Genomic DNA, 70,295 nt, shown 5'->3' with positions numbered 1-70,295 from the left:
CAAGATATAGTCTTGTGTGTCTCCCACCAAGCACCAAGGCCCTCAAAAGCCTTGGGTGCTCCCCAGAGCAGCATCTTGCGCTGCTACATCTGGCACCCTGGCACAGGGTCTCCCTGCAACTTCTAGCCCTGGCACAGGGACTTCTAGTCCTGGAACAAGGACCCTTGCTTTTTCTATATCAAGCAGCCTGACTTTCCTCATTGCTCCCCATTCGCTGCTACATCTGACGCAACGAGCAGAGACCCTCTGCATTGACTTTCTGCTGTTCTAGCCTCACTTCTATATCAAGTAACCTGTTTTTTTGAGTTGCTCCCCATTCATTGCTTGTCTGACCCTGAAAGAGGGGCCACGACAACAACTAGCTTATCTGCCCAGCATGGGTTACAGAGCTCAACTTCAAAATCTAGGTAAGTATAGCATTGATAGGTGAGTATGAGTACAAGCTTATCAAAACCACAGCAATGATCTATTGTTTCTCTTTAGCAAAGCTTAGCACCAAGTTTCCTTCTAAGAGGTCACAGACTTAATTTACCATCCAAACTTACGCTCTACAAGCAAAGCTGCAAACGCAGTCAGAGGAAATCAGCTGTGCTCCTCAGCCCAAGTCACCAGGACAAGAGATTAACTCTTAAAAGCACTCCTCTGTGTTCCTCCAAGTGCTCTTAAAAGCCCTTTTCTGTCAGCTTATATTTTCTTTTTTTCCTTTTCTGCACCAACCCTGCTAAAGCAAAAAGAACCACCAAACATTAGACCACCCTCCTTCATAAAAGCCATGGCTCATCAAGCCATGAAGGCAAAGAATTTAACAACAGAAAAATCTTTTAAGCTATCTATAAACTGCCCTGTGGTGCCAAACCAAAAAGCCACAAAAGGCAAGCAGTTAAAGAAACAGAAAACTTTCCCCCAAAACTTTGTACCAAAAGAAGTACAAATTACATTTAAAAACCTTAGCATCACTAGCACAGATGCTAGAGAATTACAAAAAAGTACAACACATACATATCATTTAGTTCCCTATAGTGGGAAGTCCCTAAAACTTCCTGCACAAAATGCAGGATAGCCCTGTAAGTTCCAGTCATTTTAAGAGCCCAAAATATTGACAAAATTGTTTTAAAGCATGTCAAATAGTCATTATAGACATGTAATGTTTTATTAAGTTTCCTTTTATTTCATAAAATGTGTTTTAAAGCCATATTGAGCCTTAGTTAGTTGTTTTTAGTTAAGCTTTATTAAAAGCAAACCGAAAGTCACCAGCAGTTTGTTCAATTTAGCTGTAAACCAGTGTTCCCAAACATAGATAAGAAATTGTAAACAACCGTGAAAGTCTTGCTGTGTTTACAATCACAGAAGAGAAGAAAAAAAAAATGCTGTAACAGTTTAATTTTTCGGTTTGTAAGCCTCTTCAAAATACCACCTAAAAAAAACCATATTAAATCCCCCAAATCTTGTATAGTAAGATACCAGTCAATTTAGTTTTTTTTATAGTTAATGTATATGTATAAATAATTAGCAAATAGTAATATTTTAAGTTAATTGTGGTGGTTTAATTACATCAAAAAGTTCAGAGTTTAAGATCTCACAAAGAAGGCAAAAGCATATAAGTTTTAGCAACAGTTATGTTGCCTGTTGAAAGTCAAAAGTAGGTTGTGTGATGGTTGTGAGAAATGAAGTCATGTGAGCGAAAGTAAAAGTGCAGTGCCACTGTTAAGGGTATGTAAATAAGAAAGATAGAGTATGTGATAATAAAAGTATAAGAAAGAAAATGTATGTGTAAGATTGAACAACAGAATTGTTTCTAGTGAGAAATGTATAAGTTTTAAAGAAAGAACCCCACATTGTAAAAAAAATTTTAAAAAATAATTAAAACGAGGGATATGATAATGATGTGTTTGTTTGTTTGATTAGATCAATATATATTTTAGAGATATTTTATAGGCTTAGGAGCCTCTTTGTTTTATTAAATGAAATGCTAGAGGTAGAAAGAAAAGGCTATTAGTGCCTCATTCATAAAAAAGGGCAGGCTGAGTTGTTATTGTGTTTAATTCCACAGAAATGTTTTAGAGCCAACATGGTGTGTTACATCAGCCAAAAAGCCAAGGCCTGAAAGAATCCAGTTTCTAATTTCCAAACTTTCAGCTGCAAGAACAAACCAAGGCCTGAAATGAAATAAAAAAAATCCAATTTTCAATTGTAAAGCCAGCCCAAACCAAATAACCAGCAAAAAATCCAGGCGAAAGGCCTAAGCGAAAAAAGGCCCGTCTCACTTTTAACACCATACAAAGACATTCAAAAAACCCCAGAAGCATTTGTTTGTCATGATGAAAAAAAAGAACCAAGAACTCTTTTATGTTCAGGCCTTGTGTTTTTTAAACAATAACATTTAAACCATCGTAGCCTGCTATTTTGGCACGAAATAGAGCATGAAAATGCCAGGAAGAAAGACATACATATCCTGCATGGGCCTAGATTTTAATTGCCAATTTGGGACATATTCTCAGAGGTATGGGTGATACTGCCCGCACAGGTAACCTTTGAAATGGCTCAGAGGGGGAAAATGGAAAGAGATTTATCCCATTATAATTAGAAAATGCTTTTGTTAGTTTCTAGCCACACAAATGAGTTGCTTTTAGGTTGCTTCATAGTGCCCAGATCTCATCTTTCCTCTAACCTCTATGGATAAGACAATTCTTGGAACTTCTCACTGAGTACCATTCTTGAAAAGATTAGCCTTGATACAAAAGTCCTGATATCAAATCCATTTGCAGACACCCGAATAGAAGGCGTCACGGAGAGTGAGGTACTTACACAGCAGCTATCCATTGTAAATGGCCAGTGGAATTGGCAGGGATGTTGACCCATTTTACACTCACACTATAAACCTAACCTGATATGTTAAGTTTATCTTCTGTTAGCTTTGGTGAATTTTATTATTTTTTAATTACTTTGCTTCTTCCTTTGCTCTCACTACCATTTTTTTTTCTTAATCAAGAAATGTTTCACTATCTGCATGATGGCTATTTATGAAACATTTTTACATTATTTTTTAATTGTCCTTAGGCTGCAATCCTTTCCATACAGACAAGGGAGAAAACACCACTGATTAAAATGGTACTTAATTCTAAATAAACGTGCTCAGCAGCTGGCTTCACAAGGCGGTTTGATCCAGCTACATCAAACAACAGAAGTCAAGAGAATTGTCTCTGGCCAGATGTTTTCAGGAAGAAGATCAGACGAGCCCTTCAGGGTCCTTTTTCATGGATAGGTGAGTTCCCCACGGTTCTTTTCTTATTTATCACTGCGGATTTCAAATGCCCATAGGTTTTACATTCAACACTCTCTTTGAGAACATTTTCTATGCTGCTATTCTTACCCATCAAGGCAATCCAAGGTTGATCCACGATAAAATAAAGCAAATTGCAAACAAAAGAAGAAATAACAAATTAGAAAGTAAAAGAAGACAGAACAACTGAAAAGCCACAGGTAAATAACTCTACCAAAACTGCTGGACATCACCCCCTACAGAAGCTGAACAAAGAAGCCAGGTTTTAACATATATCTAGGGAAGGGATCAACCACACCATGATGGGGAGATTATTGTATAAGATTGGTGTTATCACTGAAAAGGCTCTAATAGGGGTCACGCATGCCTCTTATGGCAAAGGCACACGGGGAGGTGTATACAGGAGGAAGTAAGGTCTTCCCACTTCACAGCCACAATTAACAATGTGGCTGTCAGATGGAAATTTGAGGAAAGAACACCAAATTTCTCCAATTTACCACCCTATCAGACCCTCGCATGGAGGTGATGTCCATCAGCTGATGTTAGCCACCAGAGAAAAATGGAGCCTCCATGTTCAGTAGCAGTATACCTCTCAATACTACTTGCTGGGAGGAACAAATAGCAAGGAAATCTGTCGCCTTCATGCCCTGCTGGTAGACACTCCAAACACATCTGGCTTGACCAGCATGGGCAACAAAATGCTGGACAAGATGATCCAGTTTGATCCAGAATGTCTTCTAGGTCTTAATATTAAAATGCTTGAAGAGAAGAACAGCTGGAAGTTCAAAATAATTGTATAAACCAACGAAAACATGGAAACAAATATTTAAATGTCTAGAGGAGTGCATGTATAATTGCACAGGTTCTGCAGCCATTAGGGCAAAACAAGGGGGACCCACAACAAAATGCCTGCAGCTCCCTTAAAAGAGTGCTTTTATCCCAGTTTTAAATTTACCTGGAACAGGATTTTTTAAAGCAATGTTTGAATCTTTCAGAAAAAAGGAAGACACTTCAGGAGGGGAGAAGAAAAGGGGCATCTTGACCCTCCTACTTGCCTGAAACCTTCCATGGCTGGGTTTTAAAGTGCTACAGGGCTTGGTTTCAGGGCTGGCTGATGGATCTTGCTATATAGGATGGGGAGGGGGGAGAATAATAAAGAAAAATACAGGAAGAGAAATCTGCTCATCTGAAGCTTAGTGTGATTGCAATATGTTTTCCAAAATTTGTCATTGCTGTTATGAAAAATACTGTCAAAGCACATCAAGATCAGAGTGTGTAGCTTTGTAAGCAAGCTTGCATTATGCTTTCTCTTGATAGGGCCTCCAGCTTACTTGGAAGTGGTAGGCAAACTGGTACTCAGGTGTGGCATGTTCTGGCCAGCGGCCACTGAAATTGTGTCACAGCTCATCTAAGCAGCAGGAACGGCAATGATAGTTTTTTTTCTGCAGTCTGAAGATGGTCAGGTGAAAGAAATCTGACACTGGAGTTTACTGAAAAAGGTTGCTAAGAATTTTCTGGCTGGCAGGCAGAGATGACCCAGCCAGGAGACCAACAGAACCGGCCACTTTGAGTGGTGGACTGGTGGACAGATGGAAAATGGGGTGGGGGGGAGGTGCCATTAAGTCACTGGGTGGCCTGAGGCAAGACACCTGCCCTTGGCTGCAATATGGGGATAATAATATGTACAGAGAAATCCAAAGCACAGCTAGTCAGAAGTAAGTTCCATTGCATTCAATGGGCCTTACTCCCAGGAAGGTGTCTATGGAATTGAGTCCTGACTCGCATTACAAGGTTGTTCTGCACTGAGAAATACTTAGCGTATTCAAAAAGTGCTATCCCAAATTACTGTTTTCTAGGTTCAGAGGCATGGAAGCTCATCAATATACCAGCGACACCTTGCAATGTTTTTCACTGCACAAGTATTTGCAAAGATAAAGGAACGCTTCATTGTACTTTTGAACATAGCAGAGTCTCATCTCCCCATCACTTTGTATTTCCTGTGGGTCGCCATCAAGACAATGCACATTTATTATCTTAGTAAATGGATTTGGGATTGAAGAAAATAATCAGCTATTGTATATCCAGGTTGCGGCTTGTGGTTTTAGGGTATTTCTTCCCCACTATCTACGTGGGCCCAATCCTATCCAACTTTTCAGCAGCAACGTAGCCGCACTACAGCCCAGAGTTAAGGAAACAAATGTTCCCTTACCTTGAGGAGACATCCAGGATTGCCACCCTACCACAGGATGCAGTGCATGCCCATTGGAACGGTTACATCCGTGCTGGAAAGTTGGATACAATTTGGCCCCAAAGGTTCTAAGGCTAGGTGGAATACTAACCTGCCGGATTCACGTTCTTAAACTATAACGCTAAACTGAGCACGCAAACTAGTAGAATTACATAACCTGTCCACAATTAACAATGAGGAGAACATGATCTCATATTCCAACTAATCTATATTTGCCCATTTTACCTTCCATGCAGGTAATAGGACATCATGGTCATACTTTACAATTCCACCCTTCCTGCAAGCAAGAATGAGAGTGAGCCAGAGATCTTCCTACTGACTGGTCTCTCCAGCCAGCCCTTCATTCGTAAGGTGCTCTTTGTGGTGTTTCTTTTCCTCTACCTGATCACCATCATGGGGAACGGACTCATTGTGCTATTGATTGCAGTAGATTCGCACCTCCACACCCCCATGTATTTCTTCTTAGGCAACCTCTCCCTTCTCGACATCTGCTACACTTCTAGCACGATCCCTCAGATGTTGGCCCACAACCTTGCAGAAAATCCCACCATCTCCCATGCCAGGTGTTTTGCTCAGATGCTCATCTCCCTCTTCCTTGGTGTGACGGAATGCATTTTGCTGGCTGTCATGGCGTATGACCGCTTTGTGGCTATATGCAGCCCTCTCCACTACTCACTGATCATGAACAGAAAGGTGTGTGGTTGTTTGGCTGCCTCTGCATGGGCCTTGGCTTCTCTTCTATCTGTTGTACCATCCTTCACCATGAAGATCCACCTATGTGGTCACAATGTTATCAATCATTTTTTATGTGAGGTGCAAGCTGTAGCGAAACTGGCATGCTCAGATATCTCTGCCAGTTTGGGTGTTACACTAGGCAGCAGTGTTTTTACTCTTCTTGTACCATTTGCCTTCATTCTGGTGACTTATGTTCGCATTGGTCTGGCAGTGTTGAGAATCCGCTCAGCACAGGGGTGGAGAAAGGCTCTCTCTACATGTGGCTCTCATCTTACAGTGGTTGGGATCTTCTATGGCACAGCCATAGCTATGTACTTGAAGCCACCAGACAGATCTTCAGACCAGGACAAATTTGTTGCAATCTTCTATGGGGTGGTGACCCCTATGCTCAACCCTCTGATTTACAGTTTGAGGAACAAGGATGTGAAAGCAGCGTTCTGGAGAGCAACGGGAAGGAAAATGGATTCCTAAAATTTAATGAATATATTGGAATATTCCTCTTAGATTCTCAAGTGGGAAAAAGTACTTGTTCAAGCAGAGAAATATCAAGTTGCTGAAGAATTATGCACCCTCCCTCCATCGTTTTTCAGCTTCAGACTTATTCCTCTTTAAGCTATTTCTCTGTAGAAGAACTGACCTTTGTCCTGATAACACATATATAGGAATGTTGAAAAGGCATAGTTTACCCTCATAATACTTGGAATCTTCAAGGTTAATTTTGTTTGTGAAGAGGCAAGTGAGGAAAAACATTAGGAAATAGTTATGAAATGTTTTTGGAACAACATATTAAGCAGAATAATTTTATTGGAAAAATTGGGGACTGACCAAGGGCATTAAATGTATGCTGCTAAATGGAACTGGGATGGAATAATGTTACAGAAGAACGTGACTCGCAGAGCAAATCTGTGCATGTTTACGTGGATAGAAATAAGAAACGTACACAAAAGTGAGCATAGAATAGCAGGTTTCGTCTATATCAGTGTTTCTCAATAGGATTGGGCCCTAAGAGCCTGATCCAGAGCCTGGCTATTTTTTATTTTAAACCTCAGGATTCTTCAGCCTCAAGCATCCAGTTTCAATGTGATTATACAATGTGGAATCAGTCTATTATTTATAAAAGTTGTAAAATATCACTTATTATACATTATAAAAGAATGAGAAAGGGTCATTTTCTATATTACTTGGAATGTCAGTGAAAATGCTTACATGTAATTCGATTCCCAGAGGTACCTTGGAATGATGCTGTTTCATGATGCAGAATCATTGGGAGGAGGGTACTGTGGGTAAAAAGGAGGCCATCAGCCTCCACTGGAGAGGAGGAACAATGCAGCAAGGGAACAGTGTTCTGGCAGAAACGAAATGGAGAAAGAAGGAACAGTGAAAGGTGTGACAGGTAGGCAAGTTTTGCACACATGCCCATTCGTTGCCAACCCTCACAAAATCTGGCTGAAAATTCTTATTGAAGAAATTTGGATCTTCCTTCAAAACAATAAGACGTTAGTGGCCATTAACCTTTCGTCAATAACAAAGTCTGAGGTTACATATAGACTAATGGCCCAATTCTATGGGCTGCTGCTACCACGGGAACTAGAGCCACACTTGTCAGGACTGCATCCAGAGAGATCATGGATGTTGGAGGCCTGCCCATGGAGGTGAGTTGGCAGATTGGAAGTAATGAACAGGGATGGGAACTTGGCACTGCAGTGAGAATCGAGTCAGTGCCCAAGTCTCCATCCCCAGCAACTCAGCTTGTGCATGAGTTGTAGCGAGTGCTTGTGGTGACTCGCCCCCCCCCCCAAAATATTCCCAAATCAATTTGATTAGAGTCTTTTGAGAAGTGGGCAGCATGGGTCAGGCACACCAGGGCATGGACCAAACGGGACTGGGCAAGGCAGGAGAGGCTGCGTGAGAGTGAAGACAGAAGTGGCAAGCAGGAGGAGGGTCACACACAGCAGCTGGGAGGCTTAGCACTACAACCCAATCCTTTGCACCTCTACTCAGAAGTAGCCCTTTTGCGCCAGTCATTCAATGAGGCTTCCTCCTCCCAAGTAATAAAGGAGCCCGCAGAAGCCATGAGGCTGGAAAGTGTGATCGCTACGAACCGCCTGCCCCTGGCTTGCCAACCTGCTTCCCCCTCCAGGCTTCTTCAGCCAGTTCTAAGGCAAAAACCCTCTTGGGCTCCTCCTTCTGCCCTCCCTCATCCAAAGAAAAAAATCAGACTACCCAGAAATCAGACAAGAGAGCCTGCTCCTGCCTACCTCTCCCACCTCCTGCTCAATGCAAACGGAAAACATTACGCTTTCCCTGCCTCCTGGCTGGAACTGCTGGCTTCTAAATGGTCCCACAAGGTCTTTCAAGCCGTGGGGAAAAGTAGGCAAGCACACCCACTCACTTGAGTTGTTCACATTCGTTACTCATGTCTGAATCAGTGGCCTGAGGCCCGAGTCAGTGCCAGAGTCATCAACATGGGTGGCTCAAGTATACATGAGTTGGCAAAAAAGTGTACATGAGTCGGCAAAAAAAAGTGTACATGAGTCGGCAAAAAACGTGTTTTCGCAACTCGAACTTGAGTCACAACATCTGTGTTGTGTCAGAGGGTCCTCTACACAGAACTCTCCCACCCATGCAGAATGTGTTCAATCTTTGTTCTATCGAAAGGTACAGCCAAAAAACCAATGGGGGTGGGGCAATGGTATATCACCACGCCCAGCACTTAGGGTGTTGCCCCACCCATTGCATGGGGGGTGACACGCTGGCATTCCGCACCGGGTAACCCAAACCCTAGTGACGCCACTGGGAAAATGCTGCCTCTGCCTAACAGGACACATTTGCAGTCAGTGTCCTACCTATCTAGTAACTCAGTAAGAAATAAACCTGTCTTACCTTTGCTGCATTCTTACCAATGAATGCAAAGATCCCAGAAACACTGAGAAGTAGACTCATTATGGAGCTGGTCTTTTTTTTTTTAATTTAAAGCAAAAAAACTCACAAGAGGGCAAACATTTTCCAAGGAACAATCAAGCAATTCCTTTCAAAAACATAAGTAGGTGCTAGTATAGCAGTCACTCCTGACTATCCCATTTTCTAAACCAAAAGGATTTCTGGATAAGAAAGTTAATCTTGACTAAAATGACCTCACACTGGAGACAGAAGCCATAACTTTTGCCACTACCTCATGTATCAAATGAGCACCATCAGATATTACCAATGTTGAGCACCTGTGCCACGTAAGTGGAATGCATGCTACTTTACTCTGACAATTTCCTTCCAAGCAGTTTCCAGAATGCCCCCTTCACATCTCTGTTCCTCAAGCTGTAGATCAAAGGGTTCAGCATGGGAGTTAGAGCCCAGTATGCTACAGATATTACCTTTCCCTTGTCAGAAACAGACTTTTCTTGGGGCTGCAAGTACATGATCATGATTGTGCCATAAAAGATACTCACCACCGTGAGGTGAGAGCTACAGGTGGAGAACGCTTTCTTGCGCCCCTGTGTTGAACTGATACGCAGCACAGCCAGACCTATGCGCCCATACGTGACAACAATGAAACCAAAGGGTGGTATTAGGATAAAGAGACTGGAAACATGCATGAAAATCTCACTAATATGCGTGTCAGAGCAGGCGAGCTTGAGGAAAGACTGCAGCTCACATCCAAAGTGGTTGATGATGTGTTGGCCACAGAAGTCAGTGGGCTGCAACACTACTGTGATCAGAGTTATTAGGAAGGAGAAAGACAGAGACGCAATCACTAGAGAAATGCATAATCTCCAACTCATGATCTGCATGTAATGTAGAGGTTGGCATATGGCTGCAAAGCGGTCGTATGCCATGATAGCAAGGAGAATGCATTCGGCTGTAATGAGTAATAGACCAATGTACATCTGGGCCAAACATCTGGACAAGGAGATTGTGGGTCTGGGAATAAAGCAGTTGGCTAACACCTCAGGAATTATATTGCTGGTGAGGATGAGGTCTATCGAGGAGAGGACACAGAGGAAGAAATACATGGGGGTATGAAGCCGTGGGTCAGCGATACTCAGCAGGATGAGGAGGCCATTGCCAAGAAAGCTGATGAGGTAAGCCACCAAGAGGAGACCAAAGAACACAGCCTGAGCTCTTGGGTGTTGCGATAACCCGATTAAAATGAATTCAGTCACCCTTGTCCTATTTGAAGCTCCCATTACATTCTCTGCTGGGTCTCTTCTGCAAGGAAAAATAGAACAAATTGTTTATATGTGGCACTGAAAAAGGTTTCAAAGTGCTGCTGATGCCTAAATAGTTGAAATGTTTTAATTCTCTCCACCATCCATCACAAAATGAAGCATGTTGAAGTGGAATGGATGCTATAGAAGGGACCGTTATGTACATTATTCTGGCTGAAATCAATCACATGTATGGCCCAATTCTAAGAAGGTTCTGCACAGGCAGAATGTCCATTCAGTTACAAAGATGCTGTAAGCCTTCCCCCTGGTGCCAGCAGTTGTCAGGAGGCCCGCTGGAGCAACTAGGTCCAGCACAGAGGCGGAAGGAGGGCAGAAAGAGGGTTGAACGGGATGGTGGATGGTGGAACAGAGTGGCAAAGGGGGTGCGGTGTGGGCAGATTGGAGCCAGAAGGGGAACAGGACTGGCAGCGCTATTGTGCTCTATATCCAAAACCCATTCTTGGGCCTGATCTGTCTACACAGATCAACGTGGACTTGCACCAGTGATATCGCTGGCACAGGTCTCAGTTGATCCCTTGTGGCTGATGGAGCTTCTGCTGGGACAAGCAGACTAATGTCCCCTTACCCCAAAGAGACCTCCAGCAGCCAAAGATGCCCTGCAACATCACCGCACAGGGATTTATGTTGGATTGGGTTGCTAGACTACAATCCTATACACTCTTACCTGAGAGTAAACCCTACCAAATCCAGTGGAAGATAATTCTGAGTAGACACACAAACTATTTCTGAGCTAGATATTGGATTCATTGAAATCAATAAGCTCAGGGATGCCTAGTTGTAAATAAATGGCTATGATCCCTTTTATTAATCTGCCTACTCAAGTCATATTCAAATTATGCAAGGGCACCCTAGACCTCCACTGCTTTCTCCTAAGGAAAACTAGAACCCAGATTAAATCAAAAGGCTTTTAACAAAACCAAAAGATATGCCCCCTTCACGGGCACACACTCAGCAAATCTCTGGGTGGGGGGAGCTAACCATGCACCCTGACACTGACACATTCTGCTGGCCACTTTGCCTGGAGACCAGGCACTTGCCATTTATAAGTAGGGGATGGGACTGAACATTCAGGGGGTTCTTCCATGTCATTTGAAACCCTGACCTTTCCAAATCATGTGGAGGAACCCTCTCTGCTCCTTCCATTTCTGCCTTTTGCCAATTTCAAATGTGTGGCTGCAGTGGGATGTGGCCAGCGGGGTGGGTCAGGAGCAGGGCAGATATTCCTACTCTGCATCCAGCAGAGGGGAGCAGGCTTGTATCCAGCAGACACAACAAGCCTGCTGCCCTCTCCCAGTTGCTGGATGTGAAGTGGGGATATCTGGAGCAGGCTCAAGACGCAAAAAGAATGAGAGGGAGTGAAATTGTGCTACTCTTGCAGATATGATTCTGTTCTTGTTTTCCTATCACTTCTCAGATATTTTATTTGGGCAGGTGTCTCCAAATTCATGTGAAAATTTCAGTGTAGGTGAAATTTAGCTGCACTTCTAACTCTTTCCATGGATGAGCAGCCATCTCTCTTGCTCCATCAGGTTCCTAGTCAGGGTACTAATTCACTTCTATCCACACTTTCCTGGGATAAGTCCGAAGAAACAGAATGGTTCTTACTTTTGAGTAGTCATGCATAGGATTGTGATGTTAGTTTCCACCTGTACAATCTCATCTACTTGCCTATTATTTGTTGGGGGGACAGGGAAGAGGAGAATTCCCTATCCAATAACTTGGATACTAAAGAACTGTTATAACCAGAGTTGTGTTTTCTTTACTCATTAGCCTAAAATTAGTATTAACCAAACTATCACTAACTGTGGCATACATTTATTCAGTTTAAAATCAAAGCCTCCTTTCATTCTTACAGATCCAAAAGTTCTACTGCACAGATGTTATTATTTATGTCACTGAGGGCACAATCCTAACCAGCAGTTATGCCGGCATAGGTGGCCCTGGAGGGTAACAAACATGCCGTAAAGCACGTTTGCACCTCCTTAGGCGGGAGCTGCGTTGGCGCATTCGGATGCGCTGACACACGGACAGAGGCAGAAGCCTCCACCGCAGCTCCCGCGCCAACGCTTGTGTCGGCTTGAGCGTGCCAACATAAGTGGCAAACGTAGGTGTGGGGGGCGTGGGGAGGGGGTGTTGCTGGGCAGGGGGAGGGCGGGCTGGCTTGCCTGCTCCAGCACCGGTTAGGATTGTGCCTTATGTTACTTGATGATATTATGTATGTCAATTGCTGGGCATATTTGTTTTTCCAATTGTAAATAGCACACTTGTAGGACCCTGACCTGGATCGGGACCACTGTGGGGATAGAGAGGCATTTGCCCTACCCCACACCACAATCCTGACCTGAATCAGGGGTCTGCATGCATGCATTCTATGGCACTTCAACATTATTTCTCTTTCCACATTCTCAGTCCTCTCAGTTCACTGCTATCAGTGCTCCTCTAGCCATCATTTTGTGCCTCAGCTGCAAGATTCTCTTTGCATTTCACTAAGTCTAAATGTATTACTTAATGCAACAGGAAGGGACGAGTTCTACCAAAGCTTCAGAATAACTGGAGGCCCAATCCTATCCAACTTTCCAGTGCTTATGCGGTCATGCCAACAGCATGTGTGCTGCAACCTGCAGGGGGTGGTCAGTCACGGGGGTTTTCTCAAGGTCAGGGAATGTTTGTCCCTTTACCTTGAGGCTGCATTGTGGTTGCATTGGCACGGGAAAGTTGCAGAAGTTTGGGCCCTGGTTCCATTAAAAGAAATACACAAGAATGAAAATGCAGTCCTAAAGTGGCTGTCTGCTGGTATTTCCTGGCATCTTTTTAGATTGTGAGCCCTTTTGGGACAGGGAGCCATTTAGTTATTTGATTTTTCTCTGTAAACCGCTTTGTGAACTTTTAGTTGAAAAGCGGTATATAAATACTGTTAATAATAATAATAATAATAATAATAATAATAAAGCTGGTTTTGACATACATCCATTCTATAGCTAAAGTACCCAGCGTCAATTCATACAGTGATGCCTTGAGAGAAGACTGAGATATGTCGTAATTGGAACTCTTTACTCCAAGTACCTTTCAAGATCCAGGTCAAGCAGTAAGAGCTCTTCTTGCCAACAAGCTTGCACATGTTTTCAAGGTCAGAGAAATTCAATTACCTTCAGGAGCAGCTCATCTCTGCCTTGGTTCCAAAAGTGTGCTTTGGGGCTTTGCTAAGATCAATGCTCACACTGTTTCCACCTGATGATCTGTGAGCTGTGAGGGGTATTCAAGATTCCTTGTCCACTCTAGGAGGAAAAACATCATACAATGGAAAAAATGGTGGAAAGCGTTTCACTGAAGACAGCTCTATTCGTGGGGAAAGAAGGTAATGATTTAGGATGCACCTGATCCCTAGTGGTTAACATGCTATCGGTCCTCTGGAGTATGACAGGTAGGCCCAGGGGTGATTCCAAGACTGGTCTTTAATTGAACTCCAAGGATATCACTTTGGCACTTTAAATAATCGATTATTCCTAAAAGTATATGACCAGTACAGGGAAGGAGAAAAGAGCATTCAGACTCCAAGCCTTAATGATCTCCATAAACATCTCATTTGTAACTTGTATAATAACATTGGGTCAGGACCCACTAGGTGGGTCATGAGCCTATTTCAGGTGGGTCCCCATTCATTTCAATATTTTATTTTTAATATATTAGATTTGATGCTTCCATGGTATGTGACTGCATTTGGGGAAATGTGGCCTCCACGGGCCTCAGAAGGCCTTATGATCTTCATAAACATCTCCTTTATAATTTGTATAATAACAGTTATCTCCATTTTCTCTCTTTCCTGTGTTATGGTCCACTGTACCTGCTGAGATCAAGCAGTTGGGCCCTCCTTGTGGACATAGGCTGGTCCTTATGAAGGTGTAAGAACATAAGAAGACAAAATTCCCATGAATTTCTGATCTGACCTAAACCTTTCTGATCTCTTTGGGACAACCTGGGCTGGATAATTACACATTCTCCACCCAGAGAAACAAATAGCTCCAAACTTAAGCACTCTGGTTGCTCTATCAGACAACGGGCACAATCCCAGCCTGCACTGGGCAAGCCATGAAGCTTGCAATGTATCCAGCGCAGGGCAGGGGCCATAAGCAGCTGAGCCAGAGGCAAGGGGAAACATTTCCCCTTACCTCCAGATAAGGGCCGCTGGCACCTATGGATCTGCTCGGACTTGTGCCACCTCTTGAGCTGGCACAAGTCCAAGGCAAGCAGAGCGACTTGGAGCTGCTCCGTTCTCCCTGGGAACGGGGGTTGGGATCTGGCATAACTGCAGGACCCCAGCCCCACCTCCTGCTCCCTGTTCGCCCTCCCTCCCTCCACCCAGCCATGCCTCCCTCCCTCCCACCTCCTCCGCGCCCCCCGCCTACCTCAGAGCGCTGTGTCAGCGCAGCCATGCCGATGCAAGGCGCTCTGAGCATTGGCCCGGCTGTTACCAAAAAGGGCTGTTATGTTTTAAGGGGAATTATTATATTACCCTTTTGGAAACTTTAGGATCGCAGGCTGGATAACAAGACAGCGTAATGCAAAGAAATTCCTTGTTTAGCTTAAAAAGGAGACTGGGAGAAAGATAACTTTCAATCAACGATTATATTTTTATTACAAAACACATAGGTAAACATAATGCACATGGAGAATTGATAAGTATAGGTTTCTAGTACTTGTGTCTAGTGTACCAAGCTTTATGGTGGTTGCATGTGCCGTGTATTTGGTGCATCCGAGAAGGAATCAGAAAAGGATAGGTTATAGGGAAGGATTTTAGGGGTCCCTGGTCTGCATAACCTAGTTGCTAACTAAGATGGGGAGAGAATGGGAGAAATAGGTGGGGGAGAAGGGAAAAGATTCCAGACGCAAGATATAGTTACCTGTCCTGGGAAGCAGTTGGGGGGAGTGGAAGAGTCCTATGGAGGACCTGTGCCTTGGGGGGCAGCCAGAGAGAGAGAGAGAGCACATGTGGCGAAGTTCTCTCTTAAAAGGCTTTTTGCTGACCTGGACGCTGGATGTGAATGACCCCCGGATGTGGCCTCCTGGATGCACATGCTCACTACACACAGTAGGACACGTGGAGCATGCAAGAAAATGATGACTGGGTATCAGCCATGACTGGCCTCCTGGGGGAGGGAGGCAGTTTGCATAAGGTGCTTAAGAGTGATAAAGCTACAACAATAGAACAATAGACTTCTTCCTCCGGAGGTGCATGCTAGTTTTGCATAACAGTAATTGAATCAGGAGGCATCCCTGCATTGCTAGAGGTTGTGCAAACTTGTGACTTCTACCAGGGCCTTGGAAAAGTGTACTGGGGGAAGGGTGTCCTGTATTCTGAGGTTTGACCTGCATGAGTTTTAGTCCATAATACATACAAAATCACAACTTGGAAGGGAAAAGGAGATTTTCACGCAACACGGCTTCCTTCCGAGGAGGCGCCAACATGCCTTACAGCACGTTTGCTACCCTCCTGTGTCAGTGCAATTGACTTTCACTGGCATAAGTCAAGGACTGGATTGTACCCAATGAAGCACTGGAAGCTCATAGATTAGGAAATCCCCCAAAATGTATCAAGGAACCAAACCCTGAAATCAAAACCTGAAAGGGAGAATTAAGTAATTCTAAAGGGGAAAAAATCTGCAGTTAACATACCTCACATGCAGGTTATGTATGCCTTACTTTGTATTGGACTGTAACCATTGTTAGTACACCTGCTCAGTTGTACACTTAGGGGAAATTGGTATTTTAGAGAAGAAAAGGAAAGAAGTCAAAGGGTTCAAAGCACAGTACACAGTTGATTTAGGGATTATTTCCAATATGGAGGGGGAATCAAATAAATGAAGTACAGGACGAAAAATTAAATAAACAAAAGACCAGTAATATACTAACAATCACACATAGGCTGCAATCCTAACCAACTTTCCAGCACTGACATAAGGGCAATGCAACTCCAAGGTAAGGGAACATACATTGCCCTACCTTGTAGAAACCTCCATCTGGGCCACTGCTACGTTAACCGGGGTAAGGGGAATCACTTCGCTGTATTCAGTGCAGGCTAGCCGGCCGGCCTGTTCCAGCGCAGGAAATGATTGGGCTATGAATGTATGCAATAAGTTGGAAAGTAGATTTGAATAATTAAGCTAGGGATAGATTACCTATGATCGTTGGAAAACAGAGATTGATAAATACTATTTAGGGAAGAGAGAAAAACTGTAGAATCAATGGGCTGCATGTAAGAAGGAGGAAAATAGTTGAGAGTGGTGTTTTCACCACCATTTCATTGGAGAGCCCAATGTTCATGTCGGCTGCCTTTTCAGCAGCAACACCTCAGCACTGCTCAACAGCTGAGAGCCTAAAAGTTGGATAAAAAGCTTCCGCAGGCCGCATTCAGCCCCCCGGCCTTATGTTGGACACCCCTGCCTTAGAAGGTCACTTCTGGTTTTCAGGAGGAGACTGGAAGTGACCTTTTAGGCCAGCTCTAATTGCCCCTGCAAATGCCACTGCACCACTGTATTCTTTTCCGCTTTTCCGTAGTAACCAACAATGGAAGTGTGGTAGTCCGGATTGTAGCCTACTTTTTCTTTCCTTCTTTTTTTCAGTGAGTGGTTATATGTGTAAGCCCCAGCACATTTGTTATTAGAGGGGGAAATGTTCAGTCTTTTTTCAAACTCTTGAAATTCAAATTGCCACTTGGAAAGAAATTGTAAAAAGTTTCTCAAACAGTATTTGGATTGTACACCAAAAAAAAAAAAATAATAATAAAAGAAAGAGTTGAAGCCATCTCCTATAATTAGGCTGAGCTGGTTTAAATTAATGAAATTGTTACACCTACTCCTTTAGGGTAAGACTCAAAAGTCTTCACTATAACCAAATCATGATGATGCAACAGAGTTGCTATTCAATCTGATCATTAGGAGGAAAAAAGTGACTAGCTGGGATTTAAGCACTAATTAATGACTTTTGTGCATGATCCTGCTGCCTTTGGGATTCCAGTGAAATCATGCCCCATAGACATAATTAAAATTTATCTTTTTTCATATTGCATTGAGTATGGTTTCTTATATTGACTACTTAGCACTTTTTGACCCTTTTTTCATACGTTGCCTGACCTTTGAAACAAAAATCCCCTGCCCATTGCTGGTAATCAGATCCATAACCTGAAACAAGCTTCCAGACTTCATTGACCCCAGGGAACTGTCTTCATTTTGGCCATCTAAAAAGATGGCTCATGCTGCGGCCGCTGTCCGCTAAGGCTGTGTGCAAGAGGCCCTGTGCAAACAGTTAGAATTGAGGAGCCCTGAGGTATTCAATCTGTGCGTCCCGCCTCCCTAGTGAGGAGTGGCTAGCCTCCAGGGGCGTCACCAGGCATCTGGGAGGAGGAGAGAGGTGGCCGCAGCTGCCCTTCTCTGCTCAGCTGTAGGTGCTGCCTCCTGACTTGCTGCTTTTCTGAGGCTGAGAAGGAGGTCAGTGGGGCAGCGTGAGGTGGGGAGGGTATGGGAAACAAGGTGGGGGAGAAGGCTGGCTGGGCAGCAGCAGAGGTGCTGCATCTCATCAGCACAGGGTGAGCTCCTGGCAGGCTTCAAACTGGGAGGGAAGCCTGACCTAGAGAGAGCAGCAAAGCGCTTTCCTCCACTTGGGGAAGAGGGAGCCAGCCTGCTCTTGGGGGGGGAGTGTCCAAATGCCCAGCCTGCATCCCTCTGTCTTGCCTGGGGGGAACAGGGGCAGCATCTGCATGTTGGGGTGTATCTGTGTGAGCAGCCCTCATCTACTTTTGGGGTGAGTTGTAATCTTGCTGGGTGTGTCTGCAATCCTAGCCACACTTTCCTGGGAGTAAGCCCCATTGACTCAAATGGGACTTACTTCTGAGTAGACCTACATAGGCTTGGAGTCTGTGTCAGCTTAACCCAGGATCCTCACCTTTCTCTTTTTCCTCCCCCTTCAACAAAGAGAAAAAAGTCACTCTTTTTGTCTTCAAAAATTGGTTAAAAATAAAAACACCCAATTCTTTTCGGCCACCCCCCTTTTTCCTCGTGCCTCCTTGTAGTGGAATAGCGGAAGATCTGGCGAGGAGGTAGAGTGTGGTGTCCACAGTGCCCCTTGCTCTAAGTAAATGCAGGGTTAAAGCCCAGGTGGTAGCTGGAGGTGTGCTGCACAGCTGCAGCCACTAAAGGCTAAAGTGAACCTGGGAGCATACAAACACCTGGAGGAACTAGTGGGGGTGGGTTGTAGAAGGAGTGCAGGTTGGAGGAGATGAGGTGAGACTGACTGGGTTTATTGACTTTGGAATCTGACCTTGGACTGTGACTTGGTGTATTGACTTTGGACTTTGACTTGGATACCCTGACTGATTTGACTGACTTACCTGGAACCTGACCTCGGACTGTAACTCGGCTTATTGGCTCTGGACTCTGATTTGGCAACTCTCATTGATTGTACTGGTTTACTTGGAATCTGTGGACTGGAACTGGACTCTGACTTTTGCACTGGTGAGATTCACAAGGGAAACTAATCAGCCTTAAGCGGGCACGAGGCCCAGTGGATTGGGATTTGGCAGAACACTCCTTTTGGGGGGTTACTTCCCATGTTAGCTGCTATTATAAGACAAAAGGCACAATCCTAGCTAGCTGTACTCAGAAGTAAGTCCTATTGTGTTCAATGGAACTTACTCCCAGGAAAGTGGGGTTAGGATTGCAGCCTCAGAGTGCTGGCAGCTGTTTTTTTGGTTTCTACTGTATAATTATAACACCTTCATCCCCATTTTGGGGGTAACTGAGCTGAGGTGTTGTAATGGGGAGCCATGGCCAATGGCCACAAGGATCAGGGGAGCCATGGGCTGGAGAAGTTCGAGAACCACTGGTCTAGATCATTCCTGATAGATAATTCCTGTCACATCTTTGCCCATGTTTCTTCTGCAATCGGGTAGTAGAAGAGTGTTGCTTTTTCCAAATCAGAATGCTTTCATATTATTTTAAGTTATTCTTAGTTTTTCTAGTTCTGGCTGCAATGAGAACGATGGAAAATGCCATGGATGCTGTTCACATTGACATTTTTAGATATTTGTAAACACGGCTAGTACTGGACAGTACTAGACTGACAGTTCCTTTACCTGCAGACTGGGGGCCAATCCTAAACACACCCAGCACCAGTAAGCCCTAGTGCTTTTCCTGCGTGCTGTAACTTTGCTGTACAGCTAGTTTACCCCACCCAACGAGTAGGGAGTGCTGGCACCAGGCCCATGCTAGTCAGGCTCTGGGCCCAGCACCAGCTGGAAGTGAAATTCTGAGCCGGTGGGGGGGGGCAGAACAAGGGCAAGCTGCGGGGAGGAACCAGGCAGGAGGGGGTGGGAATGGTGGAGCTCTGCTGCACCACATTCTGAACTCCGTGTTGGGCTGAAAAGCCCGACATGGAGTCTCTGAAGCCTGCATCGGTAAAATAGCTGGCACAGACTTGAGAAGCCCTATTGCTGGCCTTGGGGCTTTCCTTGGGGGAAGGGGACAAAAGTCCTCTTTCCCCGAGGAGACTCCAGGTGGCTTCCCAGTGCCCTTTTGATACAGTGGTGGCTGTTTTGGTGCAGCTGCTCCAGGGGCACCAGAAAACTCAGGGGTGTACTGTGAATATCCTGATTTTCTTTGAAATGATTACCATTTCTTAGCAAAGAGATTGCAGAGTCAGCTGGTCATGGGAAGCAACGTAGGAATCCATAACACTATCAGTGCAGTGATTTGACAACAGCATCACCTTTGCAAAGCGGGAGCAGATTCTTCTGCTCTTTTAAACACACCTCTCCTTGTACGGGAAAAAGATGCTTTTGAGTTTGAAAACACTGGGCAGAAAATGCAAATGTACTCATCTGTACTAATTGAGGGTGCTGGTGGTGAGGCTGCCTGGTGGTGCTTCTTACCATCCTGCAGTGTCTGGCATTATTCTTGTTGTTGTCGTTATTCAGTACAGTTATAGCACTTTTCAACAATGGTCATTCACAAAGTGGATCAGATTGCAAAATAAATCAAAAGGTTCCCTGTTCCCAAAGGGCGCACAACTTTTAAGAAAAGAGACACCAGCATCAGCCACTGGAAAAGACCCCCTGCAGGACTGAAGACAGGTAGTTGTGCTCTCCCTGCTAAATATACAAGGACAGCACTTTATAAGGTGCCTCTTTGCCCAGGTATCCTCTTATCACAGGCTGCACTCAGGGTGAAAGGACCATCTGTGTCATGGTGCGCATATTTCAAACGGAGGCTGAGCCTGATGGATCGTGCTGTTCAGCTCTAACTGCTGCTTTCTTAATCTGGATTGCTGAAATCCAGCTTCACAGATAACAGTCACCATGTCAGAGGCACACAGCCTGCACACACTCTGTCAAGATGGATGAACAGAGCAGAACAGTCCCACTGGGTACGCACATATTTCACATGAACCCACTTTACATGACACGATCCCTGTTCCCCTAATCAAATGTCCATCTGAAAAACAGACCGTAAAACAACTGCACGTGGTGTCCATAAACATGAAGTCAAGTCATTCCAAATGTTTCAAAGAGTAGGCTCAGAAGGAACTTGCCGCCCTGATGGTAAAAACCCTGCACAGTTTGTCAACTGTGTTATGGTTTAAGGTGACTACTCCAACCCAGGGCATTGACATGCAACCATATTCTGCCATTAAGGCATGCTGTGTTCTGTGGTGACATTCTTCTTTACCATCTCTTTGACTATGAATTTCTTGCAGGAAAGGGGAAAAAGGATCCCAGTAGCTATTGACCCACTGCCCCAGAGTGAGACTGTTACTCAGGCAGCCTGAGAGAAGCTGGCTGTTCGGATGGAGTTCTGTCTGGGAGGACTCAGTGTAAGCTCCCAAGAGCTGCCAGCACTGCTTCGTTGAATGGATTAGCCTCTAGGACATTGATTGACTACATACTCCCATCACACAGCCTTTGGAGGCAATTTCAAGAGGTCACAGCATAGCTGCTCAGTTGTGAAAAGAGACCTTCTGGTCATGCTCATCTCTCTGTTCTTTGTCTCTGATTTGTTTTCTTTGCAGGTGGGCAAGCATCAACAATGATGGAGGACATGAGCAATAATGAGACCTTTGAGTTTGTTCTGGTGGGGCTCTCCCATCATCCCCAGGCCCAGGCTGTCTTCTTCTGGTTCCTGCTAGTAGTCTACATGGTAACTTTGATTAGCAACGGGCTCATTGTCATGGTGGTTGTGACTGATCCTGCCCTGCACACTCCCATGTACTTTTTCCTTTGCAATCTCTCTTTCCTTGACATCTGCTACTCATCTTGCAGCATCCCGCAGATGATGATCAATTGTCTGGTTGAAAGGCCAGTTATTTCTTTTACCAGATGCTTGCTTCAGATGTACGCAAGCCTTTTCCTTGGGATGACAGAGTTCCTGCTCCTGGCTGTGATGGCATATGATCGATTTGTGGCTATATGTAGTCCCCTGCACTACACTCTCATTGTAAGCTGGCGGGTGTGTGTCCAGTTGGCGGTCATGTCTTGGGCTAGTGCCTTCTTGCTGACTCTGTTACCAGTACTTGTGCAACCCACGAAATTCTGTGGCCACAATGTGATAAATCACTTCACATGTGAGCTACAGGGATTCATCAAATTGGCTTGCTCTGATACCCGCCTCAACAAGATCATTATGTTTGTCACCAGCTTTCTGGTCTTGGTGGTGCCCTTCACATTCATCCTGGTGACATATGGGCGCATTGGGCTGGCTGTCCTACGCATCCGTTCAGCACAAGGCCAGGGCAAAGCCATCTCTACCTGCAGCTCTCATTTAGCAGTGGTAGGGATCTTCTATGGCACAGCTATGGCCATGTACTTGAGACCCCAAGACAAAACCTCCTCAGATCATGACAAGCTAGTTGCTGTGTTCTATGGAGTCATCACCCCTATGCTCAATCCCCTTATCTATAGCCTGAGAAACAGAGATATAAAGGGAGCTCTGCAGAGGACTTTTGGAAGAAAATTCATTGAGTGATAGTGTATTATGATAAGAAATTTTTTTAAAAAAATATGGCTAACGTAGAAGGTGCACTTCTTATAATACTGGGGTGGCCAAAGCCAGTGGCGTAGCTAATGATCATGTAGCCTCATGCCAAGCTCAAAATGTTGCCTCTGAAGTGATGTCACAACTTGAAGTAACATCACGCCATGGCTTTTTAAAAGTGAAAATTGGGTGGAACTCACCTTCTCCCCACAGCAGCTCACCCACTTGCTCTGTTGCCTTCCCCCAATCTGTGGTTTAGCTAAGGCATCTATCTGCTACCCGGGGTCAAAGAAGATTTTGTAGCCCCCCTCCCCCATATGATAAAGTCGAATTTAATTAAGTAAATAAATAAAAAGTTATTGGTTCCATGCTGTATCATAATAACATCTCATTGGCACTCAGAACAATCAGTCTCATAGGTCAGTGTGGAGTTAAGCAAATCCACTTTTTGTTCCACAAGACAGTTGTGTTTTCATTTTCTGGCAGTTTATTTCATTGCACTCTGCATTAAATTACCTTTCCAATGATATATAAAATGATGGTATTATTCATGCATACCAAGGTTTTCACAATTTTGGTCACTAGTATCAAGCTAAGCTTGTTGCCCCCCTAAAGCTTGATGCCCGGTGCAACTGCTACCCCCTGCACCCCCTTAGGTATGCCACTGGCCAAACCACAGCTTGCAAGCATCTTGTGGCTCTTTGACACATTATGTTCAGCTCCTCAAAATACATTGGCTGAGCTGCTTTTAGCATCACAATTAATAAAAACTGTAAATAAATTTTTTTCAAGCTTTGTAATTATTTACCAAGTATAAACTGAGAGTCTACTGGATGAAAACATAAGTTTAATGTTCATGGTAAGTAAATACATATATTTAAGAATTTAAATGCTTCTTAAATATTGCAGTTCTCAAACACTTATCTTGTGGATCTGAAACAGCGGATATTTATCATATGTGACTCTTAGATTAAGCAAGTTTTGTCACCCCTGCATAAGAGAGGAATCATGAATATATCTCCTCTAGGTGAAGTTTCCGTCTGTTAGCTCTCTTCAAGGCCAAAATTGCTTCCACACACCTCCTTTCTATGACTAGAAATTGTAGGTCTGAGTGCCATTGGCTTGATACTTCAAGTAGAAACCTTTGGGTGACTTCTTGTAGTAGTTTCATGTAGTTGTTAAACAGCATGGGGGATAAGTTGGAACTTTGCAGCACCCCACAATCCAATGGCCATCAGGTAGAGCATTAGATTCTCTGTATCACTTTCTGGAAGAGGTTTAAGAAGTGGGATTATAGCCACAGTAAAATGGTGCCCTCAAGTCCCATTTCTCCCAGCCAACCCCATAAGTTACCACAGCTGATGGTATCAAAAGACATCAAGTTGTCTAGCAGAGCCGTGCTGCCCCGTCTATCCCCAAGGACCTGTTCTCCACCAGAGCCATCAAGGCAGTTTGGTGTTAAAACCAGATTGCAAACCAGATTGGAAAGGATCCAAGTTATCAGTTCTATCCATCCATGTATGCCTTTACACAAGCAGGAACTGTTTCATGTGTTTTCATGTTACCTTCAGACTCTAAGAGACACTTTGATACATGCCATCACAAAGGCCTTGTGACACGGCAAGGGCAGGTTTTAAAATCCAGACAAGTTGTACAGATTCTAATGCAGTAATTTTCAACCTTTTTCATCTCACGGCACACTGACAAGGCACTAAAACTGTCATGGCACACCATCAGGTTTTCGATAATTGCCAAGGCACAAAATGCTGCCGGTGGGGGCCTCACATCCCTACTGAACCTACTAATAAATGACCTTCCCTCAAATTCCTGTGGCACACCTGTGGACCACTCACGGCACACCAGTGTGCCACAGCACAGTGGTTGAAAATGGCTGCTTTAATACAATAAAGCCACACATTTAATAGAATGCAAAGCTTGTAATCCAGGTTTTCGCACATGCACACATAGAGGGCACAATCCTAACTTACACTGGAACAGGCAGGCTGACTGGCCTATGCTGAATCCAGGGCAAGGTAGATGAGGGCTGGGGTGAAACTTGGAGTATTTTATTCCCCTTATCCTGTGTTGCGTGCCAGCCAGCCTATTTAGATCTGTGCCTGTGATTTCTTGGGCGCAAATTCAAGCAGCCCATGTAAGTTTGCTCAAGCTGGGGACGGGGAGCGGGGGGGGGGTAAGGATCCATCCTGCACTGCTGTGGCTGAGCCCACCCCCTCGTGGGTCCGTTCCACCTTCTGGGTCGCCCTCCCCCCACCCAAAAACACTTCCTCACCACCTCCATTCTTCCTTCCTTCCTTCCTTCCAATCCCACCCCCTGTGCTGGATTGCCCAGGCTAGCACAAACTCATCCTGTCCAGGCACGGGTTCAGCTCTGCTCAGTCTGCTCCCAAATACAGGTCCAGTCTTGTTATACATGGATTTTTTATACACGGATTTGACTCAACACATACGACCCCTGCAAATGAGGAGGAATGTGCTGATCCCTGGAGAGTGGGGAAAAATGCATCCTTTTAAAATCACAGTTTTAAAAGCTGCTTTTTACTGATGTAGAGAGACAGTCATGCAAGTGATTACAGATTTTTTTTTTATCTCAATGTGATAAGTAGCCTTTAAATTAAAGGAAAACAGTCAAAACAGTTAATGTGAGAGAGCGCAGCTGGCTGTTCCATCCATCAGTCATTCTCTCTGCTGGCTTCACTCCTCCCTTCCTCATGAGCAAGTGAAAGAAAACTTAATGGCAGCTATTATCACCTCCTCTTTTCTTTCCCCCTTGCTGGGGCTCCTGGAGGAAAGGGAGGGATTGCTGCCTCCTAGTGAAGCCTAAGTGCCTGGAGAGAGACTGATTGCCTCTGTGTGCATTTCAAAAGGTCTGCAAGGCTGTTTTTAAATCACAGGAGCCAAGCCACTTTGTTCTTTAAATTTATTTGCTTTAGTGTGTTTTTTGCCATCCATGTGAGACCTGCGAATAATAAGACTCAACCTATAGTTGTGAATTTGCTTTTCAGTACCTTTAAGACACTTGGTGGGGTGGATTGTGCTGTCACTCACTCACTCACTCACTCACTCACTCAGTCTGTCTGTTCCCGAAGGCAGACAAGTGGTATATAATTACGTTGCTCAACAAGAACATCTAATACCTGCCACTGGTTTTCAGAGAAGCTCAATACTACCAATTAATTCTGGAACAGCTACAGAGGAGACTGAGTTGTACTTCACACAGGGAAAACAAGAGCGAGACCCAACAGGTTTGACCAGGGTCCCATGTGAGCTGTGTCTGCACCCACCTAGAACAGTATCTGTAATGGATAAAGGTCTCATTATAGACATCCAGGAATTCCTTAGCAATATCATTGTAAGAAGAGTATCTGAAGCTGCTTGACATCTACTGACAGTATTGGGTAGAAACATAGCAGGTATACCACCATAGATATTTAAGCACCTTCAGTTTCTTTCAGTTTGACTGGGAGAAATAAGACTCAATTCACTTGAATCAAAACTCTTGTTTACACTGCATTCCTCCTTCACTTCAGAAGACTGCACTCCCTCACTTCTTGGAAGCAGAACTCTTCCAATTCAGAAGAGCGAAGTACAATTTTGACAATAAATTTTGCTACCTAGCTTTGATGTTAATTATCCCATGTAAGCTATTACTTTATTGCTGATTTTAGCTATATTCCCAAAGGGTACCTATTATGCCTCTCTGAACTCAGACCTGAAATGACTTAGGTCTATAAAGGTTGTTGGCAATACTTCTGAATCATAATGAGAAGACTCTCATTACTTTCTAAGCACACAAATGGATTTGCTTGCAATTATGCTACTCCGTGTTGTCTAGACTAGTTCTTACTACTGCTTTTAAGTGAAAAGGATTTACCACTCATGATCATGCCAATTCCCCCAAATCTTTGACTTTATACAGTTGTCTTTATATCTGTTTGCACAAATAAGGTAATGGCACTATATATTAGATGAAAGGTGTGCTTGATTGGTTTTTGCTTCGCATGGTAGCTTGCCATTTGACTCAGTACAGCTGTTAATAGTTTCCATTGATTATCATTAACACATCAATTTGTTTACATATTTCTCTGACCTTAAATTTTTTTTAATGTTTGCAATCTTTCCTAGCCTGTTGTCATGATAACAAAATCTTAAAGCAACACTTAAACCAGTCCTATTATATGACAAGTTATGAGATGTTGTCATATCCTTTTAGAAACGTCTCTGAACTGTGGGATCCAGCACTACCAAACATCAAAGGACAAAACATTTATGTAAGGATAGATGATTCCTGGGCCAGAAGATAAGGTAAGTCCTTCCAGGATATTACTGGATATTCAAATGTTTGTAGATTCTACAGTCAAAACAGAAAATTCATATGCTATCTCATAGATACAGACTGCAACCATACCTTACACAGCTATATTACATATTGAATTGAATGAGACTTGATTCAGAGTAAATATGCATAGGGTTGCACTGACTGTAAGTAAAATGCTGCAAGTTGCTACTACTGTATATGAATTTCAGATCAGTTGATTCACGGCCCAATCCTATCCAACTATCCAGCATCAGTGCAACCACAATGTCGCCCCGAGGAAAGGGAACAACTGTTCTCATACCTTGAGGAGGGATCTGTGACTGCCTCCCTACCACAATGGCACGGCTACACCGGCACTGGAAAATTGGATAGGATTGGGCCTTAAGATAACTTCCTTGTTTCCCCTTCATAACTAATTCCAGTTCCAGTTTAGCTTAGAATATCGAATTCTACTTAGATACCCAAAAGCTTAGATACCCAAAAGGGGTATCTACAAAAATGAGAACAGTTGCTAGATTTTTAAATGGTTCCAGATCAGTTCATATCCAGTTAAGTTATTAATTTCAGTTGGTCTAACATCTCCTGATCTACAAAGATCATATTTGTATATAATACCTATATAGCAGAATGTTCACTGTGAACAGGGCATCTCTGCTTCAGATGCCCTTGGGTGGGTGCAGGCTGTTAACATCAAAAGGAGGACCTATCTACTAGTAACTACTCAGTGTTGGTAAAGTGCAGACTGGAACTGTCTCTGCCAAGTGCAGAAGTGGAAATTCCCTGCTCATGTTGATTGTCCTGCAGCAGCAGACAGAGATTGACAACCCAATCCTAACGGGCAGCCCAATCCACAAGGGCTGCCACTGAATCCAGTGCTCCCCGTGCTACCGTGGGAGGCACCTCAGGAGCAAGGGACATCCGCAGTGGGGCTACTCCCTTTAGCGGCACCCTTTGGGCGCCGCTAAAGGTGCTCATGTAAGGCACACAGCCTCCACGAACACCTAGGATCCTGCAGAGCAGAGCTCTGCGGATCCTCCTCCCACCAGCCCCCAGGCACGCCTCTGGCATGCCCACCCTCCCCGCATCACGCCGGCCTCCCCCCTCCCTGGAACGCCCCCGTTCCGGCCCCATTTGCCGTTCTGCAGCCCAGCAGTCGCAGGCACCGCCGAGCTGCAGAACGCGGGCGCCCGCCGGGCGGTGGCTCAGCGCCGGCCGGAGCTGAGCTTGCGACTGTGGTCCGCGCCACGGAGGCGCAGTGCAGACCGTAGGTTTGGGCCCTCAGGCTGCAATCCTAACCACATGTTCCTGAGAGTAAGCCCTATTGAACAAAATAGGACTTACTTCTGTGTAGACCTGGTTAGGATTGTGCCCTTAACTACTGCCTCTTGTCCCACCACAATGGGAGCATTAAAGGTAATCGTGTTCCTCCAGCTGACTGATCTGGCAGCTCTAGTAGTCAAGCTACTAACTCTCAGTCCCTTTCCTCCATTTCCAATAAGGAGGTGAGAACACTCTGCTAACTTACAAGGTTCTTGCAAAGATTCCTTAGATAATGATTATGAAGTACTTTGAATAGTTTACAGCCCAATCCTATGGGCCTTTACGGCAGTGGGACAAGCAGCCCACAGTTGTAAAATGCCCAGTGACAGCCCAAAGATCACACTGCTGCAAGGCCATTTCAAGCTGCCACCACAAAGTAGCTGCAGTGTAGACCCCCACCACCAGGGACCCTGGACTGCACCAGGGCAGGGAAGGAAGTGGAGAAGGCTTGTCATGAGCAAGGAGGGAAGAGAGCAGGGGGTGTTTGGGGGGAGGAAGGGGTGGATCCTGGTAGCAATAAGGCCTAAATGTGTACAATGAATGGAGTTTGAGATTATACAGTCAATTCCTGGATTTTTTTTCTGGGATATTGACTACAATCTGGCCTATGTGCATTGGATTTCACCTGTAGATACCCTGTTTGAACATAATACTCCTACCTGAACATCTGGGGTCATGAGAAGTGAGGCAAGCATGTAGGGGAAGGGGAAGAAAGCCCACTTTCCATTTCATAATTCAAATTCATAATTAAATATAGCATGCAGACAGATATGATTTGGACAACAAACTCCCCCCGGTCCACAGTATAGAATAAAATTGTGGAAGCTGTTAAGTAGCACCTTCTTTTTTTCACTCTCCATGCAGATAAACAGAGACTATGGAAAAAATGAACAATTCTGTAGACTTTGGAGGGAATAATGGCACAGAGCCGGAATTCTTCATCCTGATGGGTTTCTCCACCCAGCCCTGGGTGCGGATGTCACTTGCTCTCGCATTCCTGTTCCTCTATTTGATCACCGTCTTCGGAAACTGCCTGATTTTCTTTTTGATCACAATGGATTCTCACCTTCACACTCCCATGTATTTCTTCCTAGGCAACCTCTCCCTTCTTGACATCTGCTATTCCTCCTGCACTATCCCACAGATGCTGGCCCACAGCTTTACGGGGAGGCCCATCATCTCCTACGGGAAGTGCTTTGCCCAGATGAGCATTACTCTCTTTCTGGCAGTAACAGAGTGTTTCTTATTGGCTGTCATGGCATATGACCGTTTTGTGGCTATATGCAGCCCTCTCCATTATATGCTCATCATGAGCCGAAAGGTCTATGTGTGTCTGGCTGTCTTCTCCTGGACTGCTGCTCTTATGCTGTCAGTTGTGCCGTGCTTCACCTTGAAGTTCCACTTGTGTGGCCGTAATGTCATCAATCATTTTATGTGTGAAGTGCTAGCTATAATAAAACTGGAATGCTCAGATACCTCAGGGAAGGTCAATCTGTCATCAGGAACCAGTGCTTTCACCCTTCTAATGCCCTTTGCCTTCATTCTTGTGACCTACGGGCGCATTGGACTGGCAGTGATGAGGATCAAATCAGTCAAAGGTCGGAGCCGAGCTCTGTCTACATGCGGCTCCCACCTTGCTGTGGTTGGAATTTTCTATGGCTCATCCTTGGCCATGTACATGAGGCCACAAACAAAATCTTTTTCAGACCAGGACAAATTAGGAGCTGTCTTTTACATGGTGATCACTCCTGTGCTCAATCCATTGATCTACAGCCTGAGGAACAAGGACGTGAAGGGAGCCTTGTGGAGAGTGATGGGAAGGAAAACGCTCTCCTAAAAGCACTCGGGTTTCTGATTGTTTTAGAAACTCTAGCTACCCTTTTTGTCATGCCCATCATGTATTAATGGTTTAACCACTCATTGTACAGTTTCAATGTGATTTGAGAAAGATAAACCTACAACAGCAAGGCTTCAGAGGCCATTGTGGCAGGTAGTTACACCAATTTGTAGGTGTAGCTGGAGGCAACGACTTGTGCCAGGATTCTATTTTTACTTAGGGCACATCCTAACCCCTTATGTCAGTGCTTTCCAGCACTGACATAAGGGCAATGCAGCTCTAAGGTACTAGAACAAACATTCCCTTTCTTTGAGGAGGCCTCCGTGAGTGACACCCAACTGCAGGATGCAGCATGTGTTCTATTGGCACTGCTATGCTAGTGCTGGAAAGCTCTGACATAAGGGGTTAGGACTGCACCCTTAGTAAAATATTTTTACTTACCTCCTGTAAATAAGTAAATATTTTTACTTACCTCCTGCTGGTTGTCTGATTGCTTCCCCCTCCCACCATAGCATACAGTTTGCACCTACTTGCTTCATTCTATGGGGTGGGGGGATCAGATTGGGCTGCAAATGTGCTATATGCATTCCAAGGATAACTAGATTGCCCAATGAATGGGTTGGTTCAGAGGATACTTGTCCCCAATCCAGTTCATACATGTGAAGTGTTTGCTTCACCCTGCTAACCTTCCACACCCATCCAGTCTGCCTCTGACTTCTGCAGATGTACAAGCTATGTTTACCATGTACTGGAATAATAGGTTTTCAGCTAATATTTCTGTCATCTTATTTCTGTCCAGAGGTGTCACTAGTGTTGGCATCACCCAGTGCGAGGGTTCATTGCGTCACCTATAATGGACCTCCTCCCATACCAGACCATACAGAATAAATTGCAATTTTGTTTGCACAGCCTAAATGCAGTGGCATCACTAGGGTTGGTGTGACCCCTGTTCACTTCATTTGTTTATTTAAATATATAACAATGCAGGTCACCCAACAAATCAGTAACCAACAAAACTTGATGACACACAACTGAATAAGAATTCTAGTATTGGCTCTGATACTTGGAAATGAGAGCTCATACTAATACCTTATGGCAAGGCTTTTTAAACTGGGGTGTCACAGCGCCCCAGACAGGGGGCCCTGGCCTCTTTCCCCTTAAGGGGTGGGAGCAGGGGGAAGGCAGCTAAGGGGGCTGCAGGGACTGGCGTGTACTCACCAGTCCCTGCAGCAGCCTCCCTGGGGTGCAGGGAGCCCTGCATGAGCACCTTCAGGGCCCCCTGAAGCTTGAAAAGTGAAAGTGCAGCAATCACGCTCCACTTCCAGTTTTGCGGAGGCAGGGCGCGATTGCTGCGGTTTCACTTTTTAAGCTTTGGGGAGCCCTGCAGATGCTCGCGCAGGGCTCCCTGCACCCCAGGGAGGCTGTTTCAGGGACTGGTGAGTACATGCCAGTCCCTGCAGCCGTCTTAGCAACGTGATCTTGGGGGTCGCGTCACTGCCTTTCCCCCTCCCCTGCAAGGACTTACTGCAGTCCTCAAACTGTCTGCGAGTTTGAGAACCACAGCCTTATGGGTTCCCTGCTGTGTCATAATAACATCTCATTGGCTCTCAGAACAATCAGTCTCATTCAGTCTTATTGCTCAGTTAAGAGTTGAGAAAATCTTTTTGTAACATAAGGTACTTATGTTTTCTTCTTCTGGTTAATTGGCCATAGCATTTGATAGAATACAGATAGTTCAACATGGTTTGTTTCATTACATTCTGCATGAAAGTTACCTTTCCAATGCTATATAGCATGATGGTATTCTTCATAAATGCTAATTTTCCAAAAAGTTTCCTAAATTTTGGCCAGTAGGGGTGACATCCCCTGAGGATGTCACCCAGTGCCGTCTGCATCCCTGCACCCCTAGTGATGCCACTGTTTCTGTCTGAGATAATTAGTACTTTGTTGTCCTTGATTTCTTGTACATGAATTTGTAACATGACACATCATTTTATAATTAAAAGAGACAAGTTTTTACAAGGCTTCATTGGGAATCAATATAGCACCCATTATGACCTGACTGTGGTGCTTGCATCAGTTTGATTAAATGTTAAGATTAGTTTTCAAAAGAAATTATATCCATAACTGCTATCAAAATGATAAGGGATTAGATTAGTGGATCTACTGCCTGAATTTGCAGATAATCCCCATGTTTCCCACCTTTGTAACTGGGTGAACAGGGAAAGGGAAGTGAAGCACAGCAAAGTATCCATTTCAGAGCCCAACCTCCTCTTATTTTTGGACAGACCATCCATCCTCCATCACCTCTTCCCTCTTGTTCTCTGCTGGCTTGTTGAAACAAACAGAACAACAGAACCATGCAAAAAATAATGCAAAGGCTCACACCCACAGCCTTTATATTATTTGCAGTCCACTTTTATTGACAGTTACCCTGCACATGCCTGATCTTGTCTGATCTCGGAAGCTAAGCGGGGTCAGGCCTGGTTAGTACTTGGATGGGAGACCACCTGGGAATACCAGGTGCTGCAGGCTTATACCATAGTCTTTCGAGACGGAAGGTTGCCAACCATTTTATTGACTGCAGCAGCCAGCTATACCCGTGCCTTTGGCACTTGGGGCCACTTTGCAGGAGAGGATTGCCAGGCTCAAGCAACAAACGTGGTGGTCAAGGGCAATAAAAAGGTGTGGGCCTCTCTGCATAAAATGCATAAAATCTCCCCCCTGCATGAAATCTCTGAAGATTTCAACTCACAACCTCTGGTACCAAGGGCAACAGACATACTTCTAGATCAGGCAGCCAATTGGGACCTGACCTGATGGTGGGAGCAGGCCTCCAGCCAGAGGATGCTGTCATGTTTTCCTTCCTAGGTATTTCTGAGGCTATGTGCCAGAAGGAGCATTTGCCTGCAGCATGGGGAATTAGCTCAAATGGTAGAGCGCTTGCTTAGCATGCAAGAGGTAGCAGGATCAATGCCTGCATTCTCCAGCCCTTGCAGCTGCTGCTTTTCTTTTCTGGCTGCCCACCCCTTTGACCACACATCTGGGATTGACGCCTGTCTCCACACCACACTTTTTCTAAGGCAACCTACAAAAAGCCAAAAGAGATGCCCATGCCCACATCACAAACACCTTTCTGTGCTTGCTGGCTCACATGGGACTTGAATCCATGTCCTTGGTGTTCTTATCACCCTAGTCTGACTCACTGACAACCCAATCCTAAAGGCGGGGCTGCTGCCGGGTGCAGCAGTGCCAAAGCAGCTACTGCTGCATGCTGCAGTCCTGCAGAAGCCACCAGAGGTCTCCTCCCCTGGGGAAGCCCCAAGCCCTGAAATGAAACTTCTCTAGTCTGCACTGGTTATTTTGCAGAGCTCTGCCATTCCTACCCCCTCCTGCTCTGGTTCCCCCCTGCGCTGCCCTCTCCCACCCTGGAATGCCTCCCCTCAGTGGTGTCACTAGGGTCTGCATCACCTGGTGCGGGAGGTCAGCAAGTCACCCCCATAATGGACCTCCTCCCATGCAGTGGGTGGGGCAATATCCCCGGCAGTAAACATGGTGATGCGTCATTGCCCCGCCCCTGCTGGTTTCTTGGCTATAACGTTTGATAGAATAGAGGTATTTCAGTGTGGTTTGTTTCATGCATTCTGCATGAACTTATGCATCAAATGATATATAACATGATGGTATTATTCCCATTCTGTTCAGAAATGGTGTTTGTTCTTGGCAAGGGAAAGGGCAGCAGCAGCCTGAGCACATCTACTCAGAAGTAAGCCCCACAGAGTTCACTGAGCCTTACTCCCATGTAAGTAAGTGTGTCTAGGATGGCAGCCTTGGAGACTACCATCCTATGCTACACACTCAGCTGCTGGGGGGTGAGTCTCATTCAACTAAATGAGGTTTGCAGGGAACTGCATGGGCGCATTCTTGAGTGCTCAGCCACTCACCAAATAACCCTCCAGTCTCTGGATGGAAAGGCTCCTTCTGGAAGGCTAGTGGAGGCAGACAAGCACACCTCTCCCATACACTCCGCATTGCCAGCCATGCTCCCTCCTGCAGACAAGTGCTCAGCAGGTGGGCAGTACATCACCCCCTCCCAGCGCGTCACCTGGTGCGGGTTGCACCACTCACACCAGCCTAGCGATGCCACTGCCTCCTCCATCCCAAGGCCCTCACTGCTAGCTCTTACCTAGCTCTGGGAAGCATCTGGCCAGCGCTGGGCTCAGTGCCAACCAGCGCGGGGCTGGCACCTGCACTGACTTGGAGCAGGGTGGTGTGGGTGTGCCTTACGACATGTTTGCAACACCAGCAGAACACTTGCATCACCAGCGCTGAAGAGCTCAGGATTGGGCTATGAGACTGCTGGTCACATCTCTGGTTGCAGTATGTGGAATTAGCTCAAGTGGTGGAGTGCTTGCTTAGCATGTGAGAGGTAGCGGGATCAATGCCTGTATTCTCTAGCCTTTGAAGCTATTGCTCTCCTTTTCAGGTTGCCCACACCTTGGCCCCTGTGGTCCTCATGTCATTGAATGAAGCAGCAGGCTCAAGCAAAGCAAATGGTGGTGGAGAGTGCATAAAAATATGAGCCCCTCCTCCCTCCATGCATAGCCTCCCCTGGGATTCAAACTGATACATACCTCTGAACCAGCCAGCCACTGGAAGTAGCTCTCTGGCTGGAGGATGTTGAAGTGTGTTCCTTCCAAAGGCATTATAGGATGTTGGAGGATGTTGAAGTGTGTTCCTTCCAAAGCCAGGTGGCCCAAGAAGCTTTTGCCCATAGAGTGGGGAATTAGCTCAAATGGTAGAGCACTTGCTTAGCATGCAAGAGGTAGCAGGATCGATGCCTGCATTCTCCAGATCTTAGAGCTGCTATTTTTCTTTTCTGGCTGTCAGACAGTCCAGGGACTCTCATCTCTCCTCCTTCAGAATAGCCACTGCATCCTGCCTCTCTCCAACAGGGGGATTAGCTCAAATGGTAGAGCGCTCGCTTCGCATGCGAGAGGCAACGGGATCGATGCCCGTATTCTCCACACCTATATTTTTATAAGGGCACCTTCAGAAAGCCAAAAGAGGCACGCCTACCCAGCCACAGACATCTTCCTGCACGAGCTGGTCAACTTGAGCATGAAACCACAGCTATGGCATTATTAGTAGTATACTCTAACTGAGGTAGCTGAGGCACACCCACAGCCACTGCGGCCCTCTTGCTGTACAGTGAGTAGACCGCAAAGTTCAAGCGAGAAAAGTGGCAGAAAGGCACCTCCCACTCTTGCAGTCGTGGAAAGACGATGTAATTATTTACCCTTTTCACTTACAGTGGCTTAGTGAAACTGTAACATAATGTTTGGCAAAAGGGTTCATGGGAAAGGTGGGTTGTGATGAAGGATTAAAAAGAAGTAGAGGAGGTGGAAGCATGGATGAATTGTGGGAAGATGTTCCAGGCACAGTTTTATTAATACTCTACAGCAGTAAATATAAGAGGTATATTCTATATAACTTATGGTACATTTGCAACACTCAGCACTGGCAGTGGTCCTTCACTGAGAGTTCAGGATCAGGCCCCTCCTGATTGCCTGCTGAGTAGAGAGGCGCAGGGAGGGGATCTGAGGCTGCCCTCCAGTCCCCACTTTCCTGGGAGTAAGCCCCATTGACAGTAAGGGGACTGCCTGCTGAGTAGAGAGGTACAGGGAGGGGCTCTGAGGCTGCCCTCCGGTTCCCACTTTCCTGAGAGCAGTGGTGTAGCTAAGGAGGTGCAAGGGGTAGTAGCTGCACCAGGCATCAAGCTTTAGGGGAGCAACAAGCTGAGCTTGACACTAGTGACCAAAATTGTGAAAATCTTGGTATGTATGAACAATATCATCATGGTATATATCACTGGAAAGGTAATTTTATGCTGAATGCAAACTGCATTCAAATATCTGTATTCTATCAAGTTATGGCCAATTAACCATAAAATGAAAACATAACTGCCTTATGGAACAAAAAGTGGATTTTCTTAACTCAAAACAGACCAATGAAACTGATTGTTCTGAGAGGAAATGACATGTTATTATGTTATTGACATGTTGCAATGACATGTTATCATGATACAGCATGAAACCAATAAGGTGTTATATTAACTCTCATCAGCTCTCATTTCCATGTATTTCCATACAGTTACCCCTGCTAACTGGGTAAATAGGCACTTTTTCAAGTGGTGCCCCTCTTATATTTAGCAAGGGGAGAATAACGATCCCTCTTCACCCCAGCACAGTGTCTCTGACCGATAAGCGGCATACTTTTTAGTTATTTACTTAATTAAATTTGATTTTGTCTGGAGGGGGGCTACAAATCTTCTTTGATTTCAGGTAGCAGGTAGATGCCTTAGCTATGACACTGACTGAGGGGAGGCAGCAGAGCAAGTGGGTGGCGAGCCGCTGGGGGGAGGAGATGGGCTCCTCCCAATTTTCACTTTTTGAAAAACCCGGGTGTGATGTCACTTCCTGTTGTGACATCACTTCCGAGGCAACATTTTCAGTTTGGCACTGAGCTAAACCATCATTAGCTATGCCACTGCCTGGGAGTAAGCCCCACTGACTGTAACAGGACTGCCAGCTGAGAAGAAAGGCCAGGGTGGGGCTCTGACCCCTTCCCACACTTTCCTGGGAGTAAGCCCCATGGACTATGAGGGGCTGACTGCTGAGTAGAGAGGCATAGGGAGGGCTCTGAGGCTGCCCTCCTGCCCACACTTTCCTGGGAGTAAGCCCCACTGAATATAAGGGGGCTGACTGCTGAGTAGGAGGCAAAGGGTGGGGCTCTGAGGCTGCCCTCCTGTCCCCCCTTCCTGGGAGTGAGCTCCACTGGCTGTAAGGGGACTGCCTGCTGAGCAGAGGCGCAGGGAGGGGCTCTGAGGCTGCCAGCCAAGACAGCTACCTGGGCTACTGCGAGGAGAGCCGCCGCCTGGGGTGCTCCTGATCCCGCCTGGGGCAAAGCAGACCGGATGCTGTTCCGTGCGCGCACTAAGCGGGCCTCGCAGGGAAGCCGGAGCATCAGGAACCTTGTGGCTCACTGAGGAGGCTCCTCCCCCGCCGCTCAGCGCGCGGAGCCTGCTTGACACGGGTTCTCGAGGGCAAAGCCACCAGGCGCGTTGGGGGGAGAGTCTTGGCCCACGTGGTGCAGAGGGAGCTCCGTGGCCGCGAGGAGCCTGCTGCCGCTGGACTCTTCTCTGCACCATGAGCCTTCTCTCCGGGGAAGCCTGACGGACCCCCGTCGGCCCCGCTGGCGAAAAATGGCTCCGGTGTGCACGCCGAACCCACCTTTTGCTCCCTCCCCAGGCAGGGCTGCGCCAGGCTCACAGCCCACTGGCCAGGGCGCCTCCAGAGTGCCCTTGGCCAGCACTCTCTCAGCTGCACCCACCTCACAGGGTTGTTGTGAGGACCAAAGGCGGGCAGGAGCCTGCGCAACACCCCCAGCTCCTTGGCTCCAGTCCTACCCACACCTACCCAGGAGTCAGGCACAGGGACTGCCTGCTGAGTAGAGAGGCACAGGGTGGACTTTGAGGCTGCCCTCCTGTCCCCCCTTCCTGGGACTAAGCCCCACTGACTGTATGGGGACTGCCTTCTGAGCAGAGAGGCGCAGGCAGGGGCTCTGAGGCTGCCCTCCTGTCCCCCCTTTCCTGGGAGTAAGCCCCACTGACTAGCAGGACTGCCTGCTGAGTAGAGTCACAGGGTAGGGCAGGACAAGTGGGACCCCACTTGTCCTTTGGGGAAACAGGAAAGTAACCACTTTTCTGGGAGGAAGCCCCACTGACTGTAACAGGATTTGGGAATTCTCTTTAATTTCTCCCTGACCCCTTTGGTGACAACCATGACATCCACTTTTCAAGAAACTTCCTGTATTTTCACTCCTTTTCCTCTGATCCATGTTTGTTCAGGAAGGAATCGGTCACCCTGTCTCTCAGATCATTGCATTTTTCCATTTTGTTTTAAGGTCTCACCTGTATTTGGGTATTCAATGTTAACACAGGACAGAGTCTTTTCCCAAGGCTGCCTTTTTTTTTGTCTGAGCTTCCCAGCTTGAGTGGTGGCAGCCAAGACTTATATTTCCCAGTTTAAGACCAAGACCATTCCCAGTTTAAGCAGTAAGAAGAGTGAAGCAGAGGCAAGGAAGAAAGAAGCTATCTTTAAACCCCCCCCCCCCCCAACAAGAACATAAGAAGAGCCCTGCTGGATCAGGCCAATGTGTTATATGAAAATCCCCTTTTTCCTTTTAGTTGTGATTTTATATCTGGTTATGTTACTATGGACTAAAATATCATGCAGGCCAAACTACTCATACAGGCCACAATCAGGTCAAGTCACAAGCTCATGGTTACAAAATTCACCTCCCTATGATTCACATATAGGAAGAAGTCTGGCATAGTAAATCATTGTTTAAGTGTCTCCTATTCATTGTATTGTTTTAACCCAATCACTGTTTGCAAAAGTGTCTCCTAACTCAATCACTGTTTAAGTACTCTATGCAAATTTGAACTGCCTTCCTGGGTTACTGCATTCATTGTATTGTGTAAGTTCCCCTCACCTAGGAAGCCAGCCATTGCTGATAACTGACTTCCTGATCCTTTCATTGTTTTACTTACTCAAAGCATCCTGCTGGGTGGTAGTAAGCAAAGCTACCATCCAGCTCAGCACGTTCTAAAAAACCCCTTTTTAAGAGAGGGCTGGCTGCCACACGCTCTCTCTGGCCCCCCCTCCAAGGACACAACACATCTGTGTTGTGTCAGAGGGTCCTCTACACAGGACTCTCTCTCCCCCCCCCCAACTGCTCTACAGGACAGGTAACTATCTGGCACCTGAAACTCTTTCCCTTCTCCCCCCCTTTTTTCTCCCCTTCTCTCCCCATCTTTAGTTAGCAACTGGGTTTGGCAGACCAGGGACCCCTAAAATCCTTCCCTACAACCTTTCCTTTTTCTAATTTCCTCGGATGCACCAAACACTCTCCACTTGCAACCACCATGAAAGCTAGGTACACTGGATTCAAGTACTAGGACCAAGGAAGATATACCTATCATTTTTCCACGTGCATTATGTTTACCTTTGTGCTTTTGTAATAAAGCTATAATCTTTCATTAAAAGTTATCTTTCTCCCTGTCTCCTCTTTGAGCTAAAGGGAATTTCTCTGCATTACACCGTCTTGTTATCCTGCGATCCTGAGATTCCAATAAGGGTAGTGTAATAATTCCCCCTAAACAAAACAGCCCTTTTGGTAACAAATGGTCCATCTAGTCCAGCTTCCTGTATCTCACAGTGGCCCACCAAATGCTTCAGGCAGGGAGTACAAAAGACAGCAAGACACAACCTAAGTCCTGATGCCGTCCCCTGCATCTGGCATTCCAAGGTAGTCTACTTGTAACCCCCCCCCCAAGAGCTGGACTGGTTTGGCCCTCTGGGTCCCCTTACAGCCCCACTTTCCCCTGCTTTAGTAACTGTCAACATCAAAGGCTGCTCCAGCCAGAGTCAGGCAGTCCAATGCCAAGCTGGTCTGGTGCCCAGCACTGCAGGAGTGTCATAGGGCCACTACTGCATCCTGTGAGGCTGGGGCAGGTGCTGGAGTCTCCTCAGGGTAAGGGAACCCTGTTTGTTCCCATACTGATAATAAAGCCCCAGTGGCCCCAGTGGCTCTCCTCAGAGCTGTGCCAGCTATTTTTCTGGTGCAGAACCAAGAAGGCCAGGTGGCAGTGTCTGCCACCATCTCTGTCACCCCTCCTGGGCCTAATCATCCTCTGACCTGCCCTCCCCTGGCCCAGTTCTACCCCCACCCTGCTCTCCCACTGCCCCCAAAAGCCTCTGCACTGGCTGGCAGGAACACTTACCACTGGCCACTCTGTGGGGTCGTCTTCCTAGCACTGAGGTCAGCGCTGACTGCTATGGACATCAGTGCTGGCAACTCATCCTCACTGCTGGTGCAGAAGTGCCACTCTAGCCAGATGTTTTCAGGAAGAAGATCAGATGAGTCCTTCATGGTTCTCCAAGGTTCTTTTTGTTTCTTTGTTTCCCCAAAACAGCTGCTGGCACTGCCCAGCAATGGGATTGAGCCCTAAATAACTCGGGTCCAAAGGATAGCCAAAGAAAACCAGACAAAAATGTGTGTTTTATGGAATCAGCCAACCGCCACACCAGTGTTCCGCTTCCGGATGTGGCAATGTTGACCTCTGTCCTTAGCAACAGCTGTGGTGGAGAACTGGTGTCGGGCCTCAACAGCCTCTGTACCAGAGCACTGGAGGCTGGGAGGGGTTATGGGTGATAGGGACAGTCTAAGATTGGGGCAAGGCAGGATGGGGAGAAGAGGAAGACTTGAGGATGATGAGAAGGGAGGAGGACAAGAGGAAGCAGGAAGGGCAAAAACAAGACGAAAGCGCTGAGAAGCCTTGAGTCTGATCTGTTTGGGCCAGAGGGAAGGAAGAGTGGAAATAAATGTGAGAAGGGAAGGGAGGAGTGAAATGAAAGAGACAGGAAAGTACCAGGGAAGAGTAAAGGAATGGAGAGGGATGACAAGGGGAACCAAGTAAGTCTACGTCCCTTCCGAATGCATTAGTGAGGCTTAGGGTCCAATCCTAAACTGGCCCAGAACCAGTGCTGAGCTCTGCACTGGTGCTGCGTGCCATAAACATGCCTTAAAGCATGTTTATGGTACCCAGTGAACAGGGAGTGCTGGAACAGGGTCCACGCCAGTCAGCGCTGACAGGAAGAGGACATGCCACCACTAGGGGGTAAGTGCAACTGCCAGGTGTCAGTGCAGCCTCTGGGGGCGGGGGGAGCATGGAACAAGGATGGGGGAAGGAGGAACTGGGAGTGGAATTGGCAGAGCTCTGCTTCTCCGTACCCTGAACTCTGTCTCTCAGGTCTATGTCGACAAAATAGCCAAAGAAAGACTTGAGAAGCCCCACTGTGAGGCTTGGAGCTTTCTTTCCCTGGGGGAAGGGGACCTCCGGCTGCTTCCTGGTGCCCACTGGATACAGCGATAGTCACTTTACTTTACAACATGGCAAAATGAAGAGGGCTGTCAGAAAAGAATGCTTGGGTGTAATTCACAATACGATCGACTGCATCTAATGCCAACCGCGGCTTGACAGCATTCACTGCCTGTTTGCCTCCCAGGTCCTCAGGATGCCTTAAAACGTATAAGGGAACCGGAAGTAGCATTTTTTCATGCTACGGGGCCATTCGGAAGCCTGCAGAGGCCACAGGCGGATGCATGCAGTCTCTGGGCTTCAGAAAGCCCTCCACAGGAGACCAGAGCACAGCTCCGGTCACCTTTGAAAGGTTTAAAGGGGCCGAAACCACAAATTTCCTTATCCACATTTTTCAGTGTCGCCGAGGGGTCTGAGAACGGATCTCCTATTGGATACAAAGGCTCCGCCTTTATATACAATGTTACACACTTCTTGTGATCATATTTTACTGCTGTGCCCATTGTTGCCTGCTATTTTGGCTGGAAATATAGCTTGCAAATGCCTGAAAGGCATGCCTATCCTATACTGGCCAGGATTTTAATTGCCCATTTGGGACATATTCTCAGTGGTATGGGCAATTCTGCCTGCACAGGTAATCTCTTAGAGCGGGAAAAGCCTGTTGGTAAGAGTTTTATCCTGTTATAATTACAAGATGCCTTCCTTAGTTTCTAGCCACACAAATAGGTTGGTTTCCAGTGAAGTTGCTCCACCTTGTCTAGATCTCAGGTTTACTCTTCCATGCAGATACGAAGGTCCTCTTTATCACAGAGGACCATTTTTTAAAAGATTTGTCTTGATGCAATACTCTTGGTATTGAATCCATTTGCAGAACCCCAATAGGAGCTGTCATGGAGAATGAGATATTTACATGGCACCGATCAGTTGTAAATAGCTAGTGGAATCGGCAAGGATGTTGACCCAATTTATGCTCACATTATAAACCTAACCTAATCATACAGTATAGTCATTTGTAGCTTTTGGTGAATTTATTATTGCTGTTGTTCATTTGCTCTTACTTCCAAATTAGGAAGATTTGGATTTTTTTCTTCATCCACAACTGTTTCACTGTCTGTATGATGACGATTTATGAAACTCTCTTCCATTATTTTTTAATTGTCCTTAGGCTGCAATCCTTTCCATACAGACAAGGGAGAAAACTCCACTGATTAAAATGGTACTTAATTCTAAATAAACATGCACAGCAGCTGGCTGCACAAGGCAGTCCAATCCAGCTGCATCAAACAACAGAGGACAAGAGAATTGTCTCTAGCCAGATGTTTTCAGGAAGAAGATCAGACGAGTCCTTCATGTTCATTTTCCACTGGCTGAAGGTAAGTTCTCCAAGGTTCTTTTTCCAATTATACTGCACATTTCAAGTGTCCATAAGATTTACATTCAAAACTCATGTATCTGAGAACATTTCCTATGCTGCCATTCTTACTTATGAAGGCAACCCAAGGAGGTCCTCAATAACATTAAAAAAATACTACCAAAGGTGGAAAAAAAACTAATTAAAAAATAGGCCTGAAGTAAAACAACACAGCACAACTGAAAAGCCATAGCAAAATAACTGCATCAGAACTGTGGAATATCACCCCCCTCGATAAACAGAAGCCAGGTTTTAACATATTCAGCACATTTTAACACATTCAAAATGTTCTATCCAAATTATTATTTTCCAAGTTCAGTGGCATGGAATATTTCACTGATGTCAGAAAATGGAAGTCCACTATTATGTGTGGTCCTGAAAAGGCCCATTAAGGCCCATCTTATTGGAACTGGGATATATAATATGCCAGTGGTTCCCAAAGTCCTACTCAGACTTTGGGAACCCTGTAAGTATGGGGAGGGGGCAGCAACATGATCAAGACGATCGTGCTACTGCCAGGGAGGGAAAAGTTTTTAGAACTTACCTGGGGGTTGCTGTGGCTCTCCGGAGGGTCTGGGGAGCCTGCCACCCCATGTGCAGGTCTCCATGAGTCGCCAATCGGCTTTGATAAACAAAAAATAACACTTCCTGTTTGTTTTTCGTGAAACCAGTTTTTTTTTCTTTTTCAAAGGAGTTTGGAAGCTCATGGAGAGCTACAGAGGGAGTCACAGGCTCTCCAGACCCTCTGGAGAGCCATAGCGACCCCCAGGTAAGCTTAATAAAACCCTTCTGTCCCTGGCAGCAGCACAATTGCCCGAGTCGCGTTGGTGCCAATTTCTGGGCCATTCCCTTTAAAAGGGAATGGCCCTTTTCTGGTTCCCCAGTGGGTTATGACCCATCAGTTTGGGAACAACTGTAATATGCTATACCATGATGTGTTCAGCCTTCAGGTTTTATCTATGGAGGTCCATAGTCTCTGAGTAACGGGAGGAGATATCTCTGCTTGAGGATTGTGACTTGACCTTCCCTAAAAGAATGTAATTAATCTCAACAAACAGGAAACACGAGGAGAGTAGAATTTTGTATTCAAACTGTGCTTTCTTGAAAACCATATGACTTTGAGAATAGAAACTAATCTATAAGAAGCAGGAGAATCTGCCAATTTTGGTAATGGATTGAATTTTGAATATGCATCAGGCCTTTGGAACAGATATATAAACATGGAATGTCTGTATCTGATTGTACATCTCTCTCATAGCTGACCAGCATGCTAGCTGTGAGTGACTCTGTACCAGACAATTGTCTTGAATAAACAGAAGAAGTGAATGTCAGAACTGTGGGCTGTTTGTCTCTCTGAGTTCTTTCAGACTTAGAATGCAGGGGGAAGGGGATAACCAGATTCCCTTCACATTGAAAAGCGCTACAGTTCACAAATATCGGGGAACACCTCATTGTCCTCTTGATCGTTGTAGGTTCTCATCTCCCCATCACTTTGTATTTCCTAGGGATCTCTGACAGTACAATCACATTTATTATCTTAGTAAGTGGATTTCGGGTTGAAGAAGATTAGGAAATACTATATGTCCATATCAGGCTGCAATCCTAACATGGTGTTAGGCCAGCCCAAGTCCCTTGCGCTGGCTCAGGAGCGTCAGGAAAGTGCGCCACTCTGGAGGCACCCCACCCTGTGCCATCGTGGGCTCTGGGAAAGGTGAGTTTGCGCTGGTCAAGCTCGGCCATGGCAGGGGTCTGGGCAGGGCAGGTAGGAGGCGGGAGGGAGGCATTCCAGGGTGGGGAGTGGGCAGCAGGCATTCCTGAGGACGGGCGGTCAGGGAGCAGATCCAGCAGTTATGCTAGATCCTGACCCTGTACCCGGGCAGCCTGGGCCAGCCCTAGGCTGCTCAGAATTGTGCTACTTCCAGGGGTGGCGAAGATCTGAGTAGCCCCACTGGGGCTGCAGTGGCTCTCCCCCGGGTAAGGGGAAGCGATTCCTCTTGCCCTGGACTGAGCCACTAAATGCCTGAACCTCGTGCTGGATACAGCGCAGGCATGCTGGCCTGTCCCAGCGCAAGTTAAGATTGCGCTGTAAATTGATTGTCTCCAGATCAATGCTTGCAGGGTTTATAACATTTCTTCTCTACTACTCATGAATATTCTACAGTTAGATGCAATACTGGCCTGCCGAAGTCTTCTTAAACTGTAGCACTAAAGGGAGCATGCAAACAAGTAGGATTACATCATGTTTCCACAAATAGTGATGAGAACATGACATTACATTACAGCTAATCTATTTTTCTCTATTTACCCTCCATGCATATAATAGGACATCATGACCAGGCTTTACAATTCCACCCTCCCTGCAAACGAGAACGAGACTGAACCAGAGATCTTCCTACTGACTGGTCTCTCGAGCCAGCCATTCATGCGTAAAGTGCTCTTTGTGGTGTTTCTCTTCCTCTATCTGATTACCATCACTGGGAACGGACTTATTGTGCTTCTGACTGCAGTAGATTCGCACCTCCACACCCCCATGTATTTCTTCCTAGGCAACCTCTCCCTTCTTGATATCTGCTACACTTCCAGCACGATCCCTCAGATGTTGGCCCACAGCCTCGCAGAAAATCCCACCATCTCCCATGCCAGGTGTTTTGCTCAGATGCGCATCTCCCTCTTCCTTGGTGTGACGGAATGCATTTTGCTGGCCGTCATGGCGTATGACCGCTTTGTGGCTATATGCAGCCCTCTCCACTACTCACTGATCATGAACAGAAAGGTGTGTGGTTGTTTGGCTGCCTCTGCATGGACCTTGGCTTTTCTTCTATCTGTTGTAATCTTCTTCATCATGAAAACCCAACTGTGTGGCCACAATGTTATCAATCACTTTGCATGTGAGGTGCAAGCTCTAGTGAAACTGGCATGCTCAGATATCTCTGCCAGTTTGGGTGTTACACTAGGCAGCAGTGTTTTTACTTTTCTTGTACCATTTGCCTTCATTCTGGTGACCTATGTTCGCATTGGTCTGGCAGTGTTGAGAATCCGCTCAGCACAGGGGTGGAGAAAGGCTCTCTCTACATGTGGCTCTCATCTTACAGTGGTTGGGATCTTCTATGGCACAGCCATAGCTATGTACTTGAAGCCACCAGACAGATCGTCAAACCAGGACAAATTTGTTGCAGTCTTCTACATAGTGGTGACCCCCATGCTCAACCCTCTGATTTACAGTTTGAGGAACAAGGATGTGAAAGGAGCCTTGTGGAGAGCAACGGGAAGGAAAATGGATTCCTAAAATTTAATGAATATATTGGAATATTCCTCTTAGATTCTCAAGTGGGAAAAGGTCCTCGTTCAAGCAGAGAAATATCAAGCTGCTGAAGAATTATGCACCGTCCCTCCATCCTTTCTCGGCTTCAGACTTATTCCTCTTTAAGCTATTTCTCTGTAGAAGAACTGACCTTTGTCCTGATAACACATACATAGGAATGTTGAAAAGGCATAGTTTACCCTCATAATACTTGGCATCTTCAAGGTTAATTTTGTATGTGAAGAGGCAAGTGAGGAAAAACATTAGGAAATAGTGACGAAATGTTTTTGGAACAACATATTAAGCAGAATAATTTTATTGGATGTTGGAGGCCTGCCAATGGAGGTGGGTTGGCAGAGTGGAAGTAATGGACAGGGATGGGAACTTGGCACTGCAGTGAGAATCGAGTCAGTGCCCGAGTCTCCGCCCCCAGCAACTCAGCTTGTGCATGAGTCGTAGCGAGTGCTTGTGGTGACTCACCCCCCCTCCCCAAATTCCCAAATCAATTTGATTAGAGTCTTTTGAGAAGTGGGCAGCTTGGGTCAGTCACACCAGGGCATGGACCAAACGGGACTGGGCAAGGCAGGAGAGGCTGCGTGAGAGTGAAGACAGAAGTGGCAAGCAGGAGGTCACACACAGCAGCTGGGAGGCTTAGCACTACAACCCAATCCTTTGCACCTCTACTCAGAAGTAGCCCTTTTGCGCCAGTCATTCAATGAGGCTTCCTCCTCCCAAGTAATAAAGGTGCCCACAGAAGCCATGAGGCTGGAAAGTGTGATCCCTACGAACCGCCTGCCCCTGGCTTGCCCACCTGCTTCCCCCTCCAGCCTTCTTCAGTCAGTTCTAAGGCAAAAGCCCTCTTGGGCTCCTCCTTCTGCCCTCCCTCATCCAAAGAAAAAAATCAGACTACCCAGAAATCAGACAAGAGAGCCTGCTCCTGCCTATCTCTTGTCTCCTCCTGCTCAATGCAAACAGAAAACATTACGCTTTCCCTGCCTCCTGGCTGGAACTGCTGGCTTCCAAATGGTCCCACAAGGTCTTCCAAGCTGTGGGAAAAAGTAGGCAACACACCCACTCACTTGAGTTGTTCACATTCGTTACTCATTTCTGAGTCAGTGGCCTGAGGCCCGAGTCAGTGCCAGAGTCATCAACATGGGTGGCTCAAGTGTGTAGTGGTTATCTACGGAGGTGCTAACCTTAGCCTTGTATGTTGGCAATGAAGCAAAGCACCCTTTGCACATGCGCAAGAGCAAACTCGGCGCGGCCTTGGTGACATGCTAGGTCTGAAGCTTTGTAGCCTGTCAACAAGGCGATGTTATAAAGAATCATATCTAGGAATGTGATTGTGGTTTAGCTAGAAAGCCGACTGGTTACAGCCAGTGTGAGTCTCATCATCCTCGTGGAAATTTCCCTATTACGCAGACTATTGACTCATGGTTTAGTATTGTAAACAAGATCAGAGAATGGAAAACCCCAGCCTGTTGTGAATTGTATGAGAAGGAATAAAAGGCAGAGAAGGCTGAATCCCAGAAATTCTTCCTCATCTGGCCTTCCTTCTGCATCTCGCTACTATACTTGTCTGTTGTATTCATTGTTCTAATGCTTTGCTGCCTCAAGATCTAACTTTCAAACCCTCAGAGTACTTCTGCTTTTAAAACTTTCCATCAGACCACAAGATATAGTCTTGTGTGTCTCCCACCAAGCACCAAGGCCCTCAAAAGCCTTGGGTGCTCCCCAGAGCAGCATCTTGCGCTGCTACATCTGGCACCCTGGCACAGGGTCTCCCTGCAACTTCTAGCCCTGGCACAGGGACTTCTAGTTTTTTCACAAGGACCCTTGCTTTTTCTATATCAAGCAGCCTGACTTTCCTCATTGCTCCCCATTCGCTGCTACATCTGACGCAACGAGCAGAGGCCCTCTGCATTGACTTTCTGCTGTTCTAGCCTCACTTCTATATCAAGTAACCTGTTTTTTTGAGTTGCTCCCCATTCATTGCTTGTCTGACCCTGAAAGAGGGGCCACGACAACAACTAGCTTATCCGCCCAGCATGGGTTACAGAGCTCAACTTCAAAATCTAGATAAGTATAGCATTGATAGGTGAGTATGAGTACAAGCTTATCAAAACCACAGCAATGATCTATTGTTTCTCTTTAGCAAAGCTTAGCACCAAGTTTCCTTCTAAGAGGTCACAGACTTAATTTACCATCCAAACTTACGCTCTACAAGCAAAGCTGCAAACGCAGTCAGAGGAAATCAGCTGTGCTCCTCAGCCCAAGTCACCAGGGCAAGAGATTAACTCTTAAAAGCACTCCTCTGTGTTCCTCCAAGTGCTCTTAAAAGCCCTTTTCTGTCAGCTTATATTTTCTTTTTTTCCTTTTCTGCACCAACCCTGCTAAAGCAAAAAGAACCACCAAACATTAGACCACCCTCCTTCATAAAAGCCATGGCTCATCAAGCCATGAAGGCAAAGAATTTAACAACAGAAAAATCTTTTAAGCTATCTATAAACTGCCCTGTGGTGCCAAACCAAAAAGCCACAAAAGGCAAGCAGTTAAAGAAACAGAAAACTTTCCCCCAAAACTTTGTACCAAAAGAAGTACAAATTACATTTAAAAACCTTAGCATCACTAGCACAGATGCTAGAGAATTACAAAAAAGTACAACACATACATATCATTTAGTTCCCTATAGTGGGAAGTCCCTAAAACTTCCTGCACAAAATGCAGGATAGCCCTGTAAGTTCCAGTCATTTTAAGAGCCCAAAATATTGACAAAATTGTTTTAAAGCATGTCAAATAGTCATTATAGACATGTAATGTTTTATTAAGTTTCCTTTTATTTCATAAAATGTGTTTTAAAGCCATATTGAGCCTTAGTTAGTTGTTTTTAGTTAAGCTTTATTAAAAGCAAACCGAAAGTCACCAGCAGTTTGTTCAATTTAGCTGTAAACCAGTGTTCCCAAACATAGATAAGAAATTGTAAACAACCGTGAAAGTCTTGCTGTGTTTACAATCACAGAAGAGAAGAAAAAAAATGCTGTAACAGTTTAATTTTTCGGTTTGTAAGCCTCTTCAAAATACCACCTAAAAAAAACCATATTAAATCCCCCAAATCTTGTATAGTAAGATACCAGTCAATTTAGTTTTTTTTATAGTTAATGTATATGTATAAATAATTAGCAAATAGTAATATTTTAAGTTAATTGTGGTGGTTTAATTACATCAAAAAGTTCAGAGTTTAAGATCTCACAAAGAAGGCAAAAGCATATAAGTTTTAGCAACAGTTATGTTGCCTGTTGAAAGTCAAAAGTAGGTTGTGTGATGGTTGTGAGAAATGAAGTCATGTGAGCGAAAGTAAAAGTGCAGTGCCACTGTTAAGGGTATGTAAATAAGAAAGATAGAGTATGTGATAATAAAAGTATAAGAAAGAAAATGTATGTGTAAGATTGAACAACAGAATTGTTTCTAGTGAGAAATGTATAAGTTTTAAAGAAAGAACCCCACATTGTAAAAAAATTTTTAAAAAATAATTAAAACGAGGGATATGATAATGATGTGTTTGTTTGTTTGTTTGATTAGATCAATATATATTTTAGAGATATTTTATAGGCTTAGGAGCCTCTTTGTTTTATTAAATGAAATGCTAGAGGTAGAAAGAAAAGGCTATTAGTGCCTCATTCATAAAAAAGGGCAGGCTGAGTTGTTATTGTGTTTAATTCCACAGAAATGTTTTAGAGCCAACATGGTGTGTTACATCAGCCAAAAAGCCAAGGCCTGAAAGAATCCAGTTTCTAATTTCCAAACTTTCAGCTGCAAGAACAAACCAAGGCCTGAAATGAAATAAAAAAAATCCAATTTTCAATTGTAAAGCCAGCCCAAACCAAATAACCAGCAAAAAATCCAGGCGAAAGGCCTAAGCGAAAAAAGGCCCGTCTCACTTTTAACACCATACAAAGACATTCAAAAAACCCCAGAAGCATTTGTTTGTCATGATGAAAAAAAAGAACCAAGAACTCTTTTATGTTCAGGCCTTGTGTTTTTTAAACAATAACATTTAAACCATCGTAGCCTGCTATTTTGGCACGAAATAGAGCATGAAAATGCCAGGAAGAAAGACATACATATCCTGCATGGGCCAAGATTTTAACTGCCAATTTGGGACATATTCTCAGAGGTATGGGTGATACTGCCCGCACAGGTAACCTTTGAAATGGCTCAGAGGGGGAAAATGGAAAGAGATTTATCCCATTATAATTAGAAAATGCTTTTGTTAGTTTCTAGCCACACAAATGAGTTGCTTTTAGGTTGCTTCATAGTGCCCAGATCTCATCTTTCCTCTAACCTCTATGGATAAGACAATTCTTGGAACTTCTCACTGCGTACCATTCTTGAAAAGATTAGCCTTGATACAAAAGTCCTGATATCAAATCCATTTGCAGACACCCGAATAGAAGGCGTCATGGAGAGTGAGGTACTTACACAGCAGCTATCCATTGTAAATGGCCAGTGGAATTGGCAGGGATGTTGACCCATTTTACACTCACACTATAAACCTAACCTGATCTGTTAAGTTTATCTTCTGTTAGCTTTGGTGAATTTTATTATTTTTTAATTACTTTGCTTCTTCCTTTGCTCTCACTACCATTTTTTTTTCTTAATCAAGAAATGTTTCACTATCTGCATGATGGCTATTTATTTAACATTTTTACATTATTTTTTAATTGTCCTTAGGCTGCAATCCTTTCCATACAGACAAGGGAGAAAACACCACTGATTAAAATGGTACTTAATTCTAAATAAACGTGCTCAGCAGCTGGCTTCACAAGGCGGTTTGATCCAGCTACATCAAACAACAGAAGTCAAGAGAATTGTCTCTGGCCAGATGTTTTCAGGAAGAAGATCAGACGAGCCCTTCAGGGTCCTTTTTCATGGATAGGTGAGTTCCCCACGGTTCTTTTCTTATTTAGCACTGCGGATTTCAAATGCCCATAGGTTTTACATTCAACACTCTCTTTGAGAACATTTTCTATGCTGCTATTCTTACCCATCAAGGCAATCCAAGGTTGATCCACGATAAAATAAAGCAAATTGCAAACAAAAGAAGAAATAACTAATTAGAAAGTAAAAGAAGACAGAACAACTGAAAAGCCACAGGTAAATAACTCTACCAAAACTGCTGGACATCACCCCCTACAGAAGCTGAACAAAGAAGCCAGGTTTTAACATATATCTAGGGAAGGGATCAACCACACCATGATGGGGAGATTATTGTATAAGATTGGTGTTATCACTGAAAAGGCTCTAATAGGGGTCACCCATGCCTCTTATGGCAAAGGCACACGGGGAGGTGTATACAGGAGGAAGTAAGGTCTTCCCACTTCACAGCCACAATTAACAATGTGGCTGTCAGATGGAAAGTTGAGAGAAAGAACACCAAATATCTCCAATTTACCACCCTATCAGACCCTCGCATGGAGGTGATGTCCATCAGCTGATGTTAGCCACCAGAGAAAAATGGAGCCTCCATGTTCAGTAGCAGTATACCTCTCAATACTACTTGCTGGGAGGAACAAATAGCAAGGAAATCTGTCGCCTTCATGCCCTGCTGGTAGACACTCCAAACACATCTGGCTTGACCAGCATGGGCAACAAAATGCTGGACAAGATGATCCAGTTTGATCCAGAATGTCTTCTAGGTCTTAATATTAAAATGCTTGAAGAGAAGAACAGCTGGAAGTTCAAAATAATTGTATAAACCAACGAAAACATGGAAACAAATATTTAAATGTCTAGAGGAGTGCAAGTATAATTGCACAGGTTCTGCAGCCATTAGGGCAAAACAAGGGGGACCCACAACAAAATGCCTGCAGCTCCCTTAAAAGAGTGCTTTTATCCCAGTTTTAAATTTACCTGGAACAGGATTTTTTAAAGCAATGTTTGAATCTTTCAGAAAAAAGGAAGACACTTCAGGAGGGGAGAAGAAAAGGGGCATCTCTTGACCCTCCCACTTGCCTGAAACCTTCCACAGCTGGGTTTTAAAGTGCTACAGGGCTTGGTTTCAGGGCTGGCTGATGGATCTCGCTATACAGGATGGGGAGGGGGGAGAATAATAAAGACAAATACAGGAAGAGAAATCTGCTCATCTGAAGCTTAGTGTGATTGCAATATGTTTTCCAAAATTTGTCATCGCCGTTATGAAAAATACTGTCTAAGCAAATCAAGATCAGAGTGTGTAGCTTTGTAAGCAAGCTTGCATTATGCTTTCTCTTGATAGGGCCTCCAGCTTACTTGGAAGTGGTAGGCAAACTGGTACTCAGGTGTGGCATGTTCTGGCCAGCGGCCACTGAAATTGTGTCACAGCTCATCTAAGCAGCAGGAATGGCAATGATAGTTTTTTTTCTGCAGTCTGAAGATGGTCAGGTGAAAGAAATCTGACACTGGAGTTTACTGAAAAAGGTTGCTAAGAATTTTCTGGCTGGCAGGCAGAGATGACCCAGCCAGGAGACCAACAGAACTGGCCACTTTGAGTGGTGGACTGGTGGACAGATGGAAAATGGGGTGGGGGGGGAGGTGCCATTAAGTCACTGGGTGGCCTGAGGCAAGACACCTGCCCTTAGCTGCAATATGGGGATAATAATATGTACAGAGAAATCCAAAGCACAGCTAGTCAGAAGTAAGTTCCATTGCATTCAATGGGCCTTACTCCCAGGAAGGTGTCCATGGAATTGAGTCCTGACTCGCATTACAAGGTTGTTCTGCACTGAGAACTACTTAGCAGATTCAGAAAGTGCTATCCCAAATTACTGTTTTCTAGGTTCAGAGGCATGGAAGCTCATCAATATACCAGCGACACCTTGAAATGTTTTCCACTGCACAAGTATTTGCAAAGATAAAGGAACGCCTCATTGTACTTTTGAACATAGCAGAGTCTCTTCTCCCCATCACTTTGTATTTCCTGTGGGTCGCCATCAGGACAATGCACATTTATTATCTTAGTAAATGGATTTGGGATTGAAGAAAATAATCAGCTATTGTATATCCAGGTTGCGGCTTGTGGGTTTAGGGTATTTCTTCCCCACTATCTACGTGGGCCCAATCCTATCCAACTTTCCAGCAGCAACGTAGCCGCACTACAGCCCAGAGTTAAGGAAACAAATGTTCCCTTACCTTGAGGAGACATCCAGGATTGCCACCCTACCACAGGATGCAGTGCATGCCCATTGGAACGGTTACATCTGTGCTGGAAAGTTGGATACAATTTGGCCCCAAAGGTTCTAAGGCTAGGTGGAATACTAACCTGCCAGATTCACATTCTTAAACTATAACACTAAACTGAGCACGCAAACTAGTAGAATTACACAACCTGTCCACAATTAACAATGAGGAGAACATGATCTCATATTCCAACTAATCTCGTATATTTGCCCATTTTACCTTCCATGCAGGTAATAGGACATCATGGTCACACTTTACAATTCCACCCTTCCTGCAAGCAAGAATGAGACTGAGCCAGAGGTCTTCCTACTGACTGGTCTCTCCAGCCAGCCCTTCATTCGTAAGGTGCTCTTTGTGGTGTTTCTTTTCCTCTACCTGATCACCATCATGGGGAACGGACTCATTGTGCTATTGATTGCAGTAGATTCGCACCTCCACACCCCCATGTATTTCTTCTTAGGCAACCTCTCCCTTCTCGACATCTGCTACACTTCTAGCACGATCCCTCAGATGTTGGCCCACAACCTTGCAGAAAATCCCACCATCTCCCATGCCAGGTGTTTTGCTCAGATGCGCATCTCCCTCTTCCTTGGTGTGACGGAATGCATTTTGCTGGCCGTCATGGCGTATGACCGCTTTGTGGCTATATGCAGCCCTCTCCACTACTCACTGATCATGAACAGAAAGGTGTGTGGTTGTTTGGCTGCCTCTGCATGGGCCTTGGCTTTTCTTCTATCTGTTGTACCATCCTTCACCTTGAAGATCCACCTATGTGGTCACAATGTTATCAATCATTTTTTATGTGAGGTGCAAGCTGTAGTGAAACTGGCATGCTCAGATATCTCTGCCAGTTTGGGTGTTACACTAGGCAGCAGTGTTTTTACTCTTCTTGTACCATTTGCCTTCATTCTGGTGACTTATGTTCGCATTGGTCTGGCAGTGTTGAGAATCCGCTCAGCACAGGGGTGGAGAAAGGCTCTCTCTACATGTGGCTCTCATCTTACAGTGGTTGGGATCTTCTATGGCACAGCCATAGCTATGTACTTGAAGCCACCAGACAGATCGTCAAACCAGGACAAATTTGTTGCAGTCTTCTACATAGTGGTGACCCCCATGCTCAACCCTCTGATTTACAGTTTGAGGAATAAGGATGTGAAAGCAGCGTTCTGGAGAGCAACGGGAAGGAAAATGGATTCCTAAAATTTAATGAATATATTGGAATATTCCTCTTAGATTCTCAAGTGGGAAAAGGTCCTCGTTCAAGCAGAGAAATATCAAGCTGCTGAAGAATTATGCACCGTCCCTCCATCCTTTCTCGGCTTCAGACTTATTCCTCTTTAAGCTATTTCTCTGTAGAAGAACTGACCTTTGTCCTGATAACACATACATAGGAATGTTGAAAAGGCATAGTTTACCCTCATAATACTTGGCATCTTCAAGGTTAATTTTGTATGTGAAGAGGCAAGTGAGGAAAAACATTAGGAAATAGTGACGAAATGTTTTTGGAACAACATATTAAGCAGAATAATTTTATTGGATGTTGGAGGCCTGCCAATGCAGGTGGGTTGGCAGAGTGGAAGTAATGGACAGGGATGGGAACTTGGCACTGCAGTGAGAATCGAGTCAGTGCCCGAGTCTCCGCCCCCAGCAACTCAACTTGTGCATGAGTCGTAGCGAGTGCTTGTGGTGACTCCCCCCCCCCCCCCCAAATTCCCAAATCAATTTGATTAGAGTCTTTTGAGAAGTGGGCAGCATGGGTCAGGCACACCAGGGCATGGACCAAACGGGACTGGGCAAGGCAGGAGAGGCTGCGTGAGAGTGAAGACAGAAGTGGCAAGCAGGAGGAGGGTCACACACAGCAGCTGGGAGGCTTAGCACTACAACCCAATCCTTTGCACCTCTACTCAGAAGTAGCCCTTTTGCGCCAGTCATTCAATGAGGCTTCCTCCTCCCAAGTAATAAAGGAGCCCGCAGAAGCCATGAGGCTGGAAAGTGTGATTGCTACGAACCACCTGCCCCTGGCTTGCCCACCTGCTTCCCCCTCCAGGCTTCTTCAGCCACTTCTAAGGCAAAAACCCTCTTGGGCTCCTCCTTCTGCCCTCCCTCATCCAAAGAAAAAAATCAGACTACCCAGAAATCAGACAAGAGAGCCTGCTCCTGCCTACCTCTCCCACCTCCTGCTCAATGCAAACGGAAAACATTACGCTTTCCCTGCCTCCTGGCTGGAACTGCTGGCTTCCAAATGGTCCCACAAGGTCTTTCAAGCCGTGGGGAAAAGTAGGCAAGCACACCCACTCACTTGAGTTGTTCACATTCATTACTCATGTCTGAATCAGTGGCCTGAGGCCCGAGTCAGTGCCAGAGTCATCAACATGGGTGGCTCAAGTGTACATGAGTCGGCAAAAAAAAGTGTACATGAGTCGGCAAAAAAAAGTGTACATGAGTCGGCAAAAAACGTGTTTTCGCAATCACAACATCTGTGTTGTGTCAGAGGGTCCTCTACACAGAACTCTCCCACCCCCCCCCCAACTGCTCTACAGGACAGGTAACTATCTGGCACCTGAAACTCTTTCCCTTCTCCCCCCCTTTTTTCTCCCCTTCTCTCCCCATCTTTAGTTATCAATTGGGTTTGGCAGACCAGGGACCCCTAAAATCCTTCCCTACAACCTTTCCTTTTTCTAATTTCCTCAGATGCACCAAACACTCTCCACGCGCAACCACCATGAAAGCTAGGTACACTGGATTCAAGCACTGGGACCAAGGAAGATATACCTATCATTTTTCCACGTGCATTATGTTTACCTTTGTGCTTTTGTAATAAAACTATAATCTTTTATTAAAAGTTATCTTTCTCCCAGTCTCCTCTTTGAGCTAAAGGGAATTTCTCAGCATTACAGCCTCTTGTTATCCAGCCTGCGATTCTGAGGTTCCAATAAGGGTAGTGTAATAATTCCCCCTAAACAAAACAGCCCTTTTGGTAACAAATGGTCCATCTGGTCCAGCTTCCTGTATCTCACAGTGGCCCACCAAATGCTTCAGGCAGGGACTATAAAACACAGCAAGACACAACCTAAGTCCTGATGCCGTCCCCTGCATCTGGCATTCCAAGGTAGTCTACTTGTAACCCCCCCCCCCCAAGAGCTGGACTGGTTTTGCCCTCTGGGTCCCCTTACAGCCCCACTTTCCCCTGCTTTAGTAACTGTCAACATCAAAGGCTGCTCCAGCCAGAGTCAGGCAGTCCAATGCCAAGCTGGTCTGGTGCCCAGCACTGCAGGAGTGTCATAGGGCCACTACTGCATCCTGTGAGGCTGGGGCAGGTGCTGGAGTCTCCTCAGGGTAAGGGAACCCTGTTTGTTCCCATACTGATAATAAAGCCCCAGTGGCCCCAGTGGCTCTCCTCAGAGCTGTGCCAGCTATTTTTCTGGTGCAGAACCAAGAAGGCCAGTGTAGGGCCCTGCAGGTCAGGTGGCAGTGTTTGCCACCATCTCTGTCCCCCCTTCTGGGCCTAATCATCCTCTGACCTGCCCTCCCCTGGCCTAGTTCTACCCCCACCCTGCTCTCCCAGTGCCCCCAAAAGCCTCTCCACTGGCTGGCAGGAACACTTACCACTGGCCACTCTGTGGGGTCGTCTTCCCAGCACTGAGGTCAGCGCCAACTGCTATGGGCATCAGTACTGGCAACTCATCCTCACTGCTGGTGCAGATGTGCCTTATAGAATTTCTGCAACAGTGGCTGTCGGGGCAGCGTAGCAGCTGCTGGCACTGCCCAGCAATGGGATTGAGACCTAAATAACTCGGGTCCAAAGGATAGCCAAAGAAAGCCAGACAAAAATGTGTGTTTTATGGAACCAGCCAACCGCCACACCAGTGTTCCGCTTCCGGATGTGGCAATGTTGACCTCTGTCCTTAGCAACAGCTGTGGTGGAGAACTGGTGTTGGGCCTCAACAGCCTCTGTACCACAGCACTGGAGGCTGGGAGGGGTTGAGGATGATAGGGACAGTCTAAGATTGGGGCAAGGCAGGATGGGGAGAAGAGGAAGACTTGAGGATGATGAGAAGGGAGGAGGACAAGAGGAAGCAGGAAGGGCAAAAACAAGAGGAAGGCAAGGAGGAAGAGGCTGAGAAGCCTTGAGTCTGATCTGTTTGGGCCAGAGGGAAGGAAGAGTGGAAATAAATGTGAGAAGGGATGAGAGGAGTGAAGTGAAAGAGGCAGGAAAGTACCAGGGAAGAGTAAAGGAATGGAGAGGGATGACAAGGGGAACCAAGTAAGTCTACGGCCCTTCCGAATGCATTAGTGAGGGCTTAGGGTCCAATCCTAAACTGGCCCAGAACCAGTGCTGAACAGGGAGTGCTGGAACAGGGTCCACGCCAGTCAGCGCTGACAGGAAGAGGACATGCTGCCACCAGGGGGTAAGTGCAACTGCCAGGTGTCAGTGCAGCCTCTGGGGGGCGGGGGGAGCATGGAACAAGGATGGGGGAAGGAGGAACTGGGAGTGGAATTGGCAGAGCTCAACTTCTCCGTACCCTGAACTCTGACTCTCAGGTCTGTGTCGACAAAATAGCCAAAGAAAGGCTTGAGAAGCCTCATTGTGAGGCTTGGGGCTTTCTTTCCCTGGGGGAAGGGGACCTCCAGCTGCTTCCTGGTGCCCACTGGATACAGCGATAGTCACTTTACTTTACAACACGGCAAAATGAAGAGGGCTGTCAGAAAAGAATGCTTGGGTGTAATTCACAATAAAATCGACTGCATCTAATGCCAACCGCGGCTTGACAGCATTCACTGCCTGTTTGCCTCCCAGGTCCTCAGAATGCCTTAAAAGGTATAAGGGAACCGGAAGTAGCATTTTTTCGTGCTACAGAGGCCACACGCAGATGCGTGCAGCCTCTGGGCTTCAGAAAGTCCTCCACAGGAGACCAGAGCACAGCTCCGGTCACCTTTGAAAGGTTTAAAGGGGCCAAAACCACAAATTTCCTTATCCACATTTTTCAGTGTCGGCGAGGGGTCCGAGAACAGATCTCCTATTGGATACAAAGGCCCCACCTGTATATACAATGTTACACACTTCTTATGATCATATTTTACTGCTGTGCCCATCGTTGCCTGCTATTTTGGCTGGAAATATAGCTTGCAAATGCCTGAAAGGCATGCCTATCCTATACTGGCCAGGATTTTAATTGCCCATTTGGGACATATTCTCAGTGGTATGGGCAATTCTGCCTCTTAATCTCTTAAATGACTCAGAGCGGGAAAAGCCTGTTGGTAAGAGTTTTATCCTGTTATAATTACAAGGTGCCTTCCTTAGTTTCTAGCCACACAAATAGGTTGGTTTCCAGTGAAGTTGCTCCACGTTGTCTAGATCTCAGGTTTATTCTTCCATGCAGATAAGAAGGTCCTCTTTATCACAGAGGACCATTTTTTAAAAGATTTGTCTTGATGCAATACTCTTGGTATCGAATTCATTTGCAGAACCCCAATAGGAGCTGTCATGGAGAGTGAGATATTTACATGGCACCTATCAGTTGTAAATAGCTAGTGGAATCGGCAGGGATCTTGACCCAATTTACGCTCACATTATAAACCTAACCTAAACTTATCATACAATATAGTCATTTGAAGCTTTTAGTGAATTTATTATTGCTGTTGTTCATTTGCTCTTACTTCCAAATTGGGAAGATTTGGATTTTTTTCTTCATCCACAACTGTTTCACTGTCTGCATGATGACGATTTATGAAACTCTCTTCCATTATTTTTAGTTGTCCTTAGGCTGCAATCCTTTCCATACAGACAAGGGAGAAAACTCCACTGATTAAAATGGTACTTAATTCTAAATAAACATGCACAGCAGCTGGCTGCACAAGGCAGTCCAATCCAGCTGCATCAAACAACAGAGGACAAGAGAATTGTCTCTAGCCAGATGTTTTCAGGAAGAAGATCAGACGAGTCCTTCATGTTCATTTTCCACTGGCTGAAGGTAAGTTCTCCAAGGTTCTTTTTCCAATTATACTGCACATTTCAAGTGTCCATAAGATTTACATTCAAAACTCATGTATCTGAGAACATTTCCTATGCTGCCATTCTTACTTATGAAGGCAACCCAAGGAGGTCCTCAATAACATTAAAAAAATACTACCAAAGGTGGAAAAAAAACTAATTAAAAAATAGGCCTGAAGTAAAACAACACAGCACAACTGAAAAGCCATAGCAAAATAACTGCATCAGAACTGTGGAATATCACCCCCCTCGATAAACAGAAGCCAGGTTTTAACATATTCAGCACATTTTAACACATTCAAAATGTTCTATCCAAATTATTATTTTCCAAGTTCAGTGGCATGGAATATTTCACTGATGTCAGAAAATGGAAGTCCACTATTATGTGTGGTCCTGAAAAGGCCCATTAAGGCCCATCTTATTGGAACTGGGATATATAATATGCCAGTGGTTCCCAAAGTCCTACTCAGACTTTGGGAACCCTGTAAGTATGGGGAGGGGAGAGGAGGGGGCAGCAACATGATCGAGACAATCGTGCTACTGCCAGGGAGAGAAAAGTTTTTAGAACTTACCTGGGGGTTGCTGTGGCTCTCTGGAGGGTCTGGGGAGCCTGCCACCCCTTGTGCAGGAATCCATGAGTCTCCAATCGGCTTTGAAAAACAATAACACTTCCTGGTTTTGTTTTTTTCCCATGAAACCAGTTTTTTTTTCTTTTTCTAAGGAGTTTGGAAGCTCATGGAGAGCTACAGAGGGAGTCACAGGCTCCCCAGACCCTCTGGAGAGCCATAGTGACCCCCAGGTAAGTTTAAAAAAACCCTTTTGTCCCTGGCAGCAGCACAATTGCCCCAGTTGCGTTGGTGCCAATTTCTGAGCCGTTCCCTTTAAAAGGGAATGGCCCTTTTCTGGTTCCCCAGTGGGTTATGACCCATCAGTTTGGGAACAACTGTAATATGCTATACCATGATGTGTTCAGCCTTCAGGTTTTATCTGTGGAGGTCCATAGTCTCTGAGTAACGGGAGGAGATATCTCTGCTTGAGGAATGTGACTTGACCTTCCCTAAAAGAATGTAATTAATCTCAACAAACAGGAAACACGAGGAGAGTAGAATTTTGTATTCAAACTGTGCTTTCTTGAAAAAAATATGACTTTGAGAATAGAAACTAATCTATAAGGAGCAGGTGAATCTGCCAATTTTGGTAATGGATTGAATTTTGAATATGTATCAGGCATTTGGAACAGATATATAAACATGGAATGTCTGTATCTGATTGTACATCTCTCTCATAGCTGACCAGCATGCTAGCTGTGATTGACTCTGTGCCAGACAATTGTCTTGAATAAACAGAAGAAGTGAATGTCAGAACAGTGGGCTGTTTGTCTCTCTGAGTTCTTTCAGACTTAGAATGCAGGGGGAAGGGGATAACCAGATTCCCTTCACATTGAAAAGCGCTACAGTTCACAAATATTTGCAAAGCTCGGGGAACACCTCATTGTCCTCTTGATCGTTGTAGGTTCTCATCTCCCCATCACTTTGTATTTCCTAGGGATCTCTGACAGTACAATCACATTTATTATCTTAGTAAGTGGATTTTGGGTTGAAGAAGATTAGGAAATACTATATGTCCATATCAGGGTGCAATCCTAACATGGTGTTAGGCCGGCCCAAGTCCCTTGCGCTGGCTCAGGAGTGTCAGGAAAGTGCGCCACTCCGGAAGCACCCCTCCCTGTGCCATCATGGGCTCTGGGAAAGGTGAGTTTGCGCTGGTCAAGCTCGGCCATGGCAGGGGTCTGGGGAGGGCGGGTAGGAGGCAGGAGGGAGGCGTTCCAGGGTGGGGAGTGGGCAGCAGGCATTGCTGAGGACGGGCGGTCAGGGAGCAGATCCAGCAATTATGCTAGATCCTGACCCTGTACCTGGGCAGCCTGGGCCAGCCCTAGGCTGCTCAGAATTGTGCTACTTCCAGGGGTGGCGAAGATCTGAGTAGCCCCACTGGGGCTGCAGTGGCTCTCCCCCGGGTAAGGGGAAAACGATTCCTCTTGCCCTGGACTGAACTTTGTGCTGGATACAGCGCAGGCATGCTGGCCTGTCCCAGCGCAAGTTAAGATTGCGCTGTAAATTGATTGTCTCCAGATCAATGCTTGCAGGGTTTATAACATTTCTTCTCTACTACTCATGAATATTCTACAGTTAGATGCAATACTGGCCTGCCGAAGTCTTCTTAAACTGTAGCACTAAAGGGAGCATGCAAACAAGTAGGATTACATCATGTTTCCACAAATAGTGATGAGAACATGACATTACATTACAGCTAATCTATTTTTCTCTATTTACCCTCCATGCATATAAGAGGACATCATGACCAGGCTTTACAATTCCACCCTCCCTGCAAACGAGAACGAGACTGAGCCAGAGATCTTCCTACTGACTGGTCTCTCCAGCCAGCCATTCATGCGTAAAGTAATCTTTGTGGTGTTTCTCTTCCTCTATCTGATTACCATCACTGGGAACGGACTTATTGTGCTTCTGACTGCAGTAGATTCGCACCTCCACACCCCCATGTATTTCTTCCTAGGCAACCTCTCCCTTCTTGATATCTGCTACACTTCCAGCACGATCCCTCAGATGTTGGCCCACAGCCTCGCAGAAAATCCCACCATCTCCCATGCCAGGTGTTTTGCTCAGATGCGCATCTCCCTCTTCCTTGGTGTGACGGAATGCATTTTGCTGGCCGTCATGGCGTATGACCGCTTTGTGGCTATATGCAGCCCTCTCCACTACTCACTGATCATGAACAGAAAGGTGTGTGGTTGTTTGGCTGCCTCTGCATGGACCTTGGCTTTTCTTCTATCTGTTGTAATCTTCTTCATCATGAAAACCCAACTGTGTGGCCACAATGTTATCAATCACTTTGCATGTGAGGTGCAAGCTCTAGTGAAACTGGCATGCTCAGATATCTCTGCCAGTTTGGGTGTTACACTAGGCAGCAGTGTTTTTACTCTTCTTGTACCATTTGCCTTCATTCTGGTGACTTATGTTCGCATTGGTCTGGCAGTGTTGAGAATCCGCTCAGCACAGGGGTGGAGAAAGGCTCTCTCTACATGTGGCTCTCATCTTACAGTGGTTGGGATCTTCTATGGCACAGCCATAGCTATGTACTTGAAGCCACCAGACAGATCTTCAGACCAGGACAAATTTGTTGCAATCTTCTATGGGGTGGTGACCCCTATGCTCAACCCTCTGATTTACAGTTTGAGGAACAAGGCTGTGAAAGAAGCGTTCTGGAGAGTGATGGGACGGAAAATGGGTGCTTAATAAATGTATTGAAATAGTTCTTTTGAGTCTTTCACCTTTATTTTATCTACTCAAAGCAATATATACTAAGAAATTGATTGTGGTATGAGGTACAGGAAGGAAAATGGATTCCTAAAATTTAATGAATATATTGGAACATTCCTCTTAGGTTCTCAAGTGGGAAAAGGTACTTGTTCAAGCAGAGAAATATCAAGCTGCTGAAGAATTATGCACCATCCCTCCATCCTTTTTCAGCTTCAGACTTATTCCTCTTTAAGCTATTTCTCTGTAGAAGAACTGACCTTTGTCCTGATAACACATATATAGGAATGTTGAGAAGGCATAGTTTACCTCATAATACTTGGCATCTTCAAGGTTAATTTTGTATGTGAAGAGGCAAGTGAGAAAAAACATTAGGAAATAGTTACAAAATGTTTTTGGAACAACATATTAAGCACAATAATTTCATTGGAAAAATTGGGGACCAACCAAGTGCATTAAATGAATACTGCTAATGTTACCCCTGCTAATTGGGTAAGAGGCACTTTTTCAAGTGGGTGCTCCTTTTTTTAGCAGGGGGAGAGTAACTGGCTCACCTCACCCCAGCAGTGTCTGTTCTAGTGGCTGTCTGCTGGTATTCATTTGCATCTTTTTAGATTGTGAGACCTTTTGGGACAGGGAGCCATTTAGTTATTTTGATTTTTCTCTGTAAACCGCTTTGTGAACTTTTAGTTGAAAAGCGGAATATTAATACTACTACTACTACTACTACTACTACTAATAATAATAATAATAATAATAATAGAGGAAGTCACGCAGACATTTCAGCTGGACTTTGGACTTTGCTCTCAGTCTGGAGAGGTTGAAGAGCTTTCCATCTGATCTGGTCCGGAGATAGATGCCTTCTGTTGCAGTTCCAAAGGCATGCTTCAGCAGAACAGCGAAGAAAATCCCAAACAAGGTTGGTACAAGAACACAGCCCTGCTTCACACTGCTTCGGATGTCAAAGGGGTCTGATGTGGAGCCATCGAAGACAACAGTGCCCTTCATGTCCTTGTGGAAGGATCTGATGATGCTGAAACAGAGACGCCTGCGTTGGCTCGGTCATGTCGCGAGAATGGATGATGGCCGGATCCCAAAGGATCTCCTCTATGGAGAACTCGTGCAAGGAAAGCGCCCTACAGGTAGACCACAGCTGTGATACAAGGACATCTGCAAGAGGGATCTGAAGGTCTTAGGAGTGGACCTCAACAAGTGGGAAACCCTGGCCTCTGAGCGGCCCGCTTGGAGGCAGGCTGTGCAGCATGACCTTTCCCAGTTTGAAGAGACACTTGGCCAACAGTCTGAGGCAAAGAGGCAAAGAAGGAAGGCCCATAGCCAGGGAGACAGACCAGGGACAGACTGCACTTGTTCCCAGTGTGGAAGGGATTGTCACTCCTGAATTGGCCTTTTCAGCCACACTAGACACTGTTCCAGAACCACCTTTCAGAGCGCGATACCATAGTCTTTCGAGGCTGAAGGTTGCCAATTCATTCATTCATTCATTCATTCATTCAATAATAATAATAATAATAATAATAATAATAATAATAATAATAATAATAATAATAATAATAATAATAATAATAATGCTAAATGGAACTGGGATGGAATAATGTTACAGAAGAACGTGACTCACAGAGCAAATCTGTGCATGTTTACTTGGATAGAAATAAGAAACGTATACAAAAGTGAGCATAGAATAGCAGGTTTAGTCTATATCAGTGTTTCTCAATAGGACTGGGCCCTAAGAGCCTGATCCAGAACCTGGCTATTTTTTAGTTTAAACCTCAGGATTCTTCAGCCTCAAGCATCCAGTTTCAATGTGATTATACAATGTGGAATCAGTCTATTATTTATAAAAGTTGTAAAATATCACTTCTACATTATAAAAGAATGAGAAAGGGTCATTTTCTATATTACTTGGTATGTCAGTGAGAATGCTTACATGTAAGTTGATTCCCAGAGGTACCTTGGAATGATGCTGTTTCATGATGCAGAATCATTGGGAGGAGGGTACTGTGGGTAAAAAGGAGGCCATCAGCCTCCACTGGAGAGGAGGAACAATGCAGCAAGGGAACAGTGTTCTGGCAGAAACGAAATGGAGAAAGAAGGAACAGTGAAAGGTGTGACAGGTAGGCAAGTTTTGCACACATGCCCATTCGTTGCCAACCCTCGAAAAATCTGGCTGAAAATTCTTATTGAAGAAATGCTGGCCCACTAATTTGGATCTTCCTTCAAAACAATAAGACGTTAGTGGCCATTAACCTTTCGTCAATAACAAAGTCTGAGGCTTCCTTCTCCCAAGTAATAAAGGAGCCCACAGAAGCCATGAGGCTGGAAAGTGTGATCGCTACGAACCACCTGCCCCTGGCTTGCCCACCTGCTTCCCCCTCCAGCCTTCTTCAGCCACTTCTAAGGCAAAAACCCTCTTGGGCTCCTCCTCATTTCTTTTCTTTTTTTACAATGCTTTATTTGTTTATACTTCGCTTATCTACCACATATTTATTAACCCAAAATACAGGTTTAATATTTTCTCCAAAATAAATTGACATCTATAATTTATTTTATTTTCCTTCTCTTTTAAAAAATAACCCTTTTATTTATCTTAATACCACTTTAATTTTCACAATACTTATATTCCAAATTCCCTTTTCATCCACTTTAATTTAATTTAATATAATTAATAAAATATTTATCTTAATTCCACTTAATTTCCGCAATGATTATATTTCAAATTTTCATTTACATCTATTTTGATTTAATATGGTTAAAAAAAAAATTCTACTTATTGTTCAACCATTTTTACCTTCTTCTTATTGCTTACTTTGTACTCTATCTTATTGGTGTTCCCTCTTAGTCCTCCGACTGCTTCTTCCACTTCTTCTTTTTCTTCTTAAGTCTGTTGAATTTCTTGGCCCCCTCTGTTTTTCTTTCTTCTTTTTCATTCTGTTATTCTTGGATTCAATCCATAAATTCTTCCTCTTCTTGAGACAGCTTGCTCTCTGAACATTTCCTCTTTTTCCTTCCTTAAGGTTCTTAGTTATTATGACAATTGCTTCTTCCGTCTCATGTCCCATTTCAAAATACTCCACTTCTTTAACTTCACCCGACATCTGATCCATTCTTTTTTCTTCTCTATTGTTTACAATCTGTTCCTGCGAGTTTACAAGGGAGGAGCTTATTTGCCCAATTTGTTCAGACAGTTCTCTGACCTGTTGCTCCATTTCTCTTCTAAAATCCATCACAAAATCCACCAACTTGGCCTGGCTTTCATGAACATCTTTTAAATTTTCAAAAGCCATTTTTATCAACACCAACTCGAACCACTTCCTGCAGGGCTACTTTCCAATTTTTATATCCAAAAAAAAGTCAGTCAAATCAACACACTCAAATTAGGTTAGTATGCCTTTAAATGACCAAAATAAAAAAATAAAAAAATTCAAGCCTCTTGCTCAGAAACCGAAAGTAACAGTGACCAGGCTTAAATCAAGGCTTTTTGCTGGGAAAATGAAAGTAGACTTTATTTCCTTTGTTGAAGATTACTTATTTATCTCTCTTCAGTACATACCATTAAAAAAAATAATCTTGTACTTACTCCAGCAGGGGAAATACCAATTCACCTATTCCCCCCTTGGGTGGCTAATGGCCAGCGTGAATAATTTAGAATTATCTCCTCCTCCTCCAGACTTCTTACTTACAGTTCTCGGTAAAACTTTTTAACGAGCCAAGTTTACTCACTCTTAATAGCTTTTTTCGCTGCGATGTTGTTGTATCTAGGCCACGGGAGGGCGAATTCTCAGCTTTCCGAGCTTCTCCAAGATGGCGCCTGGGATAGATATGATTCAGCACAGAGCAAAACAGAGAGAAATCCTTGAAATTGTCTGTTTCTAAGGACCCCCCTGCTCGAGCTCTCAGCTCTTCGTACCGTCTTCCTGGCACCGAAGCGTGCCTTAGTTGTTTAGGCACATGAAAACACATCTATTTCGCAGTCTCTTCGGAAACCCCCAAAGTTCACTGCAACTTTGCAGAGAGTTAGCTCTGCCCCCCCCCACATTCGTTACTCATTTCTGAGTCAGTGGCCTGAAGCCCGAGTCAGTGCCAGAGTCATCGACATGGGTGGCTCAAGTGTACACGAATTGGCAAAAAACGTGTTTTCGCAACTCAAACTCGAGTCACCTGACTTGAGTTTCCATCCCTGGTAATGGGACAGGGTGGGTAGTTTGGGGCTGAACTGGGAGAGTTGGATGTTGGAAGTAAGGGGGTGGCACCCGTTGCAGTGGAAGTAAGGGGGTGGCACCCGTTGCAGGTGACTTGAACCTGATGCTATTTTCCCTGGTACCAGGTACCACACACCCCACAGCATCAATCCCAGCTTGACTGCAATGCACTGGGGACAATTCAAAGTACTGATTCTGACCTTGCTAGCTCTCAATGATACACCACAGGAAGTAGTTTCTCCATTACATCCCTCCCCCATAATTTTAGAATTGTAAGAAAGGTTCTGCTCTGCTTTCTGTCCTCTTTCCTGGGAAGCTTTGCCAAAGATGCAAGGTTGGACCTTCTGAGTAATGTCCCCAGTTTGTGGGACAAGCTCCTCAGGAGATCTGCCTGCCTCCTTTCTTTCTTATGAGTTGACAGCTAGTTGAAGTTTTCCTGTTGATCGAGGCATCTCGCGGTGGCTGAATATATAGTGGGCAACGTGTTTAACAGCTGTTGCTTATTTCATCCAACACAGGGTTGGAGATCTTCTTTTAAAAATACTTTAAATGTGATGCATTTGTTGTGATCATATTATACTACTGTGCCCATCATAGCCTGCTGTTTTGGCACGAAATAGAGCATGAAAATGCCAGGAAGAAAGACATACATATCCTGCATGGGCCAAGATTTTAATTGCCAGTTTGGGACATATTCTCAGAGGTATGGGTGATTCTGCCCACACAGGTAACCTTTGAAATGGCTCAGAGGGGGAAAATGTCTGTTGGAAAGAGTTTTATCCCGTTATAATTAGAAAATGCTTTTGTTAGTTTCTAGCCACACAAATGAGTTGCTTTTAGGTTGCTTCACAGTGTCCAGATCTCATCTTTCCTCTTACCTCTATGGATAAGACCATTCTTGGAACCTCTCACTAAGTACCATCTTGAAAAGATTTGCCTTGATACAGTAGTCCTGATATCAAATCCATTTGCAGACACCCGAATAGAAGGCGTCATGGAGAGTGAGGTACTTACACAGCAGCTAGCTGTTGTAAATGGCCAGTGGAATTGGCAGGGATGTTGACCCATTTTACATTCGCACTATAAACCTAACCTGATCTGTTAAGTTTATCTTCTGTTAGCTTTTGGTGAATTTTATTATTTTTTAATTACTTTGCTTCTTCCTTTGCTCTCACTACCATTTTTTTTTCTTAATCAAGAACTGTTTCACTATCTGCATGATGGCTATTTATGAAACATTTTTACATTATTTTTTAATTGTCCTTAGGCTGCAATCCTTTCCATACAGACAAGGGAGAAAACGCCACTGATTAAAATGGTACTTAATTCTAAATAAACATGCTCAGCAGCTGACTTCACAAGGCGGTTTGATCCAGCTACATCAAGCAACAGAAGTCAAGAGAATTGTCTCTAGCCAGATGTTTTCAGGAAGAAGATCAGACGAGCCCTTCAGGGTCCTTTCTCATGGATAGGTGAGTTCCCCACGGTTTTTTTCTTATTTATCACTGCGGATTTCAAATGCCCATAGGTTTTACATTCAACACTCTCTTTGAGAACATTTTCTATGCTGCTATTCTTACCCATCAAGGCAATCCAAGGTTGATCCACGATAAAATAAAGCAATCAAAGTGCAAACAAAAGAAGAAATAACTAATTAGAAAGTAAAAGAAGACAGAACAACTGAAAAGCCACAGGTAAATAACTCTACCAAAACTGCTGGACATCACCCCCTACAGAAGCTGAACAAAGAAGCCAGGTTTTAACATATATCTAGGGAAGGGATCAACCACACCATGATGGGGAGATTATTGTATAAGATTGGTGTTATCACTGAAAAGGCTCTAATAGGGGTCACCCATGCCTCTTATGGCAAAGGCACACGGGGAGGTGTATACAGGAGGAAGTAAGGTCTTCCCACTTCACAGCCACAATTAACAATGTGGCTGTCAGATGGAAAGTTGAGAGAAAGAACACCAAATATCTCCAATTTACCACCCTATCAGACCCTCGCATGGAGGTGATGTCCATCAGCTGATGTTAGCCACCATAGAAAAATGGAGCCTCCTTGTTCAGTAGCAGTATACCTTGCTGGAGGGAACAAATAGCAAGAAAAGCTGTCACTTTATGCCCTGCTGGTAGACACCCCAAACACATCTGGCTGACCAGCATGGGCAACAAAATGCTGGACAAGATGTTCCAGTTTGATCCAGAATGTCTTCTAGGTCTTAATATAAAAATGCTTGAAGAGAGGAACAGCTGGAAGATCAAAATAACTATATAAACCAACAAAAACATGGAAACAAATATTTAAATGTCTTGGGGAGTGCAAATATAATTGCACAGGTTCTGCAGTTATTAGGGCAAAACAAGGGGGACCCACAACAAAATGCCACAGTGTATCTGCAGCTCCCTAAGAAGAGCGCTTTTATCCCAGTTTTAAATTTACCTGGAATAGGATTTTTTTAAAGCAATGTTTGAATCTTTCAGAAAAAAAGGAAGAATCTTCAGGAGGGGAGAAGAAAAGGGGCATCTCTTGACCCTCCCACTTGCCTGAAACCTTCCATGGCTGGGTTTTAAAGTGCTACAGGGCTTGGTTTCAGGGCTGGCTGATGGATCTCGCTATACAGGATGGGGAGGGGGGAGAATAATAAAGAAAAATACAGGAAGAGAAATCTGCTCATCTGAAGCTTAGTGTGATTGCAATATGTTTTCCAAAATTTGTCATTGCTGTTATGAAAAATACTGTCAAAGCACATCAAGATCAGAGTGTGTACCTTTGTAAGCAAGCTTGCATTATGCTTTCTCTTGATAGGGCCTCCAGCTTACTTGGAAGTGGTAGGCAAACTGGTATTCAGGTGTGGCATGTTCTGGCCAGTGGCCACTGAAATTGTGTCACAGCTCATCTATGCAGCAGGAACGGCAATGATGGTTTTTTCCTGCAGTCTGAAGATGCGCAGGTGAAAGAAATCTGACACTGGAGTTTACTGAAAAAGGTTGCTAAGAATTTTCTGGCTGGCAGGCAGAGATGACCCAGCCAGAAGACCAACGGAACTGGCCGCTAATGTGGTGGACTGGTGGACAGATAGAAAATGGGGTGGGGGGGAGAGGTGCCATTAAGTCACTGGGTGGCCTGAGGCAAGACACCTGCCCTTAGCTGCAATATGGGGATAATAATATGTACAGAGAAATCCAAAGCACAGCTAGTCAGAAGTAAGTTCCATTGCATTCAATGGGCCTTACTCCCAGGAAGGTGTACATGGAATTGAGTCCTGACTCGCATTACAAGGTTGTTCTGCACTGAGAACTACTTATCGTATTCAAAAAATGCTATCCCAAATTACTGTTTTCTAGGGTCAGAGGCATGGAAGCTCATCAATATACCAGCGACACCTTGAAATGTTTTCCACTGCACAAGTATTTGCAAAGATAAAGGAACGCCTCATTGTACTTTTGAACATAGCAGAGTCTCATCTCCCCATCACTTTGTATTTCCTGTGGGTCGCCATCAGGACAATGCACATTTATTATCTTAGTAAATGGATTTGGGATTGAAGAAAATAATCAGCTATTGTATATCCAGGTTGCGGCTTGTGGGTTTAGGGTATTTCTTCCCCACTATCTACGTGGGCCCAATCCTATCCAACTTTCCAGCAGCAACGTAGCCGCACTACAGCCCAGAGTTAAGGAAACAAATGTTCCCTTACCTTGAGGAGACATCCAGGATTGCCACCCTACCACAGGATGCAGTGCATGCCCATTGGAACGGTTACATCTGTGCTGGAAAGTTGGATACAATTTGGCCCCAAAGGTTCTAAGGCTAGGTGGAATACTAACCTGCCAGATTCACATTCTTAAACTATAACACTAAACTGAGCACGCAAACTAG

The 70,295-nt window shown here is 45.0% G+C and overlaps 6 protein-coding genes and 3 non-coding genes across 9 annotated transcripts; all 9 read left to right on the top strand.

Moving 5' to 3' along the window:
• Positions 1-5,777: 5,777 nt before the first annotated feature.
• Positions 5,778-6,734, top strand: LOC136638722 (olfactory receptor 13H1-like). The gene has a single exon (XM_066612756.1). The coding sequence runs from the start codon at positions 5,778-5,780 to the stop codon at positions 6,732-6,734; it is 957 nt and encodes a 318-aa protein (XP_066468853.1).
• A 14,827-nt stretch (positions 6,735-21,561) lies between these two features.
• Positions 21,562-22,494, top strand: LOC136638720 (olfactory receptor 13H1-like). The gene has a single exon (XM_066612755.1). It carries the CDS (start codon positions 21,562-21,564, stop codon positions 22,492-22,494), a length of 933 nt encoding a protein of 310 aa, XP_066468852.1.
• A 4,308-nt stretch (positions 22,495-26,802) lies between these two features.
• On the top strand, positions 26,803-29,996 carry LOC136638719 (olfactory receptor 13H1-like). Its single transcript, XM_066612754.1, has 3 exons — positions 26,803-26,826; positions 27,893-28,103; positions 29,254-29,996. The coding sequence occupies exons 1-3, from the start codon at positions 26,803-26,805 to the stop codon at positions 29,994-29,996; spliced, it is 978 nt and encodes a 325-aa protein (XP_066468851.1).
• Positions 29,997-32,912: 2,916 nt separating this feature from the next.
• On the top strand, positions 32,913-32,985 carry TRNAA-AGC (transfer RNA alanine (anticodon AGC)). Its single transcript has one exon. It is a non-coding gene; the product is annotated as a tRNA-Ala (tRNA).
• A 1,791-nt stretch (positions 32,986-34,776) lies between these two features.
• TRNAA-AGC (transfer RNA alanine (anticodon AGC)) lies at positions 34,777-34,849 on the top strand. Its single transcript has one exon. It is a non-coding gene; the product is annotated as a tRNA-Ala (tRNA).
• A 101-nt stretch (positions 34,850-34,950) lies between these two features.
• TRNAA-CGC (transfer RNA alanine (anticodon CGC)) lies at positions 34,951-35,023 on the top strand. The gene has a single exon. It is a non-coding gene; the product is annotated as a tRNA-Ala (tRNA).
• A 9,658-nt stretch (positions 35,024-44,681) lies between these two features.
• LOC136638718 (olfactory receptor 13H1-like) lies at positions 44,682-45,638 on the top strand. Its single transcript, XM_066612753.1, has one exon. It carries the CDS (start codon positions 44,682-44,684, stop codon positions 45,636-45,638), a length of 957 nt encoding a protein of 318 aa, XP_066468850.1.
• A 7,473-nt stretch (positions 45,639-53,111) lies between these two features.
• Positions 53,112-54,068, top strand: LOC136638717 (olfactory receptor 13H1-like). The gene has a single exon (XM_066612752.1). The coding sequence runs from the start codon at positions 53,112-53,114 to the stop codon at positions 54,066-54,068; it is 957 nt and encodes a 318-aa protein (XP_066468849.1).
• A 7,146-nt stretch (positions 54,069-61,214) lies between these two features.
• On the top strand, positions 61,215-62,171 carry LOC136638716 (olfactory receptor 13H1-like). The gene has a single exon (XM_066612751.1). The coding sequence runs from the start codon at positions 61,215-61,217 to the stop codon at positions 62,169-62,171; it is 957 nt and encodes a 318-aa protein (XP_066468848.1).
• Positions 62,172-70,295: the final 8,124 nt, after the last annotated feature.

This window comes from Tiliqua scincoides, chromosome 2, assembly GCF_035046505.1.
Source record: "Tiliqua scincoides isolate rTilSci1 chromosome 2, rTilSci1.hap2, whole genome shotgun sequence".
Taxonomy (NCBI): Eukaryota; Metazoa; Chordata; class Lepidosauria; order Squamata; family Scincidae; genus Tiliqua; species Tiliqua scincoides.
Note: the sequence above shows the minus strand (reverse complement) of the source record. Positions and strands in the feature narration are given on the sequence as shown.

Excerpts from the sequence above, each read along its gene's own strand:
- LOC136638716 (XM_066612751.1), top strand. The coding sequence starts at position 61,215 with ATGACCAGGCTTTACAATTCCACCCTCCCTGCAAACGAGAACGAGACT.
- LOC136638719 (XM_066612754.1), top strand. The coding sequence starts at position 26,803 with ATGATTCCTGGGCCAGAAGATAAG. Across the intron at positions 26,827-27,892 it reads TTCCTGGGCCAGAAGATAAG|GCACGCCTCTGGCATGCCCA; the intron begins GTAAGTCCTTCC and ends ACCAGCCCCCAG. Across the intron at positions 28,104-29,253 it reads ACGGAGGCGCAGTGCAGACC|GCAACCTCTCCCTTCTTGAC; the intron begins GTAGGTTTGGGC and ends ATTTCTTCCTAG.
- LOC136638722 (XM_066612756.1), top strand. The coding sequence starts at position 5,778 with ATGGTCATACTTTACAATTCCACCCTTCCTGCAAGCAAGAATGAGAGT.
- LOC136638718 (XM_066612753.1), top strand. The coding sequence starts at position 44,682 with ATGACCAGGCTTTACAATTCCACCCTCCCTGCAAACGAGAACGAGACT.
- LOC136638720 (XM_066612755.1), top strand. The coding sequence starts at position 21,562 with ATGGAGGACATGAGCAATAATGAGACCTTTGAGTTTGTTCTGGTGGGG.
- LOC136638717 (XM_066612752.1), top strand. The coding sequence starts at position 53,112 with ATGGTCACACTTTACAATTCCACCCTTCCTGCAAGCAAGAATGAGACT.